Below are 72089 nucleotides of genomic sequence, written 5' to 3' on the forward strand. Positions count from 1 at the left end.
TTAAATGGGTGAGGATAAAAGCAAACCCCTGGGTAGGGGGGGAGGGGTGCTTAGTTGGTCTGCCCACCCCCGTGGTGATGCTGTGGGCAGGGATCTTGTGCAGTGCCCTGCTTTTGGTCCTGACACCTCGGAAGTGGCAGTTGGGTTTTTTGTTTCTTTTTGTTTGTTTTTATCTTGTTCAACTTTGCAGCAACTGCACATGTGTGTGGCTATTTTTAGTCCCTTATAATGTCTTTGTATTCTGTTGGTCGGGAGACATCTGCCCAGGTGTAAGTATGCAGCAAAGGGTCCCAGGTCCCAGGTTCCAGCCTATCTCACTTAGATAACATGGACAGTAAAAAACTCCTTGATCTAAATGATATTGAAGATAAAAAACCAAAACTTAAAGATTTCAACCAATTCAGTGATTCGAGAGAATTTTGTGCATTAAGTGCATATATTTGATGAGAAGAAAGGCTGAAGATCAAGAAGTTAGAATAAGAGATAACAAGTTAAGACAAAAGAAAACAGAAAGAAGAAACAAGTTTAAGGTAGAAATCAATATAAGAGTAAAAAACTGCTTGTATAGAGTATAACACGGCCCAAAGTTGGTTCTTCAAAAATGGTAATGACAGTAACATTCAAATTGGAAAAGCAACATAGCACAGGGCTCCTCGAGAAAGCAAAGTAAGGAAATGACTTTTCCAAAACGCATTTGCAAATCATTTATTTACTAATGTCCCAAGTTAGAATCTGAATCTTATTCCTTCTTGCCAACCAAGTAGGGAAAATATTCTACTCAATATGATATCCTGTATGTATGTCCCCCATTTTCTTTCTTCGCCAAACCCTTTTTCAAAGTAGCCTTGATGGAACAAAATAAGAATTGATGAGTGTAGAGAAAGGTCATTCTCTAGCAAAACACTGAAATCAGTGCGTTTTCCTCAGGAACTCCTTCTTCTCAGACCATTGCAAAATGCAACCCATGTATTATATTGGTGCAATGTATACTTCCATAGATTATGTTTTCCAAAAAGAGAATTATTTATCCACATTTTAAAATATTGGGGGATTTTAAATTAAAATGTTGACTCTGAGCTGTGGAACTAATGGCTTCCAAACATGTTTGCAGATCCTCATTTCCATTTTCTATCTTATTTTTTTCAGGTCTGTGGTTTGTGGAACCATGATGTATTTTTAGATCCTACTTTTTCCACCCACCTAATTATTTTATGGGAGTTGCTTTTTAACTTACTAACCATCCGGAGGAGTCAACTTTGATTAATCATCTTAATGAGAAGGCAGGCATCAGAAGTTATGACTTGGGATATGAAGATTGATGCCAGCAGATGGTGTCTTGTCTATTTGTTATCTAGAAAATATTTCTATTATATTTACCCAGTGTAGACTAGGAGTCATTTACATCCCAGAAAGTGGTAAATATATCCAGTGGTGAGGTTTCATGACTAAGAGAGTAACATTCTTAAGAATGGGAGAAAAGTGCAGCTCGTAGCCTAACGTGAGACATTTTCCTGTTGTTTGGTAAATATATTTTCCTTCTCAGTAACAGACAACTTTCAACATATATTTACTGTCAGTCTGCTGATGAGACATTCTCTTGATTTATTTGCTTCAGTTTTGAAGCAAGCATTTTCTGAACATAGTACTCCAGTATGAAATCTGTGTTCTTTCAGAATTTTGACTATTTCGTTCAATTATCTTTGTAGATAATTCGTATTTCAGCGCTATTTTTTTTTAACAGATAGTCTGCTTTCTTCCTCAGGGAACTTAGATTCAGCAGATGTTCATGAGAGTTAGGTGTGGGTGGGTGTCAGAGGTCAGAGTTTCTGTATTACCCAACTTTCAGTTTGCAGCACTTTTGGACTTCGTTTTAGAACATTCTTAACATTTTCTCCCCAAATATATATTCTCCTCCATTCTCTCTCTTTTCTGTTTTCAGAGTTTCAAAAGCACAAGTATGCTCGATCTTTTCACTGAGATCCAGATTCTCTTAAATGCTGTTCTCTATTTTTCATCTCCTTTTTTCCCATGAATTAATTTAGATAAATGGTTCTCAACCAGGGGGGAGTTTGCCTTTTGTCCTCTAGGAAGTATTTGGCAATATCTAGAGAGACAGTTTTGGTTGTCATAACTGGGAAATTCTCTGATTTGCTTTAAATATCAATTTCCTCCTATTTAGAATAACTTGAATTTTAAATATATATCTTTGTCACAAGTCTATTTGAGGACCTAAAGAAATAATTAATAGGATGTTCTTTAAACCTTGTTATTAGTACTATTCAGGGATAATGTAATTTTGTAATTCACTTTTATTTCTCAGTACCAATTTCTCTTAATCTCATATGGTTTTTTGTTAAATATGTGGCTTGTGAAAGCTGAGATTGTTACCAAAAAAACTAAACATATAGTGTCTCCAACTTTATGCTGAGATCCAAATGAAATAGTCAGGTTTATTGATATAAAGGGATTGTTTTCATCTATATTTAGTTTGGCTTTAGGGAAGCGTTAAAGTGGAATCACTGATATTCTGAAGCTTTACCCTTCCCACTAAAAAATCACTGTCTGTATCTTCTCATACATACAGAAAAATGAATTACATTAGAAACTCACCATTAGAAGCATGAATCTGGTTGTTTTTAACAATACATATTGGATAAGCTCATTCGAATTTATTTAGGGTTCATGTGTATTTTTAAATTAGTCTTTCATTTAGTTTTTCTTCCATTTATTATCCTAATCATGTGACTCTAAATGTTACTCTTGTTCAAGAAATTCCCTACAAATCTGTCAACCTCACAGTTACAGTTCCCTAAGTCCACACAGATAAGACCGATGTTCTTTGAGAAAATCAAAGTTTATCCTGATCCTGAGACTTCTATTTGTAAAACTCTAGAACTTCAAAACATGGATGTCCAGTGACTATGGTTTGAATGAGAAAAATGTCCATCGTCCAGAGAAATTAGATCAAATCTATAACTTTTTAAACTTCCAAAATGTACACATTGAGTTTTCATTCTTCCTGCCAAATCTAACTCAGTACAAAGTCTGGTCAATAATGTATAAGCCATAATGTAAAGATATTTCAATGTCAGATTGGATTAGTTTATTGGTTTATAATCCCTTAACTTTTTATCCATTTTGGGCAGGAAATAAATGTAAATTCTTTCAGTAATGCTGATATTACACTCATTCTTTTGGATTAAATCACTAAATTCATCGGATTCAGGAGTCCGTCTCTTAGCCTGTTCCTTTCTGTTTCTACTCATTGCTCATTATGTGTTATTTTTCATCCCTCTATTGGAGGTAGGAAGCACTGTATAATAAGATGTGATTTGCCAATGGAAATAGTGAGCATGACAGAACTTTGAGTAGGCATTTTGATGACATTACTTAAAAAGTACTAGAACTCAACAAGTTGATCAGTAGAAACCAGAAACAGATGGGTTGGTTACAAGACGGTTAAAGGCTCCTAGCAGCAAAGTAGGTTGGATGACAGAAAGTGGGTACGTAGCCCAAGGTAGGGAATCCAGATTCCAAGCCAAGGATCTGAAGCCATGGAGCGACAGTCCTGTAAGTAGAGGCTCCTAGATCCATAGCCAAAAAGAAGCCACTTCTGGACCCAAAACCCAGGACACGATATAAATTGACTGGCAGGACTGCAGAGCAGGGAGGTCCTCTGGCAGTAGCAGAATGTCTGGCAGGGACTGGACATCACATGGCACCTGGTGGGCTCACAGCAGGTCTCCTGACAGCCTCTGTAGAGAGAGGAGCTCAGCTGGCAGGTGCTGGGAGAGCAGAGGTCCGTGGTGCAGACCAGGTTGCTGGGGTAGGAGGAGCCACAGGAGGAGCCTGGGTAGTGCATCTGGCCTCCAGGGGAGCGGGAGGAGAAGTTTCCAGAGCATCAGTTGTAGGACACGTTAACAGGAGATGTGAGTTCAAATGAGTGACAGTGAAATGGTTCCAAAGTCTAAGGTTATCTCATGGATGGAGTAATTTACACATTCTTGTCAATTGGTAAGGTACAGCACTGGTGCAATTCTCTCATATTTTGCACACCCTCTCCTGCATAGTGTAATTCATAAATCTCTTGCAGTTGACTAGCTTCCTAACTATTGTATTTATGAGTACTATAATTTATGACAACACAAAGCCAGTGTTTATTCCTATACAGAAATTCTAGAACCATTTGTCAGTCATCTTCATCCCATCTAGGCGAGGAAAACCCATTCTTTACTCCCTGGCCATGACTCCATGTACACTCCTGCTTTGCTCTGGGATTTTTTTCTGTCATTTTTCTACTGAGTCAAGTGATCAGTGGTGTGGCTTTGTTTTTTTATAAGGATGCTTCTAATGATTGATTCTACTTGTCACTACTGATTCATGGTCTTCAAAATTATTTTCCATCTATCACATATTATCATAGTGCTTCTCACATCCAAGGGAGGGACGAAAAATAACAAACAGCAATGGCTAGAAACGGAAAGGAACCAGGCAAACATTGAAAGACGAAATGACTCAAGAAGACTGAATTGTGTTAGACTCACAAGAAGAGGTTGATTTGGGCCATTGGGAGAGGGAGTGGGGATAATGGTGACAATGTGGGAAACTGAGAAAAGGAATGAAAAGACAGGAATTTCAGGTAACTCTTCTACTTGCTTTGAGACTATGGATCTAAATGCCTTTTAAAAAACACTGTTTGAAAGTGAATATAGTTTATGCATTTTCATATATTTTTATTTGCATCATAAAAATGTTTACAAATTTTAAAAGGACCTGAGGTCTGCATCCCAGAACAAATCAGCTGCTCTTCTGCTCCGACTGTGAATGATTTCTGTGCATTTTCAAAGTCAGTTTCTTTCCTGTAAATTCTTTCAAAACTATAAAGTATTTTTCTTTTCTCACTGTGTTCTCCAGTTTAGTTTTTCCTTTGAATAATACAGTATCTGAGTGCTAATTTCCAGTGGGTTAATTATATCAGGTAAACTTAGACTGAAATAAACACAGAAATTCTTCAGGCTGAAGGAAAATAATCTTAGAAGGAACATTACATTTTAAGAAAGACTAGAGAGAATATTTGCTAGTTGGATTCTCTAAGAAGCAGGCACTGAGACAGGAACAGAAGAACAAGAAGTTTGTAAGAGAGTAGCATCTGTGAAAGAAACAAAGCCATACCACTACCTTGCTCAGTCACTGACAAGGGGCTGCCGTGGGAAAAAAAAGAAAAAAACAACTGATTTGGCTTAAAATCTAAGGCAGATCCAAAGGAAGCCAACAGAAAAGGCTGTCAGCTAACCTCACTTGTCACAGCTGGACAGCTATTCCTTTTCTGAAGTGGCGTGATATGAGTTCCAGTGCATATCTGAACCTGTTACTGTCCTCCATTCGCACCTTGAGAGTCAACTCATCCGGAGAGAGATTCTCTGGTAGGTCTCTCTTCCTGAGGGGAAATTTGTGAGTGAGGTCAGTGGGATGAAGCACAGACCTGTCACTGCACGTGATCTTGGAGCTACAGCTGGTGATCATTATCTCCCTCCTTCACAGTCCGTTACACATCTGCCTCACCCTCAGTTACCACCTCTGTTGGTCGCAGGGGATTTTCTGGTGATATTAACCCGTGATCTTATTCTTGAGGAGTGTGAACCCTGGTAACCCTTTTTCTTGCTGGAGTTACTGCATATGGCAAATCAAGTCTGTCACTGGGCAGGAGGATTCGAGAGCCATCCAAGTAGATCAGCTGAGCTCCACACATAGTCCCTCCCACGCTCACTGTGTCACAGCAATCCTAACATTTTCTGCTATCAGGATCATCTACCCTTAGATAGATGGTAACTCTTTTGTTGTTGTTGTTGTTTGTTTGCTTTTTTGGCCGGTTGGTCCCTGAAACAAAAACCCAAAGTGCTCAGCTAACAGCCATCACTGTAGTTCAGTGAGGTCCTTGATGTGTCCCTCAGCAAGCCTGTCTCTGGGAACAGGGCTTCCATCCTTGGAAATTCCAGTTGCAGAAATAGGAAGCACAGAGCTCTTAAGTGGGTCACTGGGAATGATAGTGAGTGTATATTTTGAACCTAGTCTTCTGAGGGTATTATCTCCATGCTGACACTTCAGCTTTGCTGTCAGTGGGACTGTCGAATGCACTATCAGGCAGGTATCTTCAGGGTCCTATGGTTTTTGACTTAATCTGCAGATCCCCCTTCTTGCTGCCTCTACTATGAAGTGGATTTCCTGATTGGATGCCACGTGGTGAGGAACTCCGTGCTGCTGGATCAAGTTTTTCATTAGCTCTTGAATAATGGTGCTGTTGAGGTAAGCATGGGAAGAAGACAGATAGCTATGTGTCTGAGGATGAACCACTGGTTCTTTCAGAGCAGAAGGGGGCCACGCTCAACTTGCATCCAAGTGACCAGTTGGCCTTCTTGAGGGATAACACCGTCCTGGGAGTTTAGCATCACCCTCTGTTGCTGACAGACTGGACATTTGCTGTGACATTAACAATATCTGACTTGTAAGTGGGAACTTGTGCTATTGGGCCCATTCATAGCTTCTGTGGTCACTTACTCACATGCTCATCTTGCCAGCACTGCAGGGGCTGCTGGCAAACGCTCTCTAGCATCAACTGGCAGGCTCATTTGGTCTACTTGATTTTTCACTTCCTCTTCCATGGTGGATGCATTCTGGTAGGCCTTAAGAAGAAATACAAAGATCTTCACACTTTGAATCCACCTACATATATATGTCCATCCACGTGTCTCTAGACCAGATTTCATTGTTTCAAATCCTAATACTTTCCCTTCCACGTCTCTAACTAGCTGGTCAGGTCAATTGCCACTGTCCAGGGACCTAGACATATCACCAACTGGGGCCATTTTTTTCTTTTATACAAAGTAGATAGTCAGGTGCTGGGCATAAAATTCTGCCCATAGAGAAAATGTTTTTTCTCACCACAGTGTTTAAAGACATCCATGCAATGAGCCAATCCATCTGCAAGCTTAGCATGGTCTGTCTCCCTCCTCATTCAGCCGGTCATTTGAGGCACCGAATGTGACCACACATGTGATCTGAGAAAGGGGTGCTGGTGGTGCAGTCCTGGGCAGTGACATGGGGGTCTGGGCTCCTTCCTGCTCACGTAGCCTGATTTCCTGTTCTGCCTATGTTCACGCCTGTATAAGCTACTTCCATCCTACAATGGATTGCTGCTGAGTCTCCCTGACTTTATGACTTGGACGTTTCAGCAGAACGTACCTGTATGATGGACAGATAGAGATGCATGGTCACTTGTCCCATGGTCGCATTTTGTGTCTTTACAAGGCCCAGATAGTGTCCAAGCATCTCAGTTTTCAAAGGTAGATTAATTTTCCACTGCAGGTTATAAGACCCAGTTTTACAACTTGATTTGCTTGCATTGTGATTCTCCCACTGAAGTTTGCCATAAACTCCACATTGCAGTTTTATTTTATTTTATTTTTCTTCCCACACCACAAATGCCACCAACACCATATGGTCTGCCAGATTGTCTAGCCCAACCAATGGGGCTGCTTGCATCTGAACCTAGACCAGCAGAAGCCTTTTCTGTTCTTGGCATAGAGGGAGCTGTGTATGTAGGCCACAGAGGTATTTCTACGTGGGGAGTATGTTTGTTCCAGAACCCAAAAAAGCCTACCAGATGCTCTGTTTCTTTATTAGTAGTAGGGGATATAAAAGATTTAACTGTTTATTATATTTTTTGTATTTTTATGTTATATATTTAACACAAATATGTATTTTATATAAAATAAGAAAATATAACAATACACTATTTTACACAATCTTTGACAAAAACTTTATTTTATAAAGTATTTAGGAATGTTTGAACAGATAGACAATAGAGTGAAAGTAACCAAGCAGAAAGCCATTTCAACAGTATGACTGAGAGGAGATGAATCCTGATTAATGTGATCCCAAACTCAAGATATCCAAATAATGAAGTGAAAGATACCTATTATACATCACTAAATTGGTTTTCCATTACTAAGGCATATGAATTATAACTTGATCCCCAATAATTCCATGAATGCAAGTACCTTTGTACCTCTCTGCTTTGTTCATTTCATTTCATCCTCTCAAAATTCTTATTCTCTCCCACGCTGCTTGTGTCTTCACTTCTTATATTAGTCCCCATCTGTCATAAAATCTTGAATCTTGGTTTCATTTTAAGACTGGGACCTATAGCGAACTCTAGATCCAATTTGAGTCTTTACTTCCTTAGGTATCAAATAAGTAGTTCATAAAATGTGTGTTTCTCATGATTCTTTAGTGATCTGAAAAGTCACAAATAGGAAAACTCTTCGAATATTGCTCTTCATCTCTGTATAAAGGTACTGTCTTTTTGTTATTAGCTTTAGACTTTATCAGCATGTTACCTCCCTTAGAACTATATTGTCTTCTGAAATATTTGACCTATGGATATCAGAATGGCAACATAAAACAGAAGAACAAGCGGCATGCAAATGCATGTTGAGATATAAATGGAACAATAATTTCTGATGATATGAAAGTCTTGTTTTTTCCAGCCTCATTTATTTGCATCTTGGATATAAGGTGAAAATCTACATCTCATGAACCTAATTAATTCTTACCAAAGTTAATTGGCTTCCTTCTTACACCAATGGAGAAATTAATTACGTACAAAAGTCCTCAGTGAGACAAAGGGATATGGTTCTTTTTACTACCCAACACTGACTGACTCAAAGAAAGCTCTTTAAACTAATGTACAAAACTTTCATATAACCTAAAAATTTTCCCCACACAGTTGTAATTTCCAAGTTCCTTGTTTTTCTCTCTCAGTCAGCAAACATCAACTCCCCACACCCTTTGAAGGAGATGTGCTCTATGCTGCTCCTGAGATGATCATCCATGTAAAGTCTATGCATGTGGTATAAGGATTTCAGAAAACAGCAGTGTTGAAGAAGGGCACATTAAAAGCCCAAAATAAATTAGTTCAAAGCTACCGATAGTAGGTTTCTAAAGTTTGCTCTCAGAAGTGTAGTAAACTTTAACCTAAATACATTCCCCACCCCGCAAAAAAAAAAAAAAAAAAAGGAAACACCAAAACTTAGCCAGTTAAAACTAATAACAAAATTAGCAGCATATTTGGAAGCCAGAATAAATGATTTTATTAGATTATATTCATTCCATTAATTCATCCAGTAATATTAAACATTGAGAACATTGAGCTTAGTATATGTTACAGAGTTTTGGCCAGTATTTTATGACTGGACAAAAGGTGAAGAGCAGTTGATCAGAGCTTCTTTACCCCTGAAGATCATGAAGTTGATAAATGCTCTGTTTAGAGGTTAGACATATTGCTCAAAGCATCTGAATTCTCAACAAGCTGATCAATAGAAGCCAGACCGACAGGTTGGTCTGTAACAGGATGATTGGCAGCTCCTAGGGGCAAAGTAGGTTGGAAGGTAGAAACCGAATCCATGGCTCAGGGGAGGGAAGCCACAGACTCCACAGCCCAGGGGTCTGCAGCCATGGGACCCAAAGCCCAGTGAGTAGCAGCTTCTGGACCCAGCGCCCAGGGAGCAGCCTCTTCCGGACCCAGAGCCTGGAGACCTAGCGTAAGTTTTCTGGAAGGGACTGCAGAGCATGGAGGTCCTTGGGCGGTAGCAGGATGTCTGGCAGGGGCTGGATACCACATAAGACGTCTGGCACCTGATAGGCTTAGAACAGGTCTCCTGACAGCCGCTGTAAAGAGAGGAGTCCTGCTGGCAGGTGCTGGGAGAGCAGCAGTCAGTGGTGTAGACCAGGTTGCTGGGGTAGGAGGAGCCACAGCCGGAGCCTGGGTAGAGCAGTGGGTCCCCAAGGGAGCGGGAGGAGAAGCTTCCAGAGCAGCAGTTGTAGGACATGGTGACAGGAGGTGTGAGTTCAAATGAGTGACAATGAGAAGATTCTGAGGTTTAATGTCACCTCCTGGACTGGGGTGTTTTTATACTTTCAGCCGTGGGTGTGGCATTCTACAGACTTACCTTTCTCATGCTTGTAATCTTTCATTTCCAAATGTGTAATTCACAGTATTTTCTGTAATTGCAGATGAAAAATTCCTTTCATTTCATATTTATGAGTGAATTCACCTTGTTGTTAAAGCGCTAAGCTAATGACCTATTCCAATGTCAGAAATTCTATGACTATATGTCATTAATGCCATCTCATCATGACCAGGAAATCCCCTATTTTTCTCCTTGGCCAGGATTCTTTGTGCATTTGACTCTATATTTTGGCTGGTGATTGGTGCTTAATTGTAAGAGCAGGGATTAAGACAAAGTAAATTTTTTCTTTGTCAGTGGAACAGAGACATCCTATTTGTCACCAATGATCTTCTTTCCCTAAATTTATAAAATAATTTTTATATATTTTATTACACAGTATCTTCTCAAATTCTTTGGAAAGGGGAAGATAGGTCAGATAAATTGAACAAGAAATATGGTGGATCACAGAGAGAACCAGGACAAGTGTTTGGAGGCAAAATGACAAAGGACGTCTAACAGAGACTCAGGGTACACCACTTTGAGCATATGTGAAAAGACTCAAAGAGGAGTCTTTTAGAGGCAAGAGGATATAAGTAGTGACTTTATGGGGTTTTCCATCTCTGTGTAATTTAAGTTAAAATATTCAGTATCAGTGTCGTTTATGATTTTTCATATCTACATTGTTCTTTTTGTCACCTATATTTAAAATGTTCTATAGAGCTTGCTCTTCTGGAACAACTCCAATCAAGCAGTACCTTCGGATATTTTTACCTTCAGATTCTTTCATATAGTTTTCTTTTTTACAGCAAAACATACTTTTCCGCTACTTTACTTCTTTAAGATTATTTTTCCACTGTTAAATATCCAAATATCTTCTTTTTATAGAGATTTCCATTTCAGGCAAATCTGAACTAAAATGAAAACTGAAGCATTTTCTCCAGTTTAAAAAAAACCAATAATCTCAGAGGAGAACTTGGAATTGCAGGAGGGGAAAAAGAGGACTGAAATATAAGTAAATTTTGTCTAAATACTCATTGTGCACAATACTAATAAAATGAGTCTCAGTATATAGGTAGGAGTAAACAGTAATTAAGGATGATTGTTAAAATCTCAAGAAATTGCTTAAAAATTAAAAGCTTAGCAAATATATTGAAAAAGTAAAATTATAGCATTAAACCATTTTCTTAGCCCCTTCTAAAGCATGAAAGGGGACAAAAAGGACCATAAAAGATGCATCAAATAGCAACAAAACAGTAAATATGTAAGTAGAATCTGACTTACCAACAATTAAATCAAACACGACAAAATCATCCATAAAAAAGACTCAGAATTTCAGACTAGACTGAAAATCAAAACTATTTTCTATTTAAAATAGTTCTTCTTAAATATAAGGAAACAGAAAAGGGAAAAGTAAAGGATATATCAGGCAAAAGAAACAAAAAATGCTAGTTCTGCTTCATTCATCTCAAATTTTGCTGTATGATAAGTTTATTAGATTTTAAACAAAAACTTAATCTCACGATCTTTAAAAATTCTAAATTTTTTTCCTATGGGCTCCCAGCCACCGGGATAAAAGTCCTAGTCCATGCAATGCTGTGAAGGCCACACCTTTCTGAAATCTCTGTTTTCCAAACAATTTCTTGAAAATAGTTGCCTTATCACAAGAGTGGCTTATGGCCAACTCAAGGCAGGACCCGTCTTTATAAAAATAATGAAGTCAGCAAAATGTGTCTATAGTGACAGATCCTTCTGGCTGTCCTGCCAAGCTGCAATGACCTCTCTAACCCTCCTGACATCAATGTGGTCATCAGTGATAGCTGTTGAAATAATAGATCACAAAATCTCAGCTTCTCTATCAAATCCAGCCCACATAGGTTTGTTTATTGCAAACTACAGGTCTCCATAGGATTTTTATTAAACTCCAGATTAGTTGCTAATATTTGAAAATCAAAAGAATTCACATAAAATGTGGATTTGTGCCTTTCAAAATTTCTGAAAATCTGGTGACACCGGGCTGTTTTGCTTGCTGTTGCTTGGAACTGGATACAAGCTGCTCCATGCCTCCAGGGTGGGCTTCCTCTAACTCCCAACCACTCCAACCACTCCTTAATTTCAGTCACCAGTAGTCAGCAAGCCTGCACTACTGTTTTGTTGTGCTAGTTAATGTCTCTATCATCAACAGAGCAGTGAGCGATAGACTTTGGAGTTTAAGGCAATTGTGAGAACAAATTCCCCTGTGTACTTGAAGGATAGTCTTCCACATTTAATAGGAAAATATCATGCATCTGTGTTGATGAATTAGAATATAAAACATCAGTTATGAGACAAATTACAACTCAACTGGACCACCTCACTTCTGTGATCCTCTGATTTAAAATGCTCTATATGCCAGAAGAATTTGAGTTGGTTTTTATATACTGGGCAAAGACTTAAATCAGTAATGTCCACGAACCAACCTAAAAATAAATTCATAATTTTTAAAAAGCCCAGGTGATTGATTCCTTTCCAGGTTGCTCCACGTGTGATTTGACTGTACTATCATTGTTAAGTTAAAGGTTTAACATCTAGCCAGGAGGCCATAAGAGATGCTCATAGACATCTAAAATCATACTACATGCATGACAAGTGCAACCACTTTTGTACAGGAATTGTCTTTCCAAGAATACAAAGCATAACATTAAAAAGAGCGAAAAGGAAATCTGTTTTCTGTTTATAACATCATCATTCTATTGTAATGGGCAGTTCCTGCTAATAATATGCTGTACCCCTTCTTCTTGCCACTGCACAAATATAATAGCTGTGACAGATGCTGTATTTGGGAATGTTGAAGATGGATTTGGTAGCATTAATATCCATCCTGCAAGATGCAGCATCTTAGGGATTAAACAAAGGCTGCCTGTCACTACCCAGTGACACCGTGATGGCCTCATGGTGACTACTAATGATTCACTATAAATACGGACAAGAAGAACAGCAGTTTTGACGGACTATGATAGCTACAATTGGGAGGCAGAATAAAAAGGATGTTTTAGTTAAAAGTCATATGAATGGCATGTGAATATATGAGTGAGACTAAAGCAATCTTTGGCATATAGTAGGCATTCCATGAATATATGTCTATTGACTGTAATGAGAAGTTAGACAGCAGATATCTTAAATGAAATAAAGAGTGTAAGAGGCTCTGTGAATATTAGCTCCTTTTTGTTTGTTCTTTCTTTGACTGGGTAGCTGAGTGAGGGTTGACAATATCTATTAGCAGATTTCGAAGTTTTTCCACTAGAAGTTATGGGTTGGGTAAGACCCATGGGCTTGGATTTATCAGCTGGTATCAAGTTTTGGACTAGTGGGAAGCAGTGAGATGGGGGAAAGAGAACAAGAAGGAGACGTGTGTGTGAGCACTTTTCCTCTCCTGCTGCTTTGTAAAGGTTTGGACTCTTGCTGATCTTGGGGTGTCACCATCCCCTGCCTCATTTCTCTTTACCCAAAATCTCTGCTGGTTGAAGGCATGGTGAGTAGCTTCACAGAAGGCAGCTTTGCATTCTCTCTGCATTTGTTCATCTAACCACTGGAAGGTAACCTAGGGTTGAGTGAGCTTTCTGCTCCTTGATCTTCATCTCCAGAGGTGGGGGTAGGCAGGTTGGGGGTGGATAAGCATAAGGACTACATGGAGGGGAGAGCAGAACAAAGGATGCTAAAGAGGAAGAGTTTATTCCAAGGTGCTTCTGGATTTTCAGAGGCTTCAAAATAGAGGATACTTGAGGTTTCTTTGTTTCCTGGGTTTGTTCACCCTTGTAATTAGGCAGGAGCTCTAGACTGGAATGGAGCCCAGTTATCTCTGGAGTGAACTTGTTTTATTGTGCTCAGTTGGTTGAACATGGCAGTGGGTGGATGGTTGGAAGCACAGACATGGCAGAGGCAATGAGATCCCAATGTCTGTTGGAGACAACTGGAGAGAGCTCTGACACCTGGGAAACTTTTAATCTAGGGTTTTGGTTTTGGTTTTCTTGCTTAACTTGAGGTGTAAATTGTTTAACTCAGTTTATTCATTATACCATTTCATCGTTAAATTCTATGACGCTAAAATTTGGTTCTGGCAACATTTGCTGGTGTCAGAGTAGACTAAGGTCTTGATAAGAGTGGTTAGAGGGCTGCAACCTTAGTTCAGCCCATTTATTCCCAGGAAACTGTTAGGCACAGGGTTCCTTCTTTCTGTCCTGTGATCTTTCTCGATATTGACTTTTAAACTTATCTTCATACCAGGATTTGATTGATTTTTAAAGACTTGGAATTTAAGACGAACACATAAGGTAATCTCAGGGCACTGTGGAATGGGGTATGTTTCATCACTCAAGATTTTGAACTCTAGTGAATTAAAACATAGATCTCAGAGTCCCACCAGCACAACGAGTTGCTCTGGGGAGGGAACCTCCACTGCCATTAAGGAACAACGTAAGGCAGACAATAAAGCACACTCTGCTGTCAGAACCCTGGGATGCAGACTCTGGCCCTGCTTTTTCAGCACGGTTATTTGTGCCATTGACCCGAGCACTTCTTGCCCAGCTTTTCTCATCTGCGACGTGGGAATAATAGTACCTCCTTCGTTGGATTACTATGGGCATTAAAGGAGGAAATGCGTGCAAAATATCCAGAGCATGGCCTGGCAATTAGGAAGGAATATATGTAAATCTCTGCTCAAATAAATAAAACACTTCCCATGTGGTGCTGAGGAATCAAATTTAAGAATCCCAGCTATAAAACTCTTAAGTACATTTTTATCGTCTGAGCCATTCTTTGGCAAAAGAGTAAAATGTTTCTGATTAAATGAGAAACTTGGAATTTCAAAGAATACCGTTGATTAAAAATAACAGCATGACAGCTACAATCCTGTGGAGAAAGCACTGCTTTAAACCTTTACGGGACTAGTCAGCAGCTCGAAGCCAGTGATGAATGACTTCCTAACTGAATGGCTTCCTGTTGTGCTCACGTGCTCTGTCTCTTCTTTTATCTTTCCTTCTCTAACTTCCCTTTCTCTCTCATTTCCATCCATCTCTTAATTTCTCCTTTTTCTCCTCCCCATTCTCTCTTTTCTCCCCTTTCTATTTCATTTGCCATCCATCTTGGCTTAGCTTTCTGAACTGGTGACACTCTCAAGGAAATATTTCTATTTGTTTCATGGATGGAGGAAAATGGATGCTTCTCTGTGTTTATTTTCAAGAGTAGTTAAACATTTCTGCTCATTTCTCTTAAAATGCTTGAAATGCAATTAGCTGTATTGCTATTTGGTTTAATTTTAGATTGGAAATCATTGAATGAAAAATTTCCAGCTCCCATTTTAAATGTTGAAACCTCAGTGCAGGAATGCCTTTTTCATGAAAGTAAACAGTTTCAAGATGATTTGCAGCTGGGACCCTGGTGAACCTGTGCTCATGACTGTCCACATCTGACTTCCACAGCATTAATCTGTTTCCTGCAGGGTGCTTTAGGAATCTTCAGCTTTGTACATCACATCTTAATCCACCAGACTGGAAGGACCTAGATGAGAAGGATAATGTCCTTTTCTCAGTGTCTGGTTTGCAGAGGACTTTCAGTAGCATTTATTAAAAAGATGAATACAGGCACTCAGTATTGACTTGATTATTTTTACAGTTTGACAGTTGAAAATATGTGATTATTGCTTCATGAACTGAGATTTTGCTGCCTGGCACCTCAGGAAACAGAAACAAAAGAGCAAGGTATCTTGTCAATGTGAGATGGCAGAGAGTGGGAGGTGGCAGGGGGCCCTGCTGTGTTGCATGGTGATTATTGCATTACTGGCCGTGAAAACAGCCACCTTCATTCTATAAATGAGAAAGGAATGATCCGTGTCTCTTAAGGAAATGAATAAAACATATTCAGCCATGTCTCTGCAGGGGAAAATTAATTTTATTTTAATTAGATAACTGATTAGTAAGACCCCAGAGGACTTTACCAGGATGTTTTCTTTGTATACCACCCCTGATGATGTCTTTATAAAGGGGAAAATTCACTCCAATTCCTCACTAAACCCAAAGAAAGCTGAAATTGGGAAACTATAGCTGATCAACTTTGTACAATGCCTCTTTTTCTACTTTTAATGACTACTTGTCTCTGCTTATGACTTGAACTGTGCCCTCCAAAATTCATAGGTTGAAGTATTAACTTCAATACCTCATAATATGGCTGTATTGTAAAAATAAAGTCTTTAGAGACATAATCAAGTTATAGTGAGGTCATTATTGTCAAAAGAGGTGGGGGTCCTTGTTTCTCAAGAACTGAGTGACTCCCTATGCCCAGTGTCTACCAAGTTTCTTCTGGCCACCAGGGAAACTTCCAGCCATGCTGTGCCCACTTAGGAGTGCCTTCCTCATTTGTCTATCCAGAAGATGAGACTGTGAGCTTGGGGCTGTGGATCTGGGATGTTTCCTACCACTAGTGATGAATGTGGCTTCCTTGACAGTCCTACTGTTTTCTCCAGGAGAGGTCAGTTCATTTTATTCTCAACAATCTGTGTTCAGAGGTCTACAAGTCAGCATGACACATTTCTAAGCTCTCAAACAACTAATTTTAAAGCACTTGATTACTAAGGAAATTTCACGTCTCCTAACTCAGGAGCTGCCTGTCAATTTCCAAGAAATTAGACCTTCAAAAGCCATCATTTATCACTAACAAAAGCTTTTTAATTCACCAACAAGCAATGCTACTACAAGAAATCTGCAAATTGTTACTTCTGAAATCCTCTTTCTCTCTCTCTCTCTCTTCCCTCCCACCTCTCCCCTTCTCTTCCTCTCCCTTTCTCAGAACACATTTTATTTTTCCTACTTTCTGGATCATCTCTTTCTAGGATGTCACAAAGGAATAGAAAGATTTCAGCTTATTTTACCATGGTTTGCTTAACTTAGCACAAAAATCAGGTTCAAGTGCCTATATTTATTTTAGTGTGTTCTGTGTGTCTTTAGTCAGTTTTCTTTGGTGTGAAAATACATTGATCCTGCTTCCCCCAAAGAATACCATGTAGCTGTGAGATATAGAATTTCTGGAGGATATGCAAGCCAGGTGCCCCAGATATTGAAATCATTGTTATAGTTAGATTCTCCATTATCTCTCTCTCTTTTTTTTTTTTTTCTTTTTTCCATTCTTGGTCTCTATCAAAACTTGGAGCCCCAAGCAAGATTTTTTTTTAAAGTCCAAACAATAAATAGTTTCTCCCCATCCCTTGCGAGATAAAGCAATGAGTACAACTTGAGAAATGTGCTGAGAAAAGATCTTTCTTTTGTGCTAGCTGTTCCATTTAAGACCTAAGTGTTATCTCAAAGAAGCAGAATCCAAATTCAACGTAAGGTCAGAATACAGTTCTTGTCATCCAGAAATCTATTTCTAGCTCCTGACAGAGTCAGAATTTGGGAGAATTTGGGAATGGATTTGATACTAATAATTCAGATGTTATTCATTAAACATTCATTTGTTTATGTTATCTCTGGATCAACTCATCTGCTCACAATGAATAAAATACCCATTCTGTGTAAGAAACTCATAAGAAATGAATAGAATGAATGAGTAAATGAAAAGACTAATTTTAGAGTAAAACAAACCTGAACTTGAATCTTAATTCCATTACTTATAAAAGTGCCCTTACATAAGTTGCTAAATTTTTTTTTTTGTCTCTGCTTCTACATCTGGAAAATGAGAATGATAATGACATGCATTTCTTGTTTGTTAAATTAATTGAATTAGTTTGTCGATGTAAAATTCCTGGCATACGGTTGCTTTTGTTGTTGTTTGATACATACTGCACCTTCTACTTTCTTTCTTTCCCATCTAACTTCTGTGCTATTCCAAATCCTTTTCTTTGATCTCTCTTTACCTAAAAATACTTTTTGAACTAAATTTTCTCAACTTCTTAGTGTTTGTGTCTATGGCCTCTCCTATATGACCTTGCTTTTGACAATTAGGAGTCCTGAACTTGCTTCTTTATGACTTTGTATGTTTATAAAGCATTTTTTGCATGGCATGCAAATTAGAAATTAAAATAATTTTCAGGGTTGACTCAAAATAGTGTGAAGTTGACAACTATATTTGAACCAAGGGAATCTTGTCAGAAAAGCTAGAAAGCCTTCATGAGAACTGTTACTTGAGATGGATCTGAAGTTCAACTCTTTGGAGTTCAGTTGAATCAAAAGAAGAGGAAGTTATTAAGGAAGGATTCAAGGATTTGTAAAATGGTAGAGAATCAGGATGGAAGATTTTGTTTTTTTCTTTTAAGTAATGTAGAACATTTTTGGTATCATGGAAGCCTAGGGGGTCATGAATTTGTAGTAGATTTTAGGTATGGATTTTTCTGATTTGGTTCAATCATACACAGGTAACAGTCTAATTAAAGTTTAGTTTCAACAGAATTGGATAACTGGAACCAAAAGTAGGTCCTGAGCACACTCCAACCCTAATTATTCCAAAATTTCTCCCTTTGTTCTTCTAATATTTCTTCATTGTTTATCCTTCCTCTAATCTTTTACTCTCTACACTCTCAGCCATCTTATCCATCTTTCTTATTACTGAAGCAGTACGATTAAGGATGTAGATTCAACATAAGTTACTACAAGATATTGAATATAGTTCCCTGTGCTATACAGTATGAACTTTCTTTTAAATCTGTTTTATATCTATTAGTATCTGCAAATCTTGAACTCCCAATTCATCCTTTCCCACCCCTTCCCTCCTGGTAACCATAAGTTTATTTTCTATGTCTGTGAGTCTGTTTCTGTTTTGTACATAAGTTCATTTGGCTTTTTTTTTTTTGGATTCCACATATAAGTGATATCATATGGTATTTTTCTTTCTCCTTCTGGCTTATATTCAATATCTTGTGCTAACTTATGGTATAAAAGAGTATGAAAATGAATATATGTATGTTCATCTATGACTGAAGCATTAGGCTGTATACCAGACACTGACGCATTGTAAACTGACTATACTTCAATAAAAAATATATATACACAAAAAATAAAAAAACTAAAAATTAAAAAATAAAAAGAGTGTAGACTCAGATAAAGCTAAGATGATATGTAGTCTCTGCTCATCTGTAAGAGGATATAAATTATTACAGAACTACTGTGAATCAAATAGGAGAACTTATTCCCCATGTGTAATGCTTAGCGCAATGTCTGGCCCATGTAAAATGCTTGTTGCGTGTTTTTCACTATTGTTATTTTATTAAGAGAGAAAATTGAGGTTCTACGTTGCGTTCAATAATTAGTCATTAGACTGTCTAATCTATTTTACCTGCTTTTAAAAAAAGAACTAGGAATACTTTCCTGTATGTTTTTAGTTTCAAAGAAGTCTCCAGGACTCTCACCTGCTGAAGTGAGGGAATGATAGCTAATCCAGTGATGTCATAGTTTAGATCTGAATAATCACAAGCATAGCGAGGGAAAATTCACATTCTACGGCAAATGGCAAATATAGTTTACAACTTTAAGTGAACAAGCACATCTTAACAAATATGTCTTCCTATGTAACAAAGATTCATAGCTTTCATATTTCAAAGTCTAGAGTTCTTAAACTATTATAATAAACATTTCAGTATTATGGGAAATTAATTTGTACTTTTTGGTAAGTAAAGACATTATGATGAGGTTTAGAGTATATATAGATTTAGTTTATATTGAATAGCACTGGTTTGTGAATATTTTAAAACATTCCCTCTTGTATTTGTAAATAAGATGGATGTCTTTCCCATATGGTGCTTTACTTTTGCAAAACACTTGTGCCAAGAGCCTCTTAATTTTTTTTCTCTGTAAGTGCTGTTGAGGTTTTAAAGCTTGTGACATTAAACATGACTTGATGCAGGTGACTCAAAGATACTGAGATTTCCAAAAATTCTATATCATCAATATTATGGAAACAAATACTAAACCAACAAAAGGAGAACATAGTAGAGTGACAAATAATCACGATTTTCTGATGAAGGCATTGTTTGCTAACACTGTTTAACGCCTGGTGATACCTGATTTGCAGATATTGTTTAATGCCTTGGTAACCATCTGTAATGATTAACTTTAGTGTTTCCACTTGGCTCAGCCATGATTTCCAGTTGTTTGTCAAACACCAATCCAGATGTTGTTGTAATTAGCATATAAATCAGTAGATTCGGAGTAAAGCAAATCACCTTCCATAATGTGGGTGAGTTTCATCCAATCAGTTAGAGGCCTTAAAAGCAAAGAGTGACATTTCTTGAAGAAGAAATTTTTCAGGCTTCAACATAGAAACCCTGCCTGAGGTTCCAGCCAGCCGTTTTATAGGATTGACTTAAGACTGCCTCATCACGCTGAATTTCTAGCCTGTTGGTCTGTTCTGTAGATTTCAGACTCAGTCACATAAGCCAGTTTTTAAGAATAAATCTCTCTCTGTCTCTGTATAAACACACACTCAAGATATACCTACACGTTATATATAAATGTGTGTGTGTGTGTATATACATATCTTGTATAAAGATATACATTTTATCTGTGTATATATACACTCACATATCCATTATATACATTCATCACATGTATGTTTCTGTTTCTCTGGAGAACTCCAATACACTCTCCAAGAAATAGATGATTTCTTTAATGTTTGTTGTCAGTATCCTCTCTAACCAAATTAACCATGTGCTTCTTGAATCTTGTTTGAACTTCACTAGGGACGGAATGTAACTTCCTTCACAAGCAGTCAAGGAACAGGAATATAACCAATATTTTATAATTACTTTAAATAGAATATCATCTATAAAAATATTAAATCATTAAGTTGTACCACTGAAACTAATATAACATTGTAAATCAACTATACTTTCTTTAATTAAAAAACAAGCAAAAGTAAATAAAAATGTAGTCATTTGAAAACTCATGGAGACTGAATTATTGGAATATGAATTTTACCTTGGGGTCAGAGAATTTTGCAATTATCAGGACCTTTAGCTGCCATCTAGTCATACCTTTGATCAGATATGAAATAGCCAAAAGTAAGTGGCTGTAATTCAATGTTGTTTCCATCATAATATACTAAAACGAATCTTTATCAGTGTAAGAAATCAGACATTGTAATCCATGGTTTCACACACTAGCATCTCTTTGGTAGGTTCCTAGTTAGGCTCTGTTTCTGTTTTGCCCACAGTGCTGAACTTAAGCAAACAAAACAAGAAAGAGCATAGAGTTGACTATGTTACTGGACTCCCTTTCTGGTTGGCTAAGACTTTTTTCCAGCTTAGGCACATCTTTGAAAAATTTCAAGATGGAGATTTGAGAAGTGAGCTTTGAAAACAGAAAAGGAGTTGGGTATTTTTCAGTCCTCCTAGAAGAGTCAGAAGTATTTATCAGCTGACAAGCCAACTGAAGATTGAGGAATTCCACTAGCCTCCACTGGTTAAATGATCCATCCAGCATCCAGGGAATGATCTTCACTTCAGATGCGAGGTGAAACCTATCACCATATTCCACCACCTTAGTAACACACTGCTAAATGCGGCACCAAGAGCAAGTGAGGTAGGACATTGGCCATGCATGTCTGTAAAAGATAATGGCAGTCAAAGAACTGGAGCCATCTGTTCAGCTGGAGGCCATCACATTTAATAGGATTCAAAAGATGTTTGGTTTCTTAAAAAAAAATAAAAACTTTTAATAAAGATAAGCAATAAAATTTGATTTGAATAAATGTCTGAAAGAGGGCAGGAATATTTGTATTTTATCTTTTAAAAACGGTTTTCATTTTTCAACAGGTAAATTTGAGTGTAAGACGATCAGAGATGCCTGTAAGCAGAACCCATTAGAAGTCAGCTACACTGGTCCTTCCACTTAAAATAAAAGTTATGGGGGCAGGAGATAGTGCAGTGGTAGAGTGCGTGCCCAGCAAGCACAAGGTTCTGGGTTCAATCCCCAGTACCTCCTTTGAGAATAAACAAATAAATAAATCCTAATCACCCCCACCCCCTATACAGTGCTGTATGTCAATTATATCACAATAAATGGAAGAAAAAAAAATTAATAAAATAAAAGTTATGAATGATGCAGTCTGGAAATGGGTCCATTTGAAGCAGGAAAAAGCAGCAGTGGTACAAGAGGAGTGTCAGTCTCAAGAAGAATCTCTAACAACGAGGCAGGATGATCTCTGGAAAAGCAGCCGCCCGGGATAGACTTGCACATGTGCCTGGGAGAGAGGCCAGGGCAGAGGGGCCAAGCGGTTTATCTCAAGTTCCTTACAGAGAAGTGGTCTTTTAACTCATTCTTAGCAATAATGTTTAACAGATAGATCATCTGCTGAGTGAGAGAATTAGGAAAGTAAAATCTTAGTGAAGAATAGCTGTTATGAAGGAGAACCTTTGGGGAAGGGGTAATCCGAGGATCCTGTAGGTCTAGGTAAGGTGGTTTAAGGCCACAGAAGAAAAGTGAACAGGAAGGGATAAAGGGGTAGGTAGGAACATGTGGATTTCTGCTCTTTTTATTGTTACTTAGTATTTGCCTAATTTGGAAGACAGTCAAAGACTCTGAAAACACATTGCAAAACGGATCATCATCTTTAAGACTGAGCTGCATTAATACGGTGACCTGGTAAAGCCATCACTATTCAAGTGATTCAGATCATAATCTCCTTGTGGCTGGTAGACACGCTAATGTTTGTTTTATTCTATGTAATGTTGGTATTTCCGTATCCCTCTATTTCTCAAAAAAAAAAAAAAAAGATTTTCCAATATTGCATTTTTCCTCTGACTTATCCAGATAGTGGTTTTTTTTTTTTCCTCTTAAACAAACTGCCTGTGTATACAGAGCACACAGAGTACTTTATTAGTTCCTGGATGCACTTCTCAACTGTGCAAGCCATTCTAGTTTTCCTTTGCTTTTTCTTCCTTTCAGAGGGACACATTTATTAGCATTTATGAGTTATTCATTAGCATTTGTACAAAGTGCACCAATGACTCTAATGAAAAATGTTAAGCTACTTAGGAATGAGTTGGGGGGAATGTTAATTGGAAATGACTTATCCCCTAGTTGTTTTAGTGTTAATACCCAGACACAGGGAGCTGGCCTGGAAAAGCAAGAACTTCTGCATATTAGAACATCTTTTTTTTTTTTTTATTTTAGCAGAATCAACTATTAATAGGAAGAGAAAAGTATTACCCATGCTAAAGGAGTTAAGGGCTGGCATTATAAGGATTCCCATGTGTTGGGGGTGGCACATACATCTTTAGTAAATTTAATAGCTATCCGCTCGTAAAGTATAGCTTATTTTACTTCAGTGAATCAGAGTGACGGTTTAAGTATTGCACAAGGGCACTTCACGTGATGCATGCCACATTTTGGATTCTGCATGGGAGAGATAATCATAAAACAAAGTAACTAAGTGCTCTGAAGCAGCGTGCTTTGGAATAAAGCAACTTAATTTTCAGGTAGTTAAGGAGCTCTCTCTTCAATGACAATTGTGAATGCCATTTCCCTTAGTTAAACCAAATAAAATGTTAGATTCAAAAGAAGACAAATGGGCACATACCAGACAAAAAAAGCCCTTTTTCTTTTCTTTTCCCCTCATTAATCTAAGTATGGATTGCACTGGTTCTTTTCTCTTTCTTGGGCTAGAAAGTAAGATATACTTTAAATGTATAAAGGCCAATGATGCATGGAATTCTACTAGTGAGCACTATTCAATGCAAATATTCTTAGGAGAAGTAAATAAGGCTTTATTAGGCATTTATATCTTCATATAAATAAACTTAATAGCTTCTCTTCTGAGACAACTTAAAGTTGAATTTGCTTTTATTTTTGCAGAGTATTTGAATCTTGACTCTGCAAAAGGAGACCATGGTTCGGCTTCAATTTTGTTTCTAGCTTACTGAGCAATTAGAAGAAATCTGTTGAACCTCTCTGAGACAATTTTTTATGTGTAGGTTGACCAGAGGATTTTAAGGACCCATGTAGCTCTAATATTTCAAGTTAGTTATTTCAGAGAATGTTAACCATTCCTAAAATTTTAAGTATAAATAATTAATTGCAACTAAGACTCTGTCCTTCCATCAAAGAATAAAACAAGACAAAAAAACTATGAACTTGTTTAGGGCATAAACAGAGAATAATGCCTGCTACAAGATAGGCATATCAGAAAATATATGGAGAGATTCAGGTCTAGCAAACACTTCTATTCAAAGTCTCACTCCGAGTTGTATTTATTGTTTCCTAAAAGAGCATCCTCTAAGGAAACATTTTAAGCTTCTATTCATTTTAATAAAGTCCATTGGCTTGAACACCAAGGATGCTGTCTGCACCCCTTAATTCTGATCATGAGCTCAAGACATGAGTAAGCCAACCATATCACAGAGAAGGCAGGATAAGAGCTTTGCCAATGAATCCACAATTTAATTAAGCTAAATTAATGGCTATCAAGAATTATACGGATTAATTCAAATAGAAAAAAGTAAAGGTTTCAGTGGATAGATTAGTGAGACTAATCAATGGTGTTAACATTTGGAGAAATACATTATAATTTGCTTGCGAAGAAAAAGACAAGCTATTTTGAAATGCTAAAACTGATGCTTGTGATACCTAATGGACGTGAAGGAAAAGTATGTCACTCCCGCTGGTAGGACAAGGACACACTGCACACATGAGTGAAAAGGGGGAGGATATTTAGAAGTGTGAGGGCTCCTAATTTTGAAGGTCAAATCATAGCAAATTCCTGGGGAAAGGAACTGAGTAGTTTCTTTCCAAGTGTATCAGAGTGATTCAAGTACAATAAAGTATGTGAAAACGTGATAAATTGGACTTAAGCAATAACCTAGAGAAGTATGCTTGTATAAAATGGTGAGCAAGGAGGAGCAGGCATCCATCTGGACAGTGACGCATCCAGGTCTAAGAGTATATATACACTAGAAGGTCAGGTCGTGACATTGAAACTCAGTCTCCTCAGTGTAACTCAGCTGAGCTCACACCTCCTGTCACCATGTCCTACAACGGCAGCTCTGGAAACTTCTCCTCCCGCTCCCTTGGGGGCCACCTGCGCTGCCCAGGCTCCTCCTGTGGCTCTTCCTACCCCAGCAACCTGGTCTACACCACTGACCTCCACTCTCGCAGCACCTGCCAGCCCTCCTGTGTGGTGTCCAGCCCCTGCCAGACATCCTGCTACCGCCTGAGGACCTCCAGGCTCCGCAGTCCCTGCCAGACAACTTATGCTGGGTCTCTGGGCTGCGGGTCCAGCAGAGGCTTCTCCCTGGGTTCTGGATCTAGAAGCTGCTGCTCCCTGGGCTATTGATACAGAAGTTCCTCCTTATTGGGATGGGGATCCAGTGTCTTCAGACCCCTGAGTTTTGGAGCCCATGTCTTCCCTTCCCTGAGCTATGGATCCAGACTTTGTCTTCCAACAAAAGTTTGGCTTCCAGGAGCTGCCAGCCTTCTTGTTATAGGCCAGTTTATAGATCAGCTTTCTGTAAATCAGCTTGTTGAGTTTCTAGACCTTCTGAGCAAAATGTTTCAGTCTCTTCTTAGAACTGCGATCATAGCCTTTTCCAGCAATGTTAGCTAATCCATCTCACCATCAGCTCTTCACCCTTTCTCAGGCATCAAGCACCGGCTGACAGACTAGTTCTTTCAAATGGTGAAATTAATGAATGACCAAAGTATTGGGTTCAATGTCTGTAATTTTGTTAAAATAGTTAATTCAGAATTACATAAATTATTTGTATAAAATATGTGGAAATTCTCTTTTGTTTGACCTAATAAACTCATTCACCTTTGCATCTGATATGTTCTCATTGTTCTTCATTCATTTTAAGGGTTTGATTTGTCATCTATCTTTGGGGCTCTGGGCCCTCAGAGTCCTTTCCCTGGGAATAGGTTTAGATTTCCCCAGCAAGTGGTGTTGGGACTGGTATATGGGAAGTTCTCTCTAGCCACTGCCTAAGAGCTAACAGGTGTACATGTCTTCCACAATCAAAGCTGGTAGAATTTTTATTCTTGACAGTATGCTCATAATGCAGTCAACATTCTCATTGTGTTTTCAATGAGGACACCTTATGCTGACAACCATATTTGATTTTAATCTTATGTTTTCAAAGCAGTATAAGTTAGAGTTTGTCCAGAAGATGTCAACTTGGTGATGAAATATTTATAAAATATATTATATAAAAATATTTATATAAATCTGATGTTTTTGTAAGAAAAAGAGAAACTATGAAGACCACTGATTAGAGGACATTATGGTTGTATTTAAATACATGGGAAATGGATTATTATAAAGTGTGTATGTGAGAGAGAGAGAGAGACAGAGAGAGAGAGAGACAGAGACAGAGAAAGAATCTAAAAATTTTAAACTGTGAGTAATGGGAAAAGAGTTGTAGAAACATGTTGGCTGGTTGTAAATATATATATGAATTATAAATTTATATAATTATAATCTGGGTACATTTCTTTGAGGTTTTTGAGTTCCTCAACAAGTAGAAAATCCATAAGCCCTCTTTGTTTTTGATTAGTGACTTCTGCTTTGAATTGGAGGAATAATTAGATTACTTCCAATGCTCTGAATCTAATAACTTGCTTCAGCATCCTTGGAATCCACTGCTCAACTGATAGTAAGTAGAAAATACATTCTTGTAAGATACTATTCAGATCTGAAACAGGACACTTTGTGTTCATTTTAATGTGAGCAGATTATTTGTCTCAGAGGCTAAATGGAGAGTTAGAATTCAGTTAAAATTTTTTTATAACATATTTAGTAGTAACTGATCATGACTGAGAGAGTAACTCTCAAAGATTATCATTTGCTCCAATCATGTGCTATGAGGGTTTATTAATTTGTCTTCCTTCTTCCTCAAGCTTTTCCTGGTTGAATCTGAGAAAAATTGGCTTTTTCCTCATATATATGAGACAGTTACGGGCTAAGCAGGAAGGTGTGGGAATAAGGCCCTCAGTGCACAGAATTCTGCTCAAGAGACAGAAAAGAAAGAAATAGAGAAGAGGGACACAGAAGTTCCTGCTGGTACAAAAGCCTCTGGTTCCCAGCACCTTTAAGCCAGCTTTTGTAGCCCTCCATGCACTCTGATTATATGAACCAATAAAGTCTTCTCCTTGTTTAAACTAATTAAAATAAAATAAGATTTCTGTCACTCACATCCAAAGAGTTACAATTAATCATGATGTGTCATACAGGTGCAGAATTACTCATGGACTTCGGTGTAAACAGGCATATAAAATTTTTATTAGTAAGACAAAAAAGATCCTGTGAGTCTGAATGACTGCCATTAGCACTGAACAAGAGTTCTTCTTAAAGTCCTGTGAAGTGAGTAACATGTGGGCTAAAGAAACCAAAGGGAGAATGAATTCAAAGGGGTTATTATGGCAGAGACGGTGAGATAGTCCTGGAAACACATTCAGCAAATCTAATAGAACTAAAAGCTTTTAACTGCAAGCAAGGAAGTCTCCACGCCCAGCAAGGGAAGAGGAGTAGAGAGAAATGTTTAAAATTGAGAACAATCCAAGATGGAAGGAGGCGATATCCAGTGGCGTACAGAATCTAGTTCTGGAATGACTTGATGACTTGAGGATTTCCCATTCTAATGGAATCTTCGAGGTGAGAGGTCAAAAATTGAAACAAGGAGGCAAAGTGAGGGAGAGGAAATGCATACATTAGAAAGCTCCAATATTTAAACTTTTGAAAGTATCTGTGAAGATTTCAGGGATCAGACAAGATGAGTACCAAGTACATGTCTTCATTCTCTGCATTGCGATCTTTCCTTAGTATCACATCATTGCTTATTTCTATATATTTTCTCATTTTTCTTCTCTTATCTATCCTTTCTCTTTTTCTCCCTCTCCCTCTCTCTCCCTTTGATTGTTCATCTCCTACGTACACTCTGTTTTTCTCCACATCCGCACTCTAGGGACCAGGTAACATTGGGTGGGTGACTGACTTGGATGATGGTGACAGAGAGTGTAAGAGGAGACTGGGATCTATCAATGGCAGTGAAAAATCTCAGACTGACACGGGGCACTTTCCTCTCCAGCTCATGCTGCTCATTATGAATAAGCGTAGCTCTCCCGACTCTAATGCCCTTTAGCACACTGACATCAGCTTTTTCTTCTGAACTCAGCTCACTAAATAACTTTAGAGCTTTGAATTTGCACTGGAGTTCTTCTATGAAAAATGCACTAGAGAACTTAGAAAAGACCATGACTTTTGCCTTCCAAGAGTTAGCTCATGACTAGAGAGAGAGACAAATTTTCTCCCATTATCCTGGTGCAGAGGATGAGTATGAGCAGAGCTTCAGGATGAGGCAACTGCTTAAGCAATTGCCCAGTTTCTTGAAATAATATGATGTGGGGAGAAAAATGACAAGTTCTTTTTTTTTTTTATTATTGTGGGCAGCAAGAGGTAAGAGATTACACAAAAATTAAAAATATAATTGCCTAACCCTACAGGTGTATGAATAGAAGTAGGAACAGTGCTGATGCCTGGGAAAACCTGAGCATTGTGTCTGGGGTGACAAGATGTCAATGACAAAAACACAACCATCACATGTAATATGCAAGAGTGACTTGAGGGGCTTACATTTTTCTTGGGTAACAAAATCAATGTGCTTGCTGTTGTGACTGGGGACTCATTCCGTTGCAATTAGTAGTCTGATCCAATGCTAACACACACAGGGCAGAGTTCAGGGATGCAGTCTATTGCTCGGGAGGCACTGCCCTCTAAGAGAATGTGAGTTACTGCTCACATTTAAAATACCTTACCCAGCTATTCAACAGGAAATCATCCCTCTCACCATGCCTTACATACTGCTGCTCTGGGAATTCCCTCTACTGTTCCCTTCGGGATCTTCCAGTTTCCTGGTGTCCTGCTGTGTTTATTCTCATCCCATCAACTTGGTTTACAGGAGCATCTCATTCCTAAGGGGGTACTCACTTCAGGGTAGTCCCAGTGGTGGCCTCCTTCAGTGTTGCCCCTTAGGCTCTCCATTCCCCTCCCCCAGCCCTGGTCCTGGTCCTGCCTGTATGCCTACTCTCTAGCCCCCTCTATGTTGACTGTCACATGCATGCCACTTAATAACTGTTGCCTTTTGCTGTCCCTACCAAACTTCTGACCTGGAGTCTTCAGTCTAGGGACACAACAGTTGCTACTTCTGGGTTGTGAACCCTGTTTCAGCCACCCAACCACCTTCCTTCTAGCAATTATTTGTATGTTTTACCAAGCAGTCTCTATACGTGGGTTACTCATCAAACTGCTGCATGATCAGACTTTTCATGCAAAGACCACACAAGCTTCTAGAGATGTTAGAGCCTTCCTACACAATCAACTACTGTCAAATACGAACATTCCCTTGCTGGACTGTGGTCTCCCCCAGACCAACTGCGCTTGTTCTAAGGTAGCCATTATAACAGGACAACGAACCATCTCGTTAGAGAAAAGTAGCCTTTTTGTCCATTAACCCTTCTATTTGGCTAATCCATTAAAAAGTAATAAATCTAGTAGTAATGTTTTATTTCAAGGCTTATTTTATTTATAATATAGTAGATCCTTACAAGGAAGTAGAAGACAACAGAGAAAAAGGAGATTGGAAGATTTAACTCATTGGCACCGAAATTGTGCACTCTACCATTTGTCATTTGTGTGTGTGTTCTGGTGTATCTTTTGGATGCTCTGAGTTTTAAAGAAATATTTCTTTTCCAGTGAAATGCACGCTAAATTTTGAACTTATAAAAATGTTGCTACATAGACAATTACTATAGGTAGACTAGATTTTTTAACCTTCTTTTAATTGAAGTATAGTTAATTTACAATATTGTGTTAGTGTCAGGTGTACAGCAGATTGATTCAGTTATATATAAATATGTACATATTCTTTTCAGATTATTTTCCATTATAGGTTGTTACAAAATATTGAATATAGCTCCTTTTACTATAAGTAGGTCCTTATTATTTATTTTATATACATAGTAGTATATATATGTTAATCCCAAACTTCTAATTTATCCCTCCCACTTCATCCCCCCTTTCTCCTTTGGTAGCCATAAGTTTGTTTTCTATGTCTGTGAGTCTATTTCTATTTTGTAAATAAGTTCATTTGTATCATTTTTTAAATTCCACATATAAATTATATCATATGGTATTTGTCTCTGATTCATTTCACTTAATATGATAATCTGTAGGTCTATCCATGTTACTGCATATGGCATTGTTTCATTTTTTCATGGCAGAGTAACATTCCATTGTGTGTGTGTATATATATATATATATATATATATATATATATATATATATATATACACCTTCTTTATCCAGTCATCTGTTGATGGACATTTAGGTTGTTCTGTTGTCTTGACTACTGTAAATAGTGCTTCTATGAACATTGGTGTGCATGTATCTTTTCGAATTAGAGTTTCCTCTGGCTGTATGTACAGGATTATTTGAGATTTTTCTTGTTTCTTGAGGTCAGCTTATATCGCTATAAACTTCCCTCTTAGAGCTGCTTTTGCTGTGTCCCAGAGGTTTTGGACTATCATGTTTTTGTTTTCATTTATCTATAGGAATTTTTTGATTTTTCAACTCTTCGATGTCTTCAGTGATCCACTGGTTGTTTTATAGCATAGCCTCCATGCTTTGTTTAGCCTCCATGTGTTCGTGTTTTTGCAGCTTTTTTTTTTTTTGTAGTTGATTTCTAGCCTTATAGCATGTGGTCAGAAAAGAAGCTTGATATGATTTCAGTTTTCTTAAGTTTATTGAAGCTTGCTTTGTGGTCCAGAAATCTCTTAATATTCTCCCTTGTTTATGGTGCCATATAAAGGAAAATAAAGTAAGCAAAAAATATGTTGAGAATTAGGTTCTATTGCTAGTTTTCTTGCTAACAAGATCTTGATCTTATACATATCACTTAACTTTTTTGGATATCATCTTCCTTATATGTAAAATGAGATGGTCCTTGATAATCTGTGGTCTCTAAGGTTTCAACACTACTGACCTATCCTTATTATATGATAATAGTAAGATAATAGGAGCACGTGAGTGATGGGCTGCTAAACTCCTTCATAATAGTTTAAACTCTTCTATGTGATCTGGGAAGGGAAAAACAGATGAAAACCATTTAAAATGCAATGTAAAATCTAATAGGGTTAACAGGTAACTTTTCAAAAAGGTAAAATCATGATCTTCTTACAAATAAGAAAGCACACATATTAAATACTTTAACTCATTAATAAATGAAGGAACCACCCTTTAGAAGCTACAACTGACTCAAAGGAGAATGCAAAAAACACACTTACATAGGCTATCCGAGATGCTGAAATGAATTTATAAAGCTCGATACAAAGTGGTTACTGTATGCAGAGAAAAAATAAATCAATGGCATTCCATTAGACAGAAGCCATTTTTATTTTAATGGACAAGAATCGTTCGCATGACTATCAGTTTGCTACAGCATATAGAATTATGCAGTAGATCAAAAGCCATGCAAAGTGGAGATAACCTGAAAGGAAAGCTAGATGGGCCACAAAGTATTTGAATCCAATGTACCCTATTTCAAAGTCTCATAATTTTTTTTTTCGGACAACGGAATGTAAAATCTAATTTTCATCGTGAAACACAGTAATCCGTGTGCTGCAACAATGTGAACATCATTATTTCTTTAATATAGAAAATAAGAAAAGAAATTATGCACACCGTGTCATGGAAGAATCTAGTCTGCCTAGTTTATCAATTTACGCTTTTCTAATGACACTGCATCTGCTTGTGATTTGGAGGAAAAGATTATCACATAGGGGAGTGATATTTTAACTTGATCTTTCTCCCTGCCCCGCTGCACCCCTCACCCCATTTCAATCATTGTGCTACAACTATGAACTTCACTCATTTTTTTTTAAATCTCAGATTTAATCATATTAAATAACATTCTTAAATGTAAAAGGGCAAAACTGGTGATCCATACTTCTGATTCATTATACTTTTTAATTTTTCTAACATGAAAAAACTAACCATTAATGAAACAGTTCTTCATCTGTGGCAGTGGTTACAGGAAATCTATACATGAAATATAATTATAAAGAACTGTACACTTACACACACACAAATGCGTGTATGTTTAAACTAGTTGAACTGAATGAGATCTGTGGTCCAGCTAACAGTACTGCACTGATGACAGTCTCCTGGCTTTGGTCTTGCCATATGGTCGGGTCAGATGTCACTTTTGGAGGAAGCTGGATAAAGGTTAAAGGAACCCTATGGATTATTTCTACAACTTCCTGTGTGCCTATAATTATTTTTTAAAAGGTTTAATGAAAGTTAAATGTATGTTGACAGCATAAGTCAACTATTGATTGGAAGATGCATCACAAGGTTTATAATGGGTGTTTCTGGAAGGATCATTTAGGCATGCTGAAGTCTATCAGATAAAGTGACAATACATGGTTGTCACTGATGTATGGAACCTCTCAGTCAGCTAGGGGTGGATACGGGGGTTGTGAATAAAGTCACAGGATTAAAAATTGCCCAGAGTTTTTTTTTTTTTTTCTATGTTCCACACATGTCTATTTCAGAATTTGTAAGATTCCCCTTCAATCTCCATTTTGTTTCCTGATGGAGTCAGTAAGCTCTCTCCACTCCTGTCAATCCCAAAAGACCAAAGCCCCAGTTCCCAATGTTTAGCTCTTGGATCACTGTTCTTAAGTGATATTAATAGATTAGATACAAAGTTTACACTAACACAATGAATATTGGACGAACCAAGTTAATGAGGTTTGCTTTACTTCCCCTTTCAGAGTTGTTTTTTTTTCTTTTTTTCATGCTTAAGCATATTGTGAATTAAAAAAAAAAAAAGAGGAGAGAATTATTGTCTCCATCTGTCTCTTCTCCACAATGAAGTTGATAGGGACACAGCATGAGTTTCCCTCAGTTTTGGGAGCCAGGTAATATTGTCATTTTTAGCCAAAATTAATTTTAATTAAAATCCATACTCCAGGTAATGAGTTATTGCTCTTTTTTCATGGAATTTCTGCAAAAGGATAATAATTAAAATTTTTTTGATGTACACCCTATTTTTGGTATTTTACCAGCAAAATAGCCCCAGTCATGTAACTGAAGAGGAAGCTGTTATCACACTCTTAATCATAAAAAGAAGTGAATAGTGGCTGATTCTATGTTTCTAGCAGCTTACTCTTCCTGCCGGGCAAATGACCACAGAGGTTAATGTCTCGACTATAAAACTGATTCCAGGGGACAACGCTCTGTGTGTCCCACGGATACCGCAAGGTGAAGCGGTGTCATTGATTGCTCGTCTTCTCCAGCTTATAAACCAAATTTGAAAGATGCTTTCTTTAGCTTCCACAATTTGAGGGTGATTTTTGATGGTCTATTTATTGCAGGAGGTAAAGCAGAAAAAACAGTCAAACCACATTGAGCACATCCTCGGGAGATGCAGGCTTCATTCTGGGAGAGAGACGTGGAACTGTTCTCATAATCGATTGTCAACACGCCGGGAGGATGCTCGGTACAGCAAGCCTGCGTTTACCGAAGTCACGAGATGGAATTCTTCGCGGCAAGTTTTTCATTTTCAAATTCTAGACAAGAAAAGAATGTGATGTGAATTCTAAAATGCTTTTCCTTTCCTTTCCTACCCCCTGCCTTTTGTGATGTGGTTTAGCACTTTGCCTGGGAAATTACTTTCCTCCTCTCCATTTTAATCCTATTTTTGAGAGGTTTTAAGAGCTGAGTAATGAAAGTTCGACTCATCCGTGTCACGCATTGGGTCCTCAGCGTTTGTTAGCTATATATATATTGTGGCTTAATAACAGAAGTTAGGGTTAGGTCATGACATATTTGGAGACAGAGAGACTGCGTCTCACCTTCTGGCTTTATGAGGTTTTTGTTAAAATAATTTTTAACACATCACTTAACGTATTACCACACTTTTTTCCTGAACAGTGAAAATAACACTGGTTACTTCATAGTGCTATTATGAGGAATTTAAATAAGAATTATCTAATGTGAAGTAGGAGCTTTTAGATTTTGAGTGTATTGAAGGTACTGTACCTCAGACATACCTGTTTTTCTGTCCCTTTGATATATGATGTGATTACCAGCTATTTGACAATTAGTGTTAACACACTAATCTCCTTGTGGCAAGCAGGAGGAGCATGGAATAGGCTTTGGTCTGAGCTAATTACTGAGATTCCAAAATGCATGCAAAAGGCATCTCTACTTCAAGTATATGCAAAACAACTATTGTTTTTTCAAATACGGAGGAAAATAAATGTGTGTTCCAAAGCTTACTTGCAACTAATTTAATATTTTTTCTTGCCTAAATCTTCACTGATTGCTATGTTGAGTGAGAGGAGACCAGGCTAAAAATGTGCAAAATTTCCTTAAAAGAGTCCTTAGCCATTGACACCACTTTGTGTAAATCTCTATAAATCACTGCAGTGCAATGGGAGCCACTGAAAAGTTAGGAAAACAGGACTATGGAAACACAGAGCTACACCTGGTGCCCATTAGCCCACCAGATCCTATTCTTGGGGGTAACAGTATCAATCATGCCTCTATCATGATTCTTTTGGGAATGCCAAAAAGAAAATTGCTTATTGATGGTCTGACATGCAAAACAAATGAGCACCATAAGTTGTTATCTTTGCTTGTCGAACTTCAAAGTCTTGCCAATATGAGTAGAGAATGAAGTCTCATTACCTTCAAGATGCTGACCCCGTGTAGGAATGATACTGTCCGAAGTTCCCGCTGGTTATTAGGCACATGGTTCCTGACTGGCGAGCCTCTTTGGTAGGTAATGTGATTGTTAGCAGCAACTTCTTCTTCCAAACTGCAGCTAGAACTAGGCTAGCTCATCCAATGTTAGGTACAGAATGGCTGAGGATCAAGCCCATTCATAAAACAGAGGGGTCAGGGCTGTCCTGTCCATCAGCCAACTGACATCCCAAACTGGGACTGGGCTCCCATGCTGTCCTCCAGATAATGGGATCCCTTGACCCTCAGGGTGCCTCAGTCTGGGTCCCCACTTTGGTTTCTCCACCTGGAGGATCTTCTGAGATTTTACACTATGATTTCTTAAAATATGTAAGCATTTAGATATAATGGGTTTTGGTTTTTACTTGCATATTAGTTTGTCTGCTGTAAGAGTGAATCCATTTAAACTGAGTTTAAGAAGAAACACTATATATATATATATTTGAATCCCCCGACTCTAACCCTTACTATCTGTCTTGTACATATTGTGGAACCTCTCAAAAATTCAATTTCCTTAAATGTAAAAGAGAAATAATGATAGTATTTACATCCCAGGATTATGAAGTCCTCATGACAATATGAAATGTCCAAATGATAAGGTATATGAAGCAACTATAAGAGTTCTTTGAACACAGAAATCACTCTATAAATGTTAACTATTATTAGACTATAACTGCATGCAACTTACATCCAAAAAATATAAATGCATACGGGTCCCTTAACCTAACTCTCTGGTTGGATGAGTCATTAACATCATATTCTTTTATTTGGCCTAAAACTATTTAGCCTCTCAATTCCACTTTAGTGAATACACACTAAAGTACACAATAGTATACTCAATTTCCTCCCAAACCTCATGAACATGTAAACAAACATGTTTTAATCCATTTCTTTGAATATATATATATATATATATATATATATATATGTACACACACATATATATATATATATTTTTTCACTCTGGGTGTAAACTAATTCAGCATTTCCTTAATGTTTTTTCCATGTGTGTGTGTGTGTACTTTTCCATATATGTGTGTGTATATATATTTATGCTTTCCATATATGTATATATATTTAATGTTTCATTTATACATACTGTGATCCTTCTGGGCAATCTTCTCTCTGTGCCTTTAACTCTTGATCTTCTCTAGTGTCTGCCAACCCTTCAAACCACCACATTCCTATATTTAGGTTAATCAAGGACCTTTAGATATAATGTCCACCTTCACATAATGTGGAAATGTGACTATCTGTAACATTGCTTTGTAAACTTTCTATTTGTTCAGCAATTTTCACTGTGCTTGAAGAAAATAATTTGGTATTTGCTTTACTGCTTATAAACGTAGCCCCTAAGGGGCCATTAAAAATTCACATGCCGTAAATTTGATAGCAGATTACTTTTTAAACGTATTTGGGCTGAAATCTCCATCTTCTTAGCTAATATAATTTAAGTCCAGTTATATGAGGCATTCCATATCCATCCAGTTGCTAAAGAGAGCCAAGCAGAATTATTTTTTCCATAAAATTCATGCAGTTCTTACAAAGTATCATGATCATGCAATGATAGCATTGTCTTTTATGCACCATTTATATCACACATTCCAGTTGCTACTGAACATAAATACATGCTTTATAATATGGCAAACCACGTCGGGAACGACTGAGAAAAGAATTGCCATAAAATACAATGCAGAAAGCAGGGAGGAAAGAAAAGAGCTCTATCTCCGTATCCTGTAAATGACCCTTGGAATCACAACGCAAACCAGCAAAGATAACCAACTGTTCTGAGTATGCAACAGCCATCTCAAGTCCAAAGTAGTACTGTAAGCTGGCTTTTAGCTATAAAATACAAGTAAGCGTATTTACCATAGTGTTCATTTATTTGATTGAAATTAGACAACACACTAAGGAGATGTTCTTATGCAAATCGTAGCATAGAAAGATATTGAAGTGGGCTGTCAAGAACATCTCGCCCACAGGGTTAGAGCAGACAAGCCCTCTAGGCCAGCAGGGAATATTCAGATGGTCCCTGACACCACTAACAAATTAATTAGGTATAGTGGTAACATGCTACAGCTGCTGGCTGGAATCTTTCCTCCCTGCTTTCTTAGAGAATTCTGGTCTACCCAGTCTTAGCCTGTGGCTCCTTGTACCTCAGCTACTTTGTCTACCCATTGGCCTCTGTTCTCCCAGTCTCTCCAAGATAGGTCTCTTTCTAACGACTCTTAGAGAACTTCTAGAAGCCCTCCAGCAGCCAAAAGCCAGACTTTTCCCAGAGGCTATGAATTCAGTGGCTTCCAACATTTAAATGTCTATCCGGTGATTCCCATAAGCTGAATTCTCTTCTCAGCTTCTGCTATGCAAACCACTTCCCTACTAGGGATGTCCTGCCAACTTAACACAGACCAGCCTGAAGGTCTGGCTTCTATAAATCAGCTTAATGTCTCTTTAACCTCCTATATGAAAAGCTGCTTTTAATAATACTCGTTTACTACAACAACCCCTCACATCCAGGAATGGACTGACCACCAACCACTCGGTTTCTCGGAGGCATACAGGTTCTGTCATCATTACACAATCAAAGAATAGTCAGCATTGGGAAACTATCCTGAAGTTTTATGTATCAGATATTAAGAGAAATTATATATAAGAGAAATCATGAGGTTTCTTCATGTGTTCTTGTCTCCTACAATGTGACAGCAATGTTGTTCTTAAATAAACTAACATTTTATGGGATTCAAATACATTCATTTTTCTTCGATTTTTTAAGAGTTATTGGCTTACTGGGATTACATTTTTCTAATAGGAAAAATTACTATTTTGATAACTTTGGCTGTTGATTTTGTAAGAAGCAATCTATAAAACTAGTGCTAGAACAATCCATTTTTATAAGTAGGAAAAATCTTACAGTCTAAACTGACTTCTAGTCAGAGAATTATTATTTCCTATGTAAAACATAAACAAGATTAAAAATAATTCACTGTATGCAAATGTAAAGGGCGTTAAGATTTTACCCAGCTTCATATAGTAGCTGGGGGTCTTAAAGAAGAGCAAAAGTGATTAGATTTAATTGCCTATAATGTCCTTTAAAGTCACTTATCTGCTCTTTACATTCTTCTCATTTTCCAGAGTCAGGTGAAGGCTGCCTCCTTTGGATAGGGTCATTTCTCAGTCCCCTCCTCATCCTCACCATTCACGTGTGTGCTTGCTGAATTAACCTGAAAATTAATCCCTCTAGCTTTCAAATTCCATGTTAGGATATTGAGAAAGTTGAGCATGAACGTTTAGTTTAACAAGTGTTATTTTTAGCATCTGTGTCCTGGGCGCTATTGAAATTGGGGTCATCTCCAAATTAAAAAAAAAAAAAACCAAAAAACAAATAAAACAAAAACAAAAGCAAAAAAACATAAACAGTAGATACAGATACATATATAAATATATAATATTTGATAGTGAGATGCTTAAAATCTAACTTGACCTCTCTCCAACATTGTATGCTTTTGACTACTTTCCTTTATTTATAATGCATTTTTAACTTAATTTCTGTTACACTCCCATTTTTCTTTAACCTTTACTGGCTATTCCTTCCCAGTCTTTTGTGAGTGCTTCTTATTCTGCCAATTCCTTAAGCATGAGATTTTCTCAGAGCACCACTCGAGGGCCCCTTTTCATCTCATTTTACACATGTTGTTGAGCTTTAATAACCACTTTTATGGGAGGCAGCCAAGCATTATAGTTAAGAATACAGGCTATTGAATTACACTGCCAGGGTCTGAACCTGGGGGTCCACTCTTACTGCTATGTGACCCTCCAATCCATTCTTCGTGCTGCAGTTAGTCATCTCTGTAGGAGGCAAATTTGATCTGCTTAGGTCCATATTTTTAACCTATCATCAGTGGCTTTTCATTGTTACACGTCCCCGTTTCCTTGTCTAAGCAAATAGGGACAGATAAGTTTCGGAATCCAGTTTTTTAGGTTTTAGAAAGACAACAGAATGGATGAACTGTATGTAATACAATACCCCAGGTAAAATGTGGGACAACACGTCATAGTCAAACATACTGACTTATTTCTGAGGTACAACATAAAGATCCTCACACTAAGTAGAGGAAGAAAGAAGAATGTGCGTGGTTTCCATTAGTTTGATCATGTCATTCCATCCGAAGAGAACAGACGATGTCTTCTTTTATCACTAAATTAGCTCTAAAGAAAGTGATTGATTTTCAGTATATTTTGGGCCTTTGAAGAACGTCCAAACACCCAACACGACTTACAGAGCCCTTGTCATCTGGCTTCTGTCTGTCGCCAGCCTCGCCTTTCATCTCTTCCCTTCTGACACTCATTTCGGACGCTGAGCTTCTTGGAACAAGACCGTCTCGCCTGACTTACTTCTTTGCCTTCAGTCTTAAGCTGAGCGGAAGTGATCAGGTAACTTCTGAAGATAAAATTAGGGCATAGAAACACCAAGTGTGAGATAATTGGGGTTCAGATCAAAGGATGACTTAAATGAAATACTTAGAAAATTGAATTTGAGTTTGAAAAGGACAAAAATAGACTTTCAGAAAAAAAAAATTCTGATAAATGTGTCAGAAATTGAGTTGAAACGGGCAAGGCCAGAGGATCCAGGGACCACCTGCCACAACAGAGGCAAAATAGCTGAGTTATAGCAGGACAGAAAGAAAAGGATTTTGACATGCTTTGCAGATTTAAAAAAAATTAGCAAGGCATGCTTATCCAAGATCAGATGTGGGAAGAGAGGAAGACGGAGGTCAAAGATATCTTCCAGGAATTGTGTAGAGAGTACACTTTAACTACAATAGTGTGCAAAGGAATTAGAAGCTGGAATACACTATTTGTCTCAGGGTAGATGGTACAGACTCGTGCACCAGCTTGTCTGGATTGTACTAGAGGACAGTCTAAAAAATAAATACATTATAAAAATAATAAAATTAATTATAGGGATGGTAGATATCATAACAGGGGAACCTAATTTATTCAGGGATGTGGTGGTTAGAAAGTGAGGAAAGGCTTAATTACCTAAATTATCCAGATGAAGAAAGAACATTCAGGGCAGAGGAAACAGCATGTCCTTGTGGTTAAGAAAAAAAAAAAAAAAGAGAAAGAGCTTGAGCTGTGCTAATTGTGGAGCAGAGGCAGTGTGTTTGTGAGAAAGGAAAAAGTCTGAGTGTGAAGATGACATTAGAGACATGGGCAGGGACACGTTTGTGCAACCTTGCGGATCATGCAGAGGATTTCTGTTTTTATCATACGTGTATTAGATTGTCATACGAAGTGAAGTCAGCCAGAAAGAGAAAGAAAAATACCATATGATGTCACTTATATGTGGGATCTGAAAAAAATGACACAGTGAACTGCTACAAAACAGAAACAGACTCTCAGTCATAGAAAATAAACTTAGGTTACTGGAGGGGAAAGATGGAGAGAGAGATAAATTGGAAGTCTGATATTTGCAGATACTGACCACTATATATAAAATAGATAAGCAATGAGGTCCTACTGTGTAGCACAGGGAACCATATTCAATATCTTATAATAACCTATAATGAAAAATAATATGAAAATAAATATGTATATGTGTATAACTGAATCACCATGCTGTGCACCAGAAATTAACAACATTGTAAACTGATTATACTTCAACTGAAAAAAAGAAAAACTGAAAAAAAAAAAAAGAAAAGAACGGGAAAGTTTTCATCTTGACAGTGATATGATCAGCTTTCTGTTTTAAGAAGATTAATCAGGCAGGTATAGAAAGAAAAGATTGGAGGAGACATTTTTTGATAATGAGATGGGCTCTGTTGGAACCCTTTCAGTAGTCCCACCGAGAAAGGAGATTACCTTGAACTAGGGCAGTGGTTCTTCACCAGAACTGCTTTAGCCCCTAAGAAATTTTTGGAGATGTTGATTGTCATAACTTGTGTGTGTGTGTGTGTGCGTGTGTGTGTGTGTGTGTGACGTGCTCCTGGCATCTGGTGGAAAGAGGCCAGGGATACTGCCAAATATTGTACAATGAGCACTATACTCCCCATGACACAATATTATCCAGTCCAAAACGTCACTGGTGACAAGGCTGGGAAACCCTAGACCAGAGGGAAGGCAGTAAGAGGACTGGGTAGATTTATGAGAAATTCAGGGGATAGAAGGGTCACATTTAGAGTGCATTCCCTGTATTAAAAGGATTCCAAGTTTCCTGAGGTAAATGACTGTGTGGGTGAAAATACTGCTTACCATGGAAGGGCAGAAGTTCAATTTCATACACATGCAATTTTGACAGCCTTATGAAGCCTCAAGTGGAAATGGCTAGTAATTGGATATCTTGATCTAGAATTTTAATAAAAAGAGGTGTGTACACTTGAATGGCATGGAATATGGATAGTATTTTAAGTCATGAAGGGGAGGTGCCTCTTCTACAGAGAGAGTAATTGGCCAAATCAACATCAAACCTCAAGAAACATTATGTACAGGAAGCCAACTAAGGGTGAAAGGGAATTAGGGGAAAATTAGACAGAAAGCCAGGAGTGTGATGTCACAGAAGGACATAGCAAAACGTATTTCAAGGTCAAGGACACAGCTACCTGTGTTAAATGTGGTTAAATGTTCACATGGCATCACCCTAAAAATGGCCACTACATTTAGACACATAAAGGCCACTGCTGAACATGTCAGGGGAATCTCAGAAGAGTGTTAAACCAGAGACAAATAATATGGTTATTGAAAAGACAGTAAGACACCAAAGAGTTGACCAGCTGATCACATAAGTCTTTAGAGAACTCGATCTTTAAAAATAAAATCTATATAATCATGGAGGAAATGATGCTAACATAACATTTTTGGATTAAAAAATGTTGACTGTGTTTACAAGGCTGAGAAAACAGAACCATTAGAATAGGTGAGGAGCATGAAGTGTTGGACAGAGAAAGCAATAATATTTGATCGAGACTGTAAAAGGCAACTTTGCTTGGGGTGGAAGTGGGGACAGATATCGAGGGTCTCTTCAAGCACTAAACTAGTTATGATTAATTTGAGGATTACATTTAATTATGAAAGAGATATTTATATTCCCTTAATGTTGTCTTAAAGGTAAGTTTTAGAAGCAAAACAATAAGTGTGCATGCATATATTTCTTTTAGATGAATGTAAAAGTCAAAAGTCAATGATTTGATATATTCCTTAATTTTATAAATAATTTGGAGCATCCACTGTGTGGCAGATGCTGTGACAAAGAAAATCAAACCCTGTTTCTGATCCTGAACAACTTCTATGCACTCCACTCTCACCCATAGGTGACTGTCCTGCAAGTTCAAATGACTGAAATCTTCATCTGCATGATCCTCTTCAAAAGACCATCCCTTCCACTCCCTCCATGACATGTGTGTACGTTCACCCCAGCGAATTGCTACTAAGATACTAAAAACCTACTGCAGAAGAGTTAAAGCGGTGAGACGAACACCTGTCAGGTATGAGGAATTCGATTTTGGCTTTGAGGGATGAGAAGAATTTTGGAAAGCAAGCAAGACATTTGGCAGAAATTTGTAAGCAAAACAATGGGCAGACTATTTCAGTGGCGCCAGATAAGCAAATACTACAGGAGATTAGAGAAAACAATCATCTGAGAAACAAGTAGAAAAGATCAAATTACGTAAATAGCTTTTTGCATTCCAATTTCTCAAAGATGCTTTAAGGCAGATGTTGGATATTATAATAAGTAAAAAAAAACAAACAAAAAAAGACATCTCTAATTCCAGGACTTTTCTTTATACCATTGATTTTTTTATAGTGATGAGGATAATTTTAACTACTTAATATGAAGGGAAGTTTTTTGCTGCTTTGTCTTTCTAGAACAATGAGCAAAAGAGAACTTAGCAGGGAGTGAAATGAATCACTCTCTAAGGTGTCTCATTTCTCACTCCCAACTGACTTGGCAAAGGTTAGCAACTATTAAAATTCAAGTTTTTGCAAATGTGTTTCATTGACAGTCAGCTCACTCAAGGTATATCAGTTTTTAGCAGTTATTCTCAGCGATGGTCTACGTGTTTGCCGAAGAATCTCTGCCTCACGTGGAAAAAGCATTCAATAATGCCAAGTGGAATCAAACATGAGCTGCTTAATGAGGATAAACTATATGAGAGGGTAAATAGAAGGTGGTTTGAAATAACCATCTCCATGGTAACTTGGAATGCTCAAAAATACAACTAAAAGAATTCAGTCTATTTCTTTGGGGACTGTATTTGGTTTTTCACAGAAGCGATAAGAAAACCTAGGTAGGCACATCGGATAAAATGCAAATGTTATCACATCAAAATGTTTTTTTCAACTGCGTGTTCATTGTTCATATGATTCTGGGAGCTGGAAGAATAAACTTCTGGAGTTGTCAGCACAGCATTGCTATACCTGCTGGCTTCGGAGGCAGTCACACCTGGGATACTAAATTAGTGATAATTCTTATCTCATAAGCTTGTGGCAAGGATCAAATGATCCCACAGCTTGCAAGGTTCTTCACAGAGTAAATGCTTCATAAAAAATATATAAATAGCTGAGATGGAGGTTATGATGACTGTTACGAGAAACAGTTTACACAGTCACACACAAAATCCCCATCATCCCGCTCAGGGAAGAAGTGAGGGCACTACCCGCATGCATCATGGTCCATGTCTTTGGAGACAGAACACACCTTATTTCTGGAAAAAAAAAAAAAAAGAAGAAGAAGAAGAAGGAAAAAGAGAGAGAGGAGCAGAGTGGCTTCTATAAACCAGAATAATTGAACAGCAGTTAAGAAAACACATGAATATATTCAATTATAGCCTAGGTTAATTAGCTGTTTTCATGATAAAACACGCACAAGAATGGAGAGGGTCTGCATCACATCCAGCACAGTGAGGGTTTATATATAAACATGGCTGGGAGAAGGCAAGGATATCAGAGTATCTTCTCACTACAGCTGAGCTGAACTCACACCTCCTGTCACCATGTCCCACATCTGCTGCTCTGGAAACTTCTCCTCCTGCTCCTTTGGGGGCCACTTGCACTACCCAAGCTCTTCCTGTGGCTCCTCCTACCCCAGCAACCTGATCTACACCATGGACCTCTGCTCTCCCAGCACCTGCCAGCTGAGCTCCTCTCTGTACAGTGGCTGTCAGGAGACCTGCTGTGAGCCCACCAGGTGCCAGATGTCCCATGGTGTGCCCAGCCCCTGCCAGTCATCCTGCTACTGCCCTGGGACCTCCACGTTCTGCAGTCCCTGCTGGACAAATTATGCTGGGTCTCTGGGCTCTGGGTCTGGCAAAGGCTACTCCCTGGTCTGTCGATCCAGAAGCTGTGGGTCCAGTGGATCTCTGGGTTCTGGAGTCTCTGGCTTCCCTTCCCTGAGCCGTGGATCCTGCCATCCAATTTATGTGGCTTCTTGAAGCTGCCAAACTTCTTGTTACCAGCCAACCTGTGGATCTGGCCTCTTCTACTGATCAACTTAAGGGTTCTAGTCTGTGACTTCACCGTTACCTCCCTCAAAGTTGATCTCAGCTGTTACCTGGCTAGAGTTTGTATTCTACTACCTAGAAGAGTGATGATTAAAACAATCCTTTTAATATTAAACTCATTTATCCCATAAAATACACATTCTGTTTTCCTTCTGTTTTCTTCTATTTTCTTCCTTCCTTCTCTAGTTAAAAATGCAACAAGAGGTATTTTTTCCTTTCAAATAAACTCCTTTAATCTGTTATCAGTTCACAAATCTTGCTATTAATTAAAAAAGAAAAAGATGTCTGTTGGAAATTCCAAACCTACTGTTACTTGTCCACAAATAAAGATTTAATTTAAGGAACAGATTCCCTAGTTGGTAGAATTATCTGCCAGTACAGAGTTAGTTTCCTGAAATTTTTTTGGGGGGTGGGAGGTAATTAGGTTTATTTATTTATTAATTTTTAGAGGAGGCACTGGGGATTGAACCCAGGACCTCGCGCATGCTAAGCATGAGCTCTGCCACTTGAGCTATACCCTCCCCTTCTCCCTGAAATTTTTGGCAAGTGGAATCAGAGCCTGGGCAGGAGATGATCCTAAACTCTTCTGTGTGAGGTCACTTCCGTCTTATCAGGACACCTTACTTTGGTTAAACTAGTCATGGGTCTGATCCAAGAAGACAAGTTCCAGAGACAGTAGTGATGCTTCGGCAAGTGACAGACCGACTGTTCTAGATAAGGAAATTTTAAAAATACTTTAATGAGACCCTTTTACAGAATTATGCAAGCCGTAATGGAATTCTGAGGTCATGAGTATTAACTGACTACAGTCAGTTGTGTAATGAAACAGACATCTTAAGTATGGATGAAATTAACCACATATTCATTTTATTATCATAAAAGGAATACAATTTCTTAGAGTCATTTCTTATGTTGATGCTTAACTCTCGAGTCCTCCTTCTGTTTGGTCAGTCTGTAAGGCCATCCATCTTCATGGAAGTCTCCTGAGAACTTCTAGAGACACGGCAGTATCATGAGTAGGAAATACGGACTGAGAGAGAGGACTTCTTGACATCTTGGGCTTATAGCCGATACGGTAACTTGGTATGATAACTGGGTATGATCTGGATGGATAGTTTACTGTTTTCTTGTTTTGGGGGATGCAGGCATCCACATTTGGAAATGTGTAAGTGGGAAGGAAATATGTAGTTGGATGTGGGCAGCTTATTGTTCATCGCCCTCACAATAGCTTTTCTCTCCCTCTTCTTCCCACAGGAACTGGATTTTGCTTGTGTATCCCCTCTTATCCACCCCTAACCAGCCCTTTATATGAATGTGGCTATGCCCGAGTTTCAGGATTGAATCTGGCTAGCCCAGGGGCTCCCCAATCCCCATTGAAAGTGAATGGTTCAGAATGGAGCATGTGATCTGACTCAAATCAATGAGAAGCAAGGAGTGATCTGGAGAGGTGCTTCTGGTAGAGTTCTTCTTGTGGAGTTTTTTGAAGCAATCATGTCTTCCTCTGGATTTTTGTCATATTATATGTAGAATACTACATGCATCTTGCATACGGCCTCAAAATTGAACCATCACATGGAAGAGAGTAAAGCCAGGAGAAATGCCGAGGAACAGAACCCTGACCATCTTATTTCTGGACCTCAGTAAACATGAGCTAATAAACGGTATTACTTAAGCCATTTTGAATTACTATTTCTGTTACTTGCAGCTGGTGTTTTTCTAAATGAGACACATTTAAACCTGAAAGAAGCCCCCTTCCCAATAAAGTCTCCTTAATATAATGTTAAAGATTCTTTGCAGCCCACCTTCACCCTCTCCCAGTCCCTCTTCTCACCACCCCCTATACACACACTCCACCAACATGCCCTCCGTCAATGCTACCTACTCCTATTTTCCGGAACACATTGTGCAGAACTGAGCTCTGATACAGTCTAGTACCTCTAGAAGGAATGCCATATCTCTCTTAATCTTCAAAACCCATGGAAATATTTTCTATTCTTTCACTCTTTTTAAATAGATTTCAAAATCAATAGAGTTGATTATTTCCTATACAATGCCAGCATTATATATGCTTATTTTTTGTTTATTACATTATATATGCTTATTTTTTGTTAATTACAAAGTCACTATTTAAAATTTTTAGTACTATTTTGGTTAATTAGCACTGTTTGTTTACCCTTGTCATATTTTCAATGAATACAACGAATGTTGACTAACAGAATCATGCAAGTAGTAAATCCTCAATAAAAGTTTACTGAATAAATGAGTGAATGAAACAGAGCCAGGATGACAGTCTGCAGGACGTATTATGTCAGTGATGTTGAACATGCGCCCATTTTAACTGGTTGAACTCTATAGATAAGCTGGTTGCCATCAACGTCATCAGTCATCTGTGACCATCATCAAAAATGATTTAGCACATCTCAGTGGCATATTATCACAACTTCAGTACCCATGGGAGAAGTGGAGGAACTCAGAAACAAATTCACATTTTTGCATCACTCAAAGGCAGAAGAATAACTTCACCTAAAGCTAACCTCGGAGGCAGGCCAGAGCAAGTTCCTCCAGGGAAAGGAACAAAAGCAATTGTATAATTACTATAATAAACCATGACACTTCCATATCCAAGATATAATGAACAAGGGGGTGGAAAATACGGGATTCAGTGCTCAGATGGTCGAGATACTCTGGTTCATTCTTTATTCCAATTACCAATCATTAAAGTTTACATAGACAATGTGTAATCATTTAAATTTTCTCTATTTTTTTTTCTTTTTGGTTCTTTGAACAAAGTCTGATGTAATTGAATAGTAAATAACCAAGGATTATCCCAAGAAGCAAAATTATTTAGAGAGAGTTTCAGAGAAGAAACGTTGTCACGAGTGAATCCTTTTATTATCCTATTCTAAGAGAATCTATATACCATCAGAAACAGAAAGCTGGCAAGAGGTTTTTTCCATATTCCACATAGGATCACTCTTATGGTCACAATGTCAAAATTTTGAGTGCTCCAAAGCCTAAATTTGTGTGTGTGTGTGTTACAGTGTCTGAGAAGGGTTATTTTACAGAATGTTGTATCTAAAGGAAATTAGTCATTCCACTCAACACACTCTTTCTAGGTGGACCAATGTGTTCTTGTCCAGAAAGCATACTTTCTGTTTATTATTCAAGTTATTCTCAAATACAGTAGAACAGTACATTTAAAGTTGTGAATTTCTACCAGGATGCATGGGAATTAATCATCTATAGACTTCAATCTTTTGTCTGTCCTTTAAAATTTTTTTTTATAAATAATCTTCATAAAGATTAGATGGCTTAAAGGAAAGTGTGGGTTCCATTCAGTAGGTAGATTTGACAAGATACCATTTAATGTCCTTTTCAACTCTAAGATATTAAGATTCTGATATAAAATCACAGAATGTGACAGCTGGAAAGGACCTTAGAGATCTTCTCATCTAAACTCATTATCTTGTAAGCTATCCAGAGAGGCAGAGTGCCTCGTCCAAATTCATGCAGTGAATTAATAGAACCAACAGGGCTGGAAGCTAGGTTTTTTTCACTCCTGGCCTAATATTCCATTGCTATGCACTGTATTTATATGAGTGACTTCTTGGTTGGAAAAGAGGAATGAATTTAAATTAATGTAGGTGCTTTGGCATAAGTTTGGTCGGTGCAATAAAACTAAGGCTAGGATAGAAGAAATAAATTTGGGGGAAATGAGTTGAATTATGTTAATGAAGAGTGACTCTAATTTTTTGAGTTTTTAAAAATTTTAATATAGTTGAATAAGTGATCAGAAGTCCACCATAGCCACATAATCAAATATAAAAGCAATATTAAGTATTCAAGCTTAAAGTCACCAAGTGCCAAGCTCTTGAGAGGTGGCAACAGGCTGGCTAGGTCTTTAATGATAATGGTAAGTACAACCCAACCCTTAAAAGGATGAAATGTGCAACCTTTATAGACACAAATATCCCAACACAAAAAAAAGATACCATGTTTGATTTACCTTATAGTTTTATATCAATCCAAGACTGATATTGACAGGAACAGTATCTTGGTCTGCATGTTAATCCTTAAGCTGATCAAAAATAATCACTACTTTTATTCATCTATCACTCAATATGTGGCAGGCAACCTGGTACCTAATATATATCATCTCATTTAATAATTAAAACAAATTTTTGAGGTTGAAACTCATAGTTTTTATTTTAAAAGGGAAGAAACCAAGTCACAGAAATGGAAGGTTATAGTTTGTGATTGTAGATCAGGCTTAGAATCCTGGCAGTCCATGGCAAATGTTGATATTCCACCCTCTGGTGGTTAGGAGGTGCCATTGCAGCTGCAATCATGTATACCTCAAGACCAGGAAACTGTTGTTCAACCATCTACTAACACATACCTAGTCACCCCTAAGCAATCAGGTAACTATTTCTACCTATTCCTCAAGAATACTAGGAGATAGACTGCATATTAATCATTATTCAAGTGCCTACAAAACTAATACTTAGTTTTTAGTAGGTTGAATGAAAAGCAATTACAAGGTGACCAGTGTCCTAGCCTACATCATTCCGTTGCAATAAGCCAGGTAACTCCCTCCATTAATTCAGCACCAGACAAAATCTGTATTTATTCATTAAATCAAAGCTGTAGGCTCAAATACCTGTTAATTCGGCACTCAGTTAAATAGAATGTGCAAGTTAATGCCTTATCCCAAAGAGAAAAAATACTCATGGCGTTGACTTATTCACAAATGACAGATCGACTCACACATGACACTGTCTGATGTTTGGGGATTTGGAACCGCACAGGTATTCCTTAATGTACTACACATCGTGAGGTTAATAAGGAGGCTGCCTGCTGGAGACAACTGTGTGACTGTTGTCCTGCCTTTGCCCCTCAGAATTCGGCAACAGGGCTCTGTGCTGACAGTGAAAAGTGGTGCCCTTTTTCGTGGTAAAAGCTTTTTAAAAACATGCTGATGTGCAATCAAATGTTATTTTAAAATAATTAACTCAGCTTGTGCCATGCTAATAAGTGACTTCCTTAATGATTTTGTTCTTATTTCACAGAGGGGTGGTTGAAAGGTAGGCAAGGTTATTATTAATTCTTTTTCTTTAAGTTCAGCACTCTAGCCAATTCTTGGAAATCTTGGGTATGTTCAGCTTTCAGAACTGGATCCCTTCAGACATGTAACTAGAGTTTGAATGAATTTTTACTTAGCACTTTCTGTTCATTCATTTTTCAAAATACATTTATGGAGCTCTTATGATAGGCCAGCCAGCCACGGTGCTCAGCGTTGGGGGTACAACAGTGAGAAATATATCCATGCCTCTTGCCTTTCTGGAACTCACAGCGTAGTGGCAAAGACCCAATGAAGAAACAACTAAAATTATTTGCAGAAAGGCAACCGCACGTGCAAACTACTGAGATGAGGAAAAGCCTGATGTATTTGAGGAGGTACGTAGAGTTCTGGGGGAATAGAACACACCAGGCAGATGGAAATGACAAGATTTGGAGTTAGAAAAATAGACAGCAGCCAGGTCTTACAAGGTGGTATAGTCCAAGCTAAGGGGACTGGGTTTTGTTTTAAGGACAAAGAGAATCCATTTAGTACATTTAAGCAGGAGAGTCATGAGCTACAGTGGAAGCTTCTGTGCAATGATAACTCCAAGTATGCATAAGAATTAAATCGGCTTTTGTAGGGTTCATGGAGAGGGCATAATGGGATCTTCAATCACACCAGAGTGGTCATTCAAATTATCAGTGATTTGCATGCATTACAAAGACCTTACACACAAGTTGAGTGTACAGCTTGTTAAGTTGAACATATTCAGAGGTGTCCTTTTAAATATATAATGTCCCCAGTGCATCACATATCAAGGAGGACCCTGTGCAAGTAAGAGCTGTTCAAAGTTCCTGAATGTTCCTGATTTGCTTCCGACCCAAGAGAGGGAGATCAGAGTGCTGTGCTAAAAATATGCTTCTGGTGTTTCACTGTCAAAAGCTGAGCTAAATAAATTATAGAATGTGTTATAGAAATTGTGCTGGCAGGTCCTGTGCTATGAGTATGAAACTGTGAGAAATGCAGCATGCTAATGTGATAAGTGTAGGAGTTCATCACTCTGCAGTCCAAAAACAAAACACTGAATAAACAAAAATGAAAAGCAGATCTGAAACAAGTTTGTTCCTAGGGCAAATTTTCAAGCAGAAGTGTAAGTAAACACACTACTTGGTGTAAAATGCAAACATAATAAAGAATGTGTCAAAACCCATTGGTGATTCAGAGGAATAAGTAATAATATCTCAACAGCAAAAACTTTATAATGAGGTGACATTTAAATTTGGCATTCAATAAAATGAGGGGAACAAAATGTTAGACCAAGGGACAGATGTTTATAGGACAATGGCCACTTTTGGTACTTTGGGTAAAAAGTAAGAAGGAGAATGAGGGTCAGGCTCAATCAGATCAGTTCTTACTAAAAACATCTTGATCATATCAGGTTTTGCCATGGTGGCATTTCTCAAAACTCCAATGCTGAATATTAATCAATTTCAATTGGCCATCTTCACACACATTTCTTATTGTCCCTTTACCAATATGACAAGTCATGGTGACTAAGGGGAAAAAAATTAGCTTGGTGACATGTTGGGACTCGTATTAGACAAGCTCCACCTTGATGAATCAGCCTTGGGACTAACATGAAAGCTATTTTGAAGATTCAAAATGGACTGGCTTCTTTATGGATAAGATGTCATTGTCATATGTAACAAAGTGCTAATGAGATGTTAGCCTTCAAATTAGCTCAAGCAATGAGGTAGAAAAGAGTCTTGAGAAGAGGCCAACACCCAGTTTTCTGAGTATATAATCTCCTTGGTAACAAATTTAATCTTCAGACCCAGCGTGTTGGGTCCTTGTAATCAACTTCAATCAAGGGTTTTAACAATATGACCCAGAGCCACAGCCACCCACTCAAGAGCTTCTACAGTGTCCCACCACTCTCTGCCATCATACATGAATCGAAAGCTATAAACTTTGAAGATGGATTTTTTTTTCCCAGCAGCTGCCACAGTAGGACCTGGCTCCTGGACAACTTTCAAGAAACCTGTCATGAAACCACCAGCTGCAAAGTACCCAACTGTGAACAGGGACTGTCCACAGGGGATAGCTGTGTGCAAACTGCCTGCCTCCCCCGAGTTGTCCAAACGACTTGTTCTAATTCCAGGCCCTGTGAAAGGACACCATGTCAATCGGGAAGCTCCTCAGCGGTGTCAGAGGGTGTGTCTCAGCCTTGTCAGTCAAGAAGTAGCCAGCAAATGGGTGTTGTAGTCCAGAGCTGCCAACCTGTAAGTAACATGGCAAAGTGTTGTCCACCCAAGATTTATGTCTCTAAGACTTGCCAAACTGTGGCATGTGAATCTAGCCAGTGCCAATCTCAGAGCCCCGAATCCAGTTCCTGTAGCTCTCTGGTCTGCGTAGCACAGAGGCCACAACTCCTGGAATCTTCTTCTAACACTTATGAGCCAACTTGCTGTGTTACTGGTGGTTTGCAGTTGCCTAGTGAATGAAGAATGTGAAAAATGTGTAGCGAGAATCATATTCTAATTTGGATAAATTGAGATTTGAAATATCTAGGAACTTTTTTTTTTTCTCTAAGTTATTTTGCAGGTGTTTGTGAGTGAATGAACGTGACTTCTCTGTCTCCAAAGAGAAGAATGTTTCCTTTTTTTTACTTTCTGGGGGCATTTCTGGTGGTAAGCTGAAATAGGAAAGTACGTTAACTATTTTAGGTCACTAGGACACTGCTTATTAAAGAGCAATGAAAGTTGCAACCGGGGACTAGCGTGGCTGTTTTAAATGTCCACATCACATTTCGGCTACCGCTTATTATCAATGGAAGCATTTAGCATTGAATCTGGCTTATTGTAAAATGACATGTTATTTACCATAGATAAAGGTCGAACGGGCTGCTAATATCAGAAATCCATACAGTGTTGAAGTTTAAAGACGCTTTGAAGCCCATCTATGTGAATCTGATGGGTTCAACTCTATCAAAGGTTGCTCGCCCAGCTAACATCAGAACCACAACTCAAATCTGTGTCTACTCTCTCTCCATCACTGTTTTATCTGGTGTATCACAGCACTTTTTGTTAACATGAGATTGACTCTACTCTTGAAAAGTGTAAGAGAATTTTGAATTTCACCTCCAAGAGCTCCATAACCAGAGCAGCCAGAGATGTTTGAAAATGAGAAGTTCAGGTTCAGCATATTCACTACCTTTCTGCTATTCTTTTTCCTCTTTTCACTATTTAAGTGTTTTTTTTTTTAATTTAGGAAAATGTTCTTTGTATTAAATAAATTTATTTACATTACAAATCATTGTCATACTATTATTTGTATTCAACACTTTTGTGGATTTAATGTTACAGGTTCCCCCCACCTCCCCACCCCACTGGATAAAAAGTATAACTATTTGGAAGAAAAAAAAGAGAACATGTTCCTTTTCCATTATTTGTATAGTATGGACCAGAATAAAAGAACACACAGGTGGTACTCGGCAGAAGATGGGAACACACTCAGTGTGATTATCATGAAACCATGGAGTCTCAATGTTGTGAAGATGCATTAATTGTGTTTAGAACAGCTCAGCTGTTGGGAAGCTGTGGGTGTGCTCTTAACTGGATCTTTTATTCAGGGTGACATTAGGTACTACCTAAAAGCATGGACTCTGAAGTCAGATTTCTTCAGGTCTGATCTTAGCTGTGCTGGTGAAGGCTGTTTGAATTCCAGTTGTGTGACCATGTGCAGGTTTCTTTTAACCACTCTCCACTTCGATTTCCTCAGCTTCAAAGTTGAGATGATGATAATGATAGGGCCACTGTGAGGCTTAAAAAATTAATAATTTGGAAGTGCTCAGCATGTGACCTTGTGTCTAGGAAATGCTCAGTGAGATTTAGCAACAAAATTAGCTAGCTCAGAGACTCAAAGTGAAGGGTGGAGGCAGAGATTTGTAGATAAATCCAGAAATCTGTGACATATTAGAAAAGCAATTCATCCAAAAAATGAGAGATTAGCTGTTTTGTATCTGGAAAGATGCAAGTAGCACTTCATACTAAGGGAAATGCGTAAAAAGTACAGGCCATGCTTTGTGGAAGTGGGCTGGCAAGTATTCCGAGTGGATGACAGAGCTAATGTTGGTTTATTTGCTTGTCATCTCTGTGAATAGGTTAGACAGAGGTCATCCCCAAAGAGAAGAATGAAGCCTAAAATCTATAAACCACTACTTGCATGGGTCCTTCTGTAGAGGGATGGAATTGAGAGGTAGCTGAGGCGGGTCCGGAAGAAGCTGAATGAACACTCTTTGATCCCATCCACAGCAACAGACCATATGGTAGTCACAACATCAGAGTATCCGTGCAGAAAGAAACGTTGACACAGAGCTCCCGGCCACAGCAGTGACGGCAGCAATGTGGCACTGGCAGTGGTAAGGGGACTGCATCTGCATGACAGCTTCAGAGAACTCCAGTCACAGCCAGTCAATAATGTGGACAAATGAAACTCACTCACAGTGCAGACTGTTATGAATGTGACTCAAGGAGGGAGTGTCTGGGGAGAGTTCAACTCATCTGGGCCACTCATCCTTTCCAGGCTGGACGTGACCACTCCTCTAAGATGAAGGTAGCTGAAGAAGGAACCAGTATCTAATCTAACCCAAAATGGAGCATGTTGGAGCTCCTAAAGACTCTTGGTAAAGGGCTAGCGAATGGCTTAGTGATGGGATTAGATGCTTGGTAGACAATCTACTGAATTTACATTTTAGGACAGAGATCAAGAAAAATCATTGATGATAGGTGCAAAGGACATACGTATTATGGAACATGACCCAGACAGTCTATGCGGTACTCTCAAAACTGCAGAAATGATTCAGCGGTACCTGCTCCAGAACATTCTCCATAGATCTAGGAATTTCTTCTCGCCTGAATGGAAAGGCTTTGGTAGGATTTGTGTATTGACGTTGCTTATCCCAGGCTCTTCAAAACGTGGAGAGCTTAATGGCATGCTTTTGTCCTAGAAGCCAAGGATAGTGAATTTACAGAACATTTCCTTGCTTATGCAATACTGTGATAAGAACCATAAAATACCTCTTATTAATTTGATTTTTTAATTGAAGTACAGTCAATTACAGTGTATCAATCTCTGGTGTACAGCACAATGTCCCAGTCATGCATATACATACATATATTCATTTTCATATTTTTTTCCATTGAAGGTTATTACAAGATATTGAACATAGTTCCCTGTGCTGTACAAAATAAACTTTTTTAAAATCTAGTTTTATATGCAGTGGCTAACATTTGTAAATCTCAAACTCCCAAATTTATCCCTTCCCACCCCTTTTCCCCAATAACCGTAAGATTGTTTACTAAGTCTGCAGGTCTGATTTTAATTATTTACCAAGCACTGTGTGTGTATACGTCATCATTTTAAACTCAAGCTACCTTATTGAATAAGTATGATTTTTTAATTTCCACTTGTTTTCAGTGAGAATGAAGATTTTCATTTTTTTTTTTCAGTGAAGATGAATATACAGATAAGTTAAGTAAGTTATCCAGGATAATACAGATAGTAAATGGGAGTCAGGATTTTAATCCAGTGAGTTGGACTTCGGAGTTAGGGCTGTAAACTCTGATTAACTGATTATATTATTATTATTATTATTATTATTATTATTATTATTATTATTATTAGTCACTAGATCAGCTCAAATGTGGGGAAAGTCTCTGCGTCTTATGGAAGGTCTGTATAAATAATTCAACTGAAAATCCTTGGCCTGGTATATATCGTATTGTTGTGAGTCTGTTGAGGCTACAATCAGAGAACAAAGCGTAGTTGCTTGGACGGTTTATTTATAACTCAGGAATAAATGCTAGAAAGAAATTAGGCATATCTCACTGGACTTTGTAAAATATTATAGATTTTCAGTATCTTAGGAACAAGCATTAATTTCAAATTTTGTGAAACTGACATAACCTAGGTGTCAAGGAAGGTGTTTAGATGGTACGGAGTAAGATTTTTCTGCAACAGAAGCTCGATCGTCTGCATGTTGTTAGCAGTTTCACTTCTTCATACATAGTCCCAATCCGTTTTTAGTTAAATCATTACCCTTTTGAAAATGTTGAGCTTGTGGTAAAAACCAACAGGATACAAAACAATATTTTTTCCACGTTGCATCAGAGTCACTGACGCCGTTCCTGAAGCCAGAATATTCTTCTCTCGCTCTGCTTCCCATTTCTACCTTTAGAGAATTCCTGTTACTCCCTCAGCTGGAAACTCTTTCATGCCAGGAACTGTTCCATATTCTTCCCTTGGGACCCAAATGGAAAGAATAATAATTGACTGACAAAATATCTAAAAAAGAACAACCAAAATAAAGCAAGAGCATTATACTGCTTTAGACAACTGATAACTCCCTACTACTGATCATATCCAGCGATGACTTTAATAAGCAATAAAAGACACCATAGGCAGACCGATACAAATAGACTAAACACCTAAAGAGTAAATTAAAACAACTGTCATTAAAAAAATAATGTTTTGTGGGTACAAAGTACTCAGTCCTTTACCTGAATTTTTGTATGACTTTCTCTGGTTTTATGGAAACAAATTCATTAATGACATTCAAAGAGAGTTATTTCTTGGAGGACAGAGACAAAATCAATGTGGCTGCAACCAGACACAACAAAGGAATTTCAAAGGTAAACATGGGAAACGGTCCATCGCTGTTCTTCCATCACTCAGTATGGCATTGCTTCAAGCACAGGGCCAACGCCCCTGCAGGAGTTCAGTAACTACTAATCAACAAAGATAACAAGAAAAGAAGACTGAAAGTTAAATAAAAAGCTGAGAATAACACCTCCCTTAGCAGTTCTGTGCCTTGTCACCATTGCTTCACGGACAGCGGGGCATTGAATGTGCAGTGTTATCACCCGGATTAAAAAAACGCTCTTCCACCATCAATCTTGTCAGCTTTTACAGTAGAGTTATTAACTGTTCTTGTTTCCTCTTGGAATGAGCTATGTGCACCCTGACACTGTATGTTAGGAAACCGATGTAATAATATATGTTAAAATTCTCGAGAACAAAGTATCTCCCTCTAGACTTCATATTTTATTAAATCACAGGAGACAGTGACAAAAATATTTTAAATTTTATTTATCTTGGTATTTACAAGTACTATTCTGTATTTACTTAATGTTTGGATTTACAGTAGATCACAGTAAGTTTTGTAATGATCACAGGTGTACTTACCAGATTAAACTTAGAACACCTCTTACTACTGAGTGAAATAGTTTTTTAGAAATCTTTCTCAGGAAACAGAAACAGTCATCAGCATAGTTCTTTCATTTTGCCAAGTCTGTATGTGTTCAGCAGAATGTGTGAAGTGGGCCTGCTTTCAGTTTCCTATCTCCCAGAGGCTGCAGCTGATGGTGGCTTGGTCCCCAGGAGTCTGGTTTAATTTCCTGCAGTGAATGACTATGGTGATCAAAGCATTGATCTTGAGATGGTCCTGGAGGGGCTTCTAATGTAAGGCCAGAGCTCTGGGGCCCTCGGGCTACAAATGGAGTGGTAGGTAATCAAAAAACAATACACTACACTTGGGCCCACTGAGCTTTCCCCCGGAGGGCAAAAACCATCTGAAGCTAGTTTTGTTCTGAAAGACGTCCAAGAACTCAAGCCTAGTTAACTCTCACTCTGGTGCCCCTGGACCACAATCTAAACTGTCCCGTGTGAGAAGTTTATTACAAATATTTAAATGTACTAAGCACAGTAATTTTTAATGAGCCCTGTATGTACATTAAAGGCTATATATAACACACTTAAAAAACCCTTTATTGGATCATAAATGTGGCCTACCTTAAATTAACTTGCCAGATGAAATAAACATTAATCTATCTGCAGAATTTCAAGTATTTTAATACTTGAAGTATTCCAATGAAGTTGAATGAAGTTTGGAATACTGTTTTTCTAAATGCATGGTTTGCTGAATGGTAAATAAGGCCACAATTTTCTTTGTTTTAGAGGTTCAGTGGGTGCTTTTCGATGGATGTAAGGAGCCATCTTCCCTGACTTCCAAGTAACTGAGTCATGTTTATCAACAATTTTGAAATACTGAGCTGGAATAGAGCCTGCACTGGAAGGCAACACTCATCACTAAAAACTTCTAGAAGCCGAGCACAGACTGGAAAGACCACTAAATGCTGGTAATCTGCTTAGAATCTACACTTAAGTCAGCTTGTCTTTCAATAATTGCTCAGTTGAAAACTACAGCGGTCATTCCCTCGGGGGTTATCGCCACGTTTCCATCATCTCCTCTAAAAACTCCTCCTCCACGTGAGCCTCAGAGGTGTCCTCTGCTTAGCAAGTAGCAGTCATGGCAGAACCCAGCTCCTGAAGGCTTGCCAGGAAGCTGGAGGGAACCACCAGCTGCCAACCAGCATGCCTGTGCACATCTTCTGTGAAACCACCGCCTACGGCTCTCTGCTTGTGGTGTGTCCCGAGCCTGCCATACCTTCACCACCTGCTTTTTTTCTTCTGAGGTCTTTAGCCCCTACCATCCGGCAACCTGCACTCTAAACTTTGGGCTACATGGACAGTAAATGGCTACGTTCACAGGGCTCCTGGCTCTTCATCCCTGGGTGGTTCCATACTGCTCATCCATGACGGAGGCTTGGCAGTGCTGACCCCTAGTGGAAAGCCTTGCTCGTTAGCCAATGAGCTGCATTATTCCGCAGCTTTTGCACCTGAGTTCCTTATCGTTTGCCCCTGAGTACCATATCTTATACCTTGAGGTGTTTTGAGTCACCCCTCATAGTTGCCAACTCCTAAATAAACTAGCCTGTTTAAAAAAGATGAGCAGTATCTTAAAAGACAATATTATATGGCTCTACCGTTTTAAAGAAAAATTTGCTGTACTCATCTATTGCTTTAGTATTCAGTATTAAGACTGTTTATTAACTAAGCGATGATTTATAGTTGTTCCTTTTCTTTGTCAGTTTTTTCTTTGAAGCTTTTAAGAAAATGTTCTCAGTATGGCATCAAGCTGTGTACTTTATCTTCTAGTAACTTTGATCTCCACTTCTTACTGCTGCATACATTTGTCATCATTATTTCAATATTATTATGATTATTGTATTTCTATTAAAATTTCTCTTATGAAATGATTGCTTAAAACATATAGACATGGCAGTGCCACAATATCAACTAGAAATGAGACATCTGTGGGAGGGAGAAATGAGAACAAGGAAAGGTCCAAGATTTTGTCCTACTCCGAAGCTACCAAGGTAGCTTGTCACAGCTTCATGGATGCCGGCAGAAGACGTGCGACTCGTGGATCAGAAACAAAGACTTCATTCTTCTTGGCAATAGCAGAAGCCAGAGTGTTCACATTTGCAGAAATTCTCTAAGCCTCAATTCCCAAAGGGCAACCGTAAGATGGCCAGATGACACCTGCATACACAGTGAGTTGTTTTGCAGAAGAGCAGTCCTGAGCTCAAGAAGTCTGAATCGTGGGCATGAAAAGGGACAGTAAGCATGCCTGTCATTTGCCCCAGAGAGAAATACTATATCTATTTTCCAAAGCTGTTTGTTATACAGACATGCTTTAAAAGGTAATTCAAAACAGTGGAAACCAAAGACTCTGCTCGCAAGACATGCAGAAATGCAAGAAACCTATGGGGAATTTTTTCTCCCCAATATCCAGCCCTGGTCTCTGCACTGCACTGCTTCTGATGAATTTTCCTATTACGAAAGGTACTGCTTTCTTTATCATAAAATTATGCCTATTATGTCTATTTTCTTGGTGATGTTTCATATCACTTTCAAGGAACCTACTGGTTTAGAACTTTCTTTTTTTAAGTTAAAGGACCATTTGCTACATATTCCAATCTGCAAGTGTTTCATATAGGAGAGTGTCCTCTATTTATTTTTTTCTTTTTTCTTTTCCAGAATGGCCTTGAATTCCTCCAGAGAAGAATTCCTCCAGAGAAGAATTCCTGGTGATAACGTAGAGGAGAATGGGATGTATCTCCTGTTCCTATTTCCACCATGGGAAAAAAAAAAAAGTTACTATATATGGTAACCAAGTGGCAGGTTCTCAAAGTATTTCACCCTGGGTTAACTTACCTGAATATAAAATAAGACCATCTCTAGAGGCATTAGTATTAGTCAAGGAAAGAGATGAGACGTCTTCAAATACTATGAGGAAACTTCTAGAAAAAAAAAAATCCCTTCAGCTTGGGGGAAAAGAAAAGCACAAAACTCTTCTATCAGAACCTGGGAATGGGGATAGCCTGCGATTGAGATCAGGATGAAGACTCGCATCTCTTAAATGTCAGTCTTTCAACTGAAGAGGAGTGATTCTCTATTTTTTATAAAGTGTTATAAAACAATGCTTAGAGGAAAAAATGTTTTAGGAAGCTCAGAGTCGACATCTGACCCTGAGTGCTGCTCTGCCTGGTGGGATAAGGGTCTGCTAGGCCCAGACTCCTGGAAGCACTGACTGGTTTTTGTGGGACTGCTGAGTTGCTGACAGGTCATAGCTTTGCTATTTTGATCACTTGTCCTGCTAAAAACAACAACAACAACTAGAAAATCTTTATACGCTAAAATGATACTTTTTTATTTGCAAAGTTTCTTTCTAGAGTTCCTGTGTGCCTGGACAGTAAAAAGGAGCCAGGAGAGGTGCTGATGCTATGCAAGGAAATAGCCGAGCAAGGATCTCTAGGACCTGGAGGTGAATCACGCTCTCCTGGCTGTAAAATTTGTTATAAACACTACAATAACCTATAACTCTTTTTTTCTAGGGGTTTAAAGTAAATCTTTGCTTTCATTGTGAAAGCTCTCACAGAACCAAAAATAACAATTGGTTCTAACTGATAAAACTAATGTCCAAAAGGGCTTAAAATACATCTGCATTCAAATGAACTGGTTAGGAAACAAGAGAAAGTATGGCTTACATTAGGATAGACTTTGCCAATCCCTAATCCATCTTCCTCAATAGCCATTTACCATCATATACACTGATCTACATGGAAGTCTTCAATATGATATAAGAAATATCTAAGGTAAAGTAAGAGAAAATAAAATACACGAACTGAATAGAGGAAAACATTGACTAAAGCATTTCCGTTCATTTTAAAATAAATATTTACCAAAAACAGTTAGTATGTTAAGCATTTTTAGCAATACAAACACAAAAAATGCTATAATGTCTTTAATATAATTATGACAAAGAAGCAAAAATAAGATGTAAACTGAATAAAATATAAGGTATGAAATGATTAGTTAAATAGGAAATCTATAGCATAGAAATGACTTCAAAGGGAAAAGAAATTACTTCTGGTTGGGCAGAAGTGAAGGCTTCCTGGTAGTTATTATTTTTGATTTGAACTGTAAAGGATAAGTAAGATGCGGGTAAGCAGAGACAAGGTGGAAAAGCATTTGAGAGAGCAAACAGGGAACCAGCAATGTTAGTGAGTTATTCATTCTCAGTGAATACTGAGAATGGAAAATAAATTCATCTAGAGTTCCCAAAAAACAAAAAACAAACAAACAAAGACCTGAAGGACTTATGCTTGGCAATGTACGTTGGACCAATATTCTGAATAGCTTTGAATGATAATTTAAGGATCTTTGATTTTATTCTGTGGGCAATAGAGAAGTGTTCAAGTTAACTGCAATCAAAAAAAGACACATAACCTGAGCTAAATTTAACAATTAATCTCATCTTGGGAATATGACAGAGACAAAAGCACTCATGAGGACAGTTTTACAATACATTTAAGCCCATGTGACTAAGAGAACATGGTACCATATGTAGATATAAAGTTCATGGGAGAAGGAATCAACTTTGGAGAAAGCACTATGTGTAAATAAATATTTAATCTGAAGTATGAGGTGTCCCAGTGGAATGGTCTAGCAGGCAATTGCAAATACAGGAACAGAGATCAGGAAAGAGAGCAAGCCTATAATTATTAATATAGAGGAATTTATGTACAGCTATTAATTGATATGTAAGATTAATGAAATGCAGATTGATAATAACACAGAAGAGTAAGAGGCTAAAGAAGGATCCTCCCGGGGAATAGAAGGAGAAAAGAGAAATAGAGATGAAGAAAAAAACAGGTATTCCATGTGATAGAAATAGAACCATGAGATTTAGAGCATTGCTGCAATAGAACAATGCTTCAAAACAGAGAGTATGGACGGCAAAGTCACATGTGCCATGGAATTCAGAACCAGGGCCACAATTACCATTGGGTGGGGAATGAATCACTGGTGATCTTTAAAATAACAACGTAAAATATTGGCGAGGATAGAAATTAGATTGGAGAGAACATAAGAAAAAATTCCTTTAAGACATCAGGTTAGGCAAAGATTTCTTACACACACAACATCAAAAACACAATCTAAAAACTAAAATGAATAAATTGAGCTTCATCAAAATTAAAATGTTGGCTCTTCGAAAAGTCACTAATACAGGAATAAAAAAGACAAGCCACAGACAGGTAGGAAATATTTGTAAATCATGTATCTAATAAAGGAGTTGTATCTAAAATATTTAAAGAATTCTTTGAGTCAAGAACAAGAATGCAGAGAACCCAATAAAAGAATGGACAAAACATTGAACAGCCCTTCACTAAAGAAGATACAGAGATGGAAAATAAGCAATGACTATGTCTAGAACCATCAGTCACTAGCAAATTAAAACCACAATGAAATACTACTGTACAACTAATAGAATGACTAAAATTTTTTTAAATGCATAACTATACCAAATGTTGGGGAAAAAATATGAAGGCATTTGAGCTCTTATATACTGCTGGTGCATATAAACTGATGCAGTCACTTTGGAAAACAGTTTGACAATTCCTGAAAAGTTAAACGTTGACCTATCACATGACTGCATCACTCCACTTCTCCGTATGTACCCAAGAGAACCAAATGCATATGTCCATTCAAAAACTTGTACACAAATGTTCATAGCATTTGTGTATTTGTAATTTTCAAAAACTTGCACATAACCCAATTGTCCATTAGCATATGAATGAATAAACAAATCGTGTTATATCCATACCAAGGAACACTATACAGCAATACGAGGAATGAACGGTTGATACATGCTACAACACGGATGAATCTCAAAATACTTAGTGAAAGGAAGAAGTGAAAAAGAATATATGCTATTTAATTTCATTTTATTTAATAAAATGTTAGAAAATACAAACTAGTCCAAAATGGCAGAAAGAAGACCAATGGTTGCCTGGGGATGGGGTTGGGGTTGGGTGGAGAGAGATGGAAGGGAAAAGCTACAAAGGGGCATAGGAGATTTTAGAGGGCTGATGAATATGATTATAATCTTGATTTGGGGTATATGCAGATGTCAAAACATCAGGTTGTACTCTTTAAATATGCTTTACTTATTGTATGTCAATGATACCACAAAAAAGCTGATAAAATATATCAGCAAAGGAAGGAAATTGCCAAAGACCTTCTAAAGTTGAATGGGACATGGTTTAAGGACTTAGCTATGAATCATGGAAGGTTTACCTCCACTTACACTGTCTTTAATACAAGCACGAAAGGATGTGTTAATGCAAACCAGTTTTCTAACATCATTGGGGGACAATTTTTGTGTATGAATAAAGTAGGGACATGGAGCAAATTTTGTTCAAGTCATGTATAAACTACAATTTCCTCACTCAAGAATGATAAAGTAAAAATTCTGTTCAAAATAGATTACAGTATGACAGTCTTCTCAGTCACCCAAAACTCTACATTACTTAATTCTTCCAATTGATTATAATTTAATGATTTTACACATGGAATCCAACAGGGGGTGCTAAAATTAGGATGCTTCATTTATGTTGTAGGTTGCAATGTACTGACTCCAGATAATTAATTGATCGTCTTCTTTAAGTCAAGCTAAGATGAATACTAATCAGAAATATTAGAATAAGGAGCAAAGCACTTGACAAAGGGTGGTTAGTCCACCTGAGTCTCTTTCTACTTTTATGTTCTTTCATATTCCATGAAAGCTGACATCCCTGGTGTAAATATAGACAGAAAAATATATAAAGGAGACTATTGATTTGACTAAGTAAAGGTCAATTTTTATTTGATAAAGAAAAATCTATTTTTTTATGTGTGTGAATGCTATGAGGTCAACAAATATTTATTAAAGATCAACCAAGTTTCTTCCCTTGTATTGAAAATAATGATCACATCTACTTGAACGGGATGTTATGAGGATTAAATCAGTTGATACATGTAGAACATGTAAAACTATGTCTGATATATAATGAGGACTCAGTAAATAGTAGCAAGTAAGGGTTCTGTAGTACTGTCAAAAAATAAGACATGCAAAAACAATGTTTTCCTTGTAATGCAAAGGGGTGTATGTGCATGTGTGTGAATTAGGTAATGATAATACACAAATGTAAGGCTGCAGAGATTTTGGTCATTAGGAAGGTATTTACAAAGAAGGGGCTAATTTAGCTGAGGTCTGAATGATGGATAAAACTAAAGACTTATTCCAAAGGAGAGGAAAGGTAGAATGAATGAAGAGATGACATGAAATGAGGACAGATGTGGGGTAACTGGAGACATGAAGAAAATAGACAGAGTCGCTATTGGGAAGCAGAAGAGGACTAATCAAATGTTTGGACAATTTTCTGTGGGCAAAGAGAGTCACTGACATTTCTGAGTAAGAGGGTTATAGGATGGAGTTAATTTTAGGAGTCAATCTATGTACACTATTCAAGCAGGAGGACAATAGAGATAGGAGTCAAGGGGCAGTAAGAAATATATGTATTCACCAAAGAGGAACAAAACCCAACTTGAGTGATGACAATGATAACAGAAGGTATAAAAGGACATTTTAGTGCATCAAGGGAGAAAAGCATTACAGTAAATTTTCCCTCTTTCCACTCTGTGCCGCAATTTAATCACAACACTCTCTTCTTGAAAGCAGTTACCGGATCATCTTGTCTGTAGAACAAAATCTTAACTACTTCCTTGATTATTGAATGAGATTTTGCATGTGAATTTAAGCTCAGCTACTACAGCTTGCCTCTAAGAACCCTCCACTGAAAAACACCATGTCAGCATTTTTTCTGCCCTTCCACCTTTTGCCACAAACTGAAGTGTCTTCCTGCCATTTCCTCCCATCCCTCAAAATTAATGCCAACTTTAGGTAAAACCAATGAACAATGTTCTCTGCATATCATCTGTTGAACTTATTAATTACTGGCATGCATTATGTATCTGTCTTATTACATCTACAAGATTGGATATGTCTGGGAGCAGAAATCAATAGTATCTTGGTATAATTGTCAGCATCTATCATAATGTTTTTCAAGTACAAGACGTTCAATAAATATTTGTTGAATGAATGATTGAATCCAAGCGTCATTTATTGGCATACCTTTATCCTTGCAATGCTCTGAGGATTCTCTGTGTCCAAGAAAGAGAAAAATGCTTTTTCTAGAGTAGGAGACCTCTAGTTCATTGAAGAAAAAGCAACAAAGTGGATAAATCTGGAGGAACACACTGGATGTCCAGTTCCTCCATCTATCCTGGGCTCTTGCATCAGAAGAAGAGCCTGAAATATGTAGTTTATAATGAGGTACCTGCTGTGATGCGCACATGCGCTCTTCTTTTGAAGTGACACCATCACTTTCAAATAACACTAGTTCAACATTTCTTGTATTAGGTTACAAATTACATTCAGGGCACTCTGATTTTTGAATTCCATGAGTATTTTGCCAGTGTTACCTAACCACAACAGAGAAACGTGGAGGTGCTCTAAAGGAATTAAACTCAAGATGGCACACTTTGTAATGAGTTTAGAATTCCAAAGCCAGAAAATAAATTATCCTGGTATAGTGTTTTGCAGTTTACATTTAACTTTTTCATATATATCCTAAAATGACACTGAAATTAGACATTATTAACATGTCCATTGTTTCATGAAAGGATACTGATAGTGACCGGGGATCAAAGTGATTGTTATGCAGATTTCCCAGAGTCACACAGTTACTGAAGAATGGTATCAGTGTATCTCTTTAGACTGCCATATTGGATAAAGGGAGAAAAAATATTTTAGGGGTCAAAGACCACAAAACTCCCTTTGTTCAAATATTTTTCTTCTTATCAATTACTATGACTTTCTACATCTCAAGTATTTTCATATGAATGCATAAAATTTTAAAATTTACTGGAAAGAATTGTGAGGATAAATTTGACACAGCACATGGGGGTATGCACCCTGCAAGGTGTTGCCCAGAGTAGATACTAAATGAATGTCAGTTTTCTCTTATTCTACGCCTTTATAGTCATGGAAAAACATTCATGTATACATACAGTATAAACATTCATGTATACATACAACATAAACAGTACCTATACACATGTGCACACAAATACATTGATGAACTGGTGATTCAGCTGTTGGGCTCTTGCTTATAATAGAGAAGGGCAGGTGTAAAGAGCATCAATTATAAATTTGACAAGCATTCAGCTAAAAATGGCTGTAGGTATTACTAATGCCATTCAGCTGATGCATCCGGGATTCCACAAGAAGACCCTAGCAACATGAACAAACAGTGTCATGAACTGAAGGCTGGCAGGGTGGGGGTTGGAGTTGGGGAACTTCTCAAACACGTCAGGTGCAAGTCATCAAAGGGCGATGCCCCTGACCTAACACACTGAGACCTCAGGGGCTGTATCCTTTTCTTTTAATATTTCTACTCCTGGCAGTAAAACAGTCCTATATTGGCTCGTAGAAAACCAATCTTCTATGTCTCAGATTCCACTAAAGGAGACTTAATAAGTGTGAGCATACCCACTGAATATACAAATAAAGTGTTGTGATTTACATTGAATTTTTAGCTAAAGGGAATTGGAGTTTAGATCCAGCAGATAATTAAATTTTCCGTTAAAATAGTCCTCGGAGCCACCAGAGATGTTGGAATATAAAAAATACAGTGGGATGACTGAAGCTAAAAATAATTGCGCATCTTTTAAACCAATTTTTTATCAGAAAATATATTCCCAAATAGCCTTCAAAGTATTCACACTTAGGAAAACTCTCTGTTTATTCTGATGCTATTGGCCATATACACGGTTTATAAGCTCCTCTTAACTAACATCAGAATTAATGGAAGAAGAAAAGCAAATCCATTTATATGTCTTAATTGTTGTGTCTAATTTCTTTTTTTTTCCTTTAACCAAAGACATTAGTTTTCAATTGGAACATGAGTAACCATGAAATGATAAGCCTATAATAACTATGAAAAATGTCATGTTATTTAACTTTTTTAAGGGGTGTTGTTTATTTCCTTCTGTTCTCAGTAAGATCCATAATTTAAACTGGGCCCAATTTATTTATTTGCATTTAAGAACACATAAATCACAATTTCAACTTGATTCAGTTTTTTTTTAATTTATTTATTGAATGAATAAAATGACCATGATTTTTTGAAATAAAGATATTTTGGTGGAAAGTTGTTTTCCACCAGGATTCTAAAATAAGGCAAAACCAATTTTGGCACTTGAAAATTTTCTGTATTCTACCACTCTTAAACTCTTTCTGCCCCAAACCATATAGATTTTAGGATTTTTAATTCTTTTACAACATAAGTGCTTTCACATTTCTTCTTTGGACAGTTTCCAAAAAAACACAGGATTTCCCCTCAAAGAGAAACAATTTCCCACTGTTTCAAAGAAGTTTACTACAACTTTTAAAGACAATTCCAAGAATGTTTATGCAGTGGTGGTTATAACTGAAATAAGTAAGTTACCTTCAAAATGTCTGTTTTGGTTGGATAATTTAAGAAGCAGAGATCCTATTAAAATTCAGTCACACTGCTTTATAGACATACTTAATCAATGGAAGACATTCAGTTTTATGGGAGGTGGGGGCACTATTTCCGGGCTATAATAAAGAGTTCTGATGCAGCCTCATACAACAAACAGGAAGAGAGTCTGTGTACAGAATCACCACCTTCTAGAGGTATATAAGGGAGGAAGCCGAATGAGAAACTTGAGACATCACTTCTTTCCATTCAACCACAGCCTGCTCTCGAAATCTCACTATGTCTTGCCACAGCTACTGCTCTGGAAACTACAGCTTGGGATCCTCCGGAAATCTCTGTCATATTTCTCTTCCCTCCTCCATTGCCCTCTGCTCTACCAATGTGAGCTGTGGAGATGTCCTCTGCTTGCCCAGCAGCTATCCCGACCATACCTTGCCCCTGAACAACTGCCAAGAGACCTGCAGCGAATCTACCAGCTGTCAGCCAGCCACCTGGGAGCCCAGCCTCTGTGAGACTTCCAGCTGCCCTTCCACTGCTTGCTATGTGCCCAGACCCTGCCAAGGGACCAACCTTATTCCTGCTTCTTACATCTCTGGCTCCTGCCTCCCAGTGTCCTGCAGACCTCTGAGCTATGCCTTCAGCAGCTGCCGACCCCTGAGCCTCCTTACCTATGGATGCCGCCCCTTGAATTGTTTGCCTTGTGGTCCTCAACCCCTTAGTGTTGTGTCCAGCAGCCTCAGACCTCTGCGTCCTCTCTTCAGTGGATGCCAACCTCTGACACAAGTGTTCAGTTCTTGTCGTCCATCCTGCTCTGCATTGGGAGGCCAGTAGCTTCCTTGTTCCAGCTAATAATCATGCTAAGGATGAAAGGCAGAAATTCAGACTCCATGGATTTTTGCTTCTTTCCCAGCAGTGACTACTTTTCCTTGATTTTCCTGTGCCTGATCTAAGACAAGTTGCTCCTTCCACATGTTTATCTTTTTTCATCTCTCCTTGACCTAAAATTATTTGGCGTACAATACTGTTTAGTGTCACCTAGGTGTGGGAAGAATTTATTTGGTTTGCATTGTAATAAATGAGCTTAAATCAGAATTAAGAATCTGGTTCTTCAGTTTGTCTTTCATTTTTTAGTTTAACACACACATGACCAACTTCGACTGCTTGCGGGAGAAGCCAGTAGGACATGGTGCGCTCAACCACGTGTTCTTTCCTCACAGCCGGGGAGGAGCTTGATGCTTCACTCCTCAAGCTGCTTTCTAGAGCTCTGATGATAGGTACTTGAGAGACCCAAAAATCCCTTGGTGGAAGTTATTTTAAAAAGGCAAGATTCGGAATGATCTCCTTATCTGTCTTTTCTGATGAACATACATCCACTTGTCCTTTCTAATTGCAGACTGAATCATATTTCATTCCTCTTAAGCCTTGACGGCTTCCTAAGATCTTTTCCTGTAAAATGAAAATAAAAGCCCTTTATCATGATACTTGTTTTTTTTTTTTCATTGTCCTTCTCCCTCCCACCTTTCCTCGATATTGCAAATTCTAAGCTCCTAGGATTCTGACTTATACATAATTCCTCACACATGCTGCTTTTTATAAGCATCCAGCCTTTTGTATGTGTCATCATCAAGATCAGGATGAACTTCTGATCTACCTACCTTGAAAATTCATATTCACTTTTAAAAATGCAGCCCAACTTTATTAAACTGTTGATCTATTCAGCAAAAATTTTATGATTTACCTACTACATCTCAAGCCATCCTGTGCCAGTTGCAAGAGATACTGAGATGAATAAGACAAATTTGAACTCCCTCACTCAATATTTACCAGAAATCATATACTATGGGGTAGATCTCTATTAATGGTACGTTTTCCCCTCATTCAACATAAAATGTGTAAGGGTATATAGTTCACATAATAAAATAAAGCTAGAGTGTAAAGTCATCAACGTTCCTCTTCTTGAGGAACGGTAATATCTAGAAACCGTGTCATCATGCAAAGAAGACAATGATCTCTAGGTGCTGACTAATAGCTGTTCCCTTTAGAGAAGGAATGCGCCTTCTCTAGTCTTCAGAACCCAGCTCTCCTGATGGACTTCCTGACGCTGAAGCTGAATGCTGGTTCCTCTTATCATTGTGTTCATGCTGCTCTTTCAAAATCCATTCTAGTTCATTATTTTGCCTTACTTGTCTGGGTCACCCAGATGTCTTGATTTTGTGACTTCTACATCCTTTACTTTTTGAAGATTTTCCCAGGTCTTCTCCCGCCCCTTACACTAATGAGTAAATCACAACTTGACTTAGCCTTCCTTTTATCACAGACATGTTTCTATTGCTGATTTTGTTGAACTGATTATTTTTAAAATAATGTTGAGTGAGATTTTAGTTGAAATGTGAAATACATATGAATTTGTACACAAATTATTACTCCATAGAAGTAGCCACTACTACTCTAACATCTAATCTTAGTTCTGCCTGCTCTTGAACTTTAAAATGAAATTATATCATATCTGCCCATTTGTCTTGGGCTTGTTTAAACTAAATATTGTGTTTGTGAGATTCTTCCTGGTTGTTATATATACACCAGTAGTCTGTTTATTATCCTTTATGTGTAATAGTTAAGATACTAAAACAACAAAATATATTTATCCATTCTGCTATTGCTGATCAGAAGGGTTGTTTCCAGTTTGGCTTTATTAGAAATGATGTATAAAATACTCTTCTGTTCTTGTACTTATCTTTTATGTGTAAATGGAGATATTTCTATTGGGTAATATGAGTAGAGTTGGCAAATTGTATGAAACGTTTCTGTTCAGCTTTATTTTATGCCACAACAAAGTTATGCCCTATTGTTATACCAATATTGATTTCTGCTATCAAGAGCATACAAATTCCAGTTTTTCTTGCATCCTTATCAATATTTATAATTGTCAGTCGTTTTAAGTTTAGCTATTCTAGTGAGTATATAGTTATAACAAATGTTGGTTTGATTTGGAATTTCGATGATTCATCAGGTTGAGAAAATTTTTTAAATGCTTCCTAACCATTTGAACATCACTTTTTTTTTTAAATGAAAAAGTAGCCATTCAGGTTCCTAGGCTATGTTTTTATTTGGTATGTCTTTTTTTTTAGGATAGAAAGAATTCCTTATGTAGTGCATACATTAGCTCTTCGTTGGGTATATATATAAACATATATATTTTTGAGTATCTTCTTCCATGTCACTGCCTGCTTTTTCATGTAATGATATCTTTAGGTTGACACAAGTTCCTTACTTAAGCCCAATTATCAATCTTTTATTTATGGTTAGTACTTTTTTTGTCTTTTTTAAGGAAATTAATGAAGATACTATATGGTAACTTCAGAAAACTTTTTTGTCTTCTCTTCAACATTTAAGTATACCATCAATGTAAAATTGATGTGAGTGTGTGTGTGTGTGTGAGTGTGTGAGTGAGTGTGAGTGTGTTATGTACTAGGGGCCAAAATTCCAGGAGATCCAGTACTAGGAAAAGTTACTCCTTTTTCTACTGCAATACAGTTCAGTGCTCTTGGTACATGAATCAAGTAAGTATAAAATGGATGTGTCAATACCTAGACTCTTCATTCTGTTCTATTCAGTATTTGGCTATTCTTACATCAATATTGTGCTTGATTTTTCATTGTTTTATTTGCATTTCTGAACTTTTCTCCAGACTTGAAGCTCTTTGAAGGCTGCCTTTGGTCAATATATGACCAGGTTTTCTGGAAATGTTTGTTGATTTGAATTTAAGTAAATTAGATTTTCGGTCAGATGGTTGTGAAATTTAGGGAAAGTGGTATTTAGATTTAGGATAGTACTGACAAGAAATTCTACATGGTGCATTTTTCCCCCTTTGAAATTTTATTCCATGTTGTTGTCTTAAGGTGGGCTAGAGAAAAGAATTCACTTCTCATCTCCCCATAGTTCAGAATTCTAAGAGCTGGAAATTTAGGGAAATTCTATATGCTATTAACATTTATACATTAGCCCACATGTGATAATTTTGTTTTGCCAATTATGGATCATGTTTCTTATTTAATTAATTTAATTACCTTAATATCCAGAAGGTGGTGATAATTGATCCTAATTCAGCTAAGATCATAGATTGTAAATTACTATCTGAGATTTATTTCCAAGTTTTCTCAAAGTCTGTGTTTCTCTAGCACACTATATTATGATTATAGTACAAAAATTTATTTAGTTTAGTCAGTTTATTCCAGATCAATATATTAGTTGATATTTATTGACTTCTAGCTTCATAGGTATATTTCTTATGGCTAAAATAAGCGGAAAATAGGTATTTAAGCTCTTTTTTCACAACAAAATTTAATTTTTTAATTAATATCAAAGCACTAATGTGTTGATTGTGATTAACCCTGGCCTATTTACCTCAGTTCCTATTACCCTACACATGTCTGATTTTCAACAAAGTTATGCACCACACCAAAAGGCAATAACAAATGTGCTCCCTAGAGAAAAAATAAGCATCAAAATTAGATTCAGATATGACATAGATGTTGGAATTATGAGACAGATAAATTAAAATAACTCTGATTATTAGGTTCAGAGCTCCAATGGAAAAGGTAGACAACATACAACAACACATGGCTAATGCAAGCACAGAGATAGAAATTTGAAGAAAGAATTTAAAAGACTAGAATAAAAAAAAAACTATAATAGAAATGAAGAATGTCTTTGATTACCTTAGTAGACAAGACATGGCCAAGGAAAGAATCAGTGAGCTTAAAGATAGGTCAATAGAAACTTCCCAAACTGAAATGCAAAGAGAAATAGAACAGAAAACAAGCAAACAAACAAAACAAAACAAAACAAAAAAACAGAATGGAGCATCCAAGGACTGAGGGACAATTTCAATAGGTATAACATACTTGTAATTGTTGAAAGAAAACAAACAAAAAAACTCCACTCACCTAAACGCCTA

General features: G+C 37.7%; 4 protein-coding genes and 2 pseudogenes across 4 annotated transcripts; 4 read left to right on the plus strand and 2 right to left on the minus strand.

The window, feature by feature from the left end:
* Nucleotides 1-3459: 3459 nt before the first annotated feature.
* On the minus strand, nucleotides 3460-7281 carry LOC123617304 (keratin-associated protein 13-3-like; annotated as a pseudogene).
* A 1829-nt stretch (nucleotides 7282-9110) lies between these two features.
* LOC105070258 (keratin-associated protein 13-1-like) lies at nucleotides 9111-9934 on the minus strand. The gene has a single exon (XM_010956602.3). It carries the CDS (start codon nucleotides 9885-9887, stop codon nucleotides 9372-9374), a length of 516 nt encoding a protein of 171 aa, XP_010954904.1. The 5' UTR covers nucleotides 9888-9934; the 3' UTR covers nucleotides 9111-9371.
* A 14978-nt stretch (nucleotides 9935-24912) lies between these two features.
* LOC105070259 (keratin-associated protein 13-2-like) lies at nucleotides 24913-25784 on the plus strand (annotated as a pseudogene).
* Nucleotides 25785-43256: 17472 nt separating this feature from the next.
* On the plus strand, nucleotides 43257-44188 carry LOC105070416 (keratin-associated protein 13-1-like). Its single transcript, XM_010956846.3, has one exon. It carries the CDS (start codon nucleotides 43751-43753, stop codon nucleotides 44186-44188), a length of 438 nt encoding a protein of 145 aa, XP_010955148.1. The 5' UTR covers nucleotides 43257-43750.
* A 6918-nt stretch (nucleotides 44189-51106) lies between these two features.
* On the plus strand, nucleotides 51107-52623 carry KRTAP27-1 (keratin associated protein 27-1). The gene has a single exon (XM_010956603.3). The coding sequence runs from the start codon at nucleotides 51203-51205 to the stop codon at nucleotides 51821-51823; it is 621 nt and encodes a 206-aa protein (XP_010954905.1). The 5' UTR covers nucleotides 51107-51202; the 3' UTR covers nucleotides 51824-52623.
* A 14741-nt stretch (nucleotides 52624-67364) lies between these two features.
* On the plus strand, nucleotides 67365-68509 carry KRTAP26-1 (keratin associated protein 26-1). Its single transcript, XM_010956604.3, has one exon. It carries the CDS (start codon nucleotides 67412-67414, stop codon nucleotides 67961-67963), a length of 552 nt encoding a protein of 183 aa, XP_010954906.1. The 5' UTR covers nucleotides 67365-67411; the 3' UTR covers nucleotides 67964-68509.
* Nucleotides 68510-72089: the final 3580 nt, after the last annotated feature.

Source organism: Camelus bactrianus, chromosome 1 (assembly GCF_048773025.1).
Source record: "Camelus bactrianus isolate YW-2024 breed Bactrian camel chromosome 1, ASM4877302v1, whole genome shotgun sequence".
Taxonomy (NCBI): domain Eukaryota; kingdom Metazoa; phylum Chordata; class Mammalia; order Artiodactyla; family Camelidae; genus Camelus; species Camelus bactrianus.

What these genes read in the sequence shown, in the direction of transcription:
- LOC105070258 (XM_010956602.3), bottom strand. Translation starts at nt 9,887, where the DNA reads ATGTCCTACAACTGCTGCTCTGGAAGCTTCTCCTCCCGCTCCCTTGGG.
- LOC105070416 (XM_010956846.3), top strand. Translation starts at nt 43,751, where the DNA reads ATGTCCCACATCTGCTGCTCTGGAAACTTCTCCTCCTGCTCCTTTGGG.
- KRTAP27-1 (XM_010956603.3), top strand. Translation starts at nt 51,203, where the DNA reads ATGACCCAGAGCCACAGCCACCCACTCAAGAGCTTCTACAGTGTCCCA.
- KRTAP26-1 (XM_010956604.3), top strand. Translation starts at nt 67,412, where the DNA reads ATGTCTTGCCACAGCTACTGCTCTGGAAACTACAGCTTGGGATCCTCC.